The 72,089-nt window shown below is 40.0% G+C and overlaps 2 protein-coding genes across 2 annotated transcripts in view; one reads left to right on the top strand and one right to left on the bottom strand.

The window, feature by feature from the left end:
• Positions 1-59,592: 59,592 nt before the first annotated feature.
• LOC111594243 lies at positions 59,593-60,045 on the bottom strand. Its single transcript, XM_023307454.2, has 2 exons — positions 59,863-60,045; positions 59,593-59,799 (listed from the first exon to the last, which is right to left on the bottom strand). The coding sequence occupies exons 1-2, from the start codon at positions 59,990-59,992 to the stop codon at positions 59,642-59,644; spliced, it is 288 nt and encodes a 95-aa protein (XP_023163222.1). The 5' UTR covers positions 59,993-60,045; the 3' UTR covers positions 59,593-59,641.
• An 11,163-nt stretch (positions 60,046-71,208) lies between these two features.
• Positions 71,209-72,089, top strand: part of LOC111594237 (ribokinase-like) — a 1,687-nt gene continuing 806 nt past the window's right edge. Inside the window, exons 1-2 of the mRNA XM_023307445.2 lie at positions 71,209-71,471; positions 71,532-72,089. The exon at positions 71,532-72,089 is cut by the window's right edge and continues 806 nt beyond it. Of these exons, the coding sequence (XP_023163213.1) occupies positions 71,320-71,471; positions 71,532-72,089 (710 nt within the window). The 5' untranslated portion in view covers positions 71,209-71,319. The remainder of the gene's footprint in view (positions 71,472-71,531) is intronic.

Here is a 72,089-nt window from a genome sequence, read left to right as displayed (position 1 = left end):
TTTGCAAACAAGGCGATACTAGCATCATAAGCACACGCTTTATAGAGACACACGAACGCCCACACACATTCAGGCAAAAGCAAACAAACACAACGCGAAACTAGGAGCCGCAGTTCTCGTTAACACATAGTGATAGCAATCAAAGCGAAACAAAAGCCAACAAAACACAGCAAACAGCAGCGAAACAGGCACATTATCAACATGGTCAAAAGCAGGTACGGAGCACCAGGTACTGATGGGCCCATCAGACTAGGGATATTTTATTTTTTTGGGATTACTGCAGGAAGCAGCGAGCCGCCAGGCGTTATCTCGGCGCAGCTTTGCATAAATCAACGTTGCACAACAAATTTTTTGCTGTACAACCGAACTCAAGCGTTAAATTGGTGTGTGTTTGTGTAGCGCTGTATGAGTGTGCGTGTGTGTACGTGTGCGTGTTGGTACAAATTATCTAAGACGCCCCACGTAAAATGCCAAACAAATTGAACTTGAACAGCGCATGCGGCAGCGTGCGAGTAGCAAGCGGCAACCGAAATGTGCTGGGCTGCAAATATATAAAATCAGCGCAGCAACAACAACGACAACAACAGCTACAAATAACAAAAATTGTAAAGCAAACACAACACGTGGACGGTCATTTAATTGGCTTACATACAGCGCTCTGCGTGTCTGAGTGTGTGTGAATAATTTGCATACAATTTACAAATAAATTAAGCGCAGGCAAAATGTGTTCATTGTTTCCAGGTGCTGGGACCCAAGAGATTGAGTTAATTTGAAAAACATGCAGCTGTAAAGCTGCCCACAAAACTATGCTCAGAAAATGCCAACTGCAATGAGAAGAGTTTGAACTTACTCTGAATGCATTACTTTACTGTAAAAATATAGAAAATAAAGACAAGGGATAAATAAAGTTATAAATAATAAGTTGTTAGCAGCGTGTTCAAATAAAGCACTTGAGAAGGTGTTGGCTAAGAACAAAATATAAATTTTAAAATTTAAATAAAATAATAAAATTAGAAAATAAAAATAAATTTAAGAAATTTTTAAATATTAAATAAATGAAACAAAAATAAAGAGAAATAGATAAATACAAATTGTAGAGCTGCAAAAATCTTAAGAAACCAAAAAACATGTGCCCCAAAAAGTATGCTATAGAAAATTCAGTAAAGCCAAGTTTTAAATAATTATAATAAATATTGTAAAACAGTAAAAAATAAATAAAACATAGTTAAGTTAATTAATTATTATATAGGACAATAAATGCAATTTCATTGCTTAGTTAGCCTTGGTCCGCTTCACATATAAATTGACTACAATGTGCCTTCATAGAAGTAACGATCTCTCATGAAAGCACCTTGTACATTATTTATATATTCATTCATAAATTCATTATATTATAAGCATAAAATACAAAATAAATCTCTAATCATAACTGTAACACAACATGGCTTATGTGATTTTTGCAACTGACTTTTTCCCCATTTGCTGCTCTGATCAAATCAAATGAGATTGTTGCCATGTCAACACTCAGCCTGAAGAGTTCAAAAAATCGAGACGCTTATACGTTAACAATTTAAACATCACTGATTTATGTTGACACTCTAAATTTCATTAGGCTCAATGCAAGACCTGATAAGCGACTGATTTAATTAGTAATCAATTGATATCAATAGAAAAGGCACTCATTCATAAATACTTACGATAAATGCTGTGAGTGCTTCAGGGATGTGTTCCAGTTGTCCTTAACGTAGCTAATGAAATTCGAAGGTTAAATCAATAGACTCATCAATCATCGAGAGGAAATTAACAGAGCTTATACCTAGTTAAGCATTAGAACAATGCATAGACGACATCACAGCATGTGCGTGTGCGTGTGTGCGTCTCTCTGATTGAAGGATTAAATACGAGTGTGTTTGTATATTCATTTGTGTGTTCCATTTAATATTTCAGCCGCAAGACAATTGCTCTTAATAATCTTGGATAGGCGCGTGTTATGTGTGCCGCCGTCGAGGATGCGGAAAGGATATGCCACACAATTTTAATTTATATACATTCACATCTATACACCCACATGTCATACAAATACACACACACACACAGGCTGGCATAGGCGTGTGTGTTGCGAGTTTTTCATCGACATTTAATTGAAAATAACTCAAGCGTGTCAGCAACGCGCGCGGTTAATGAGCGAGAAACTCGAATGTCTGTCGCGACTGCCACTGCCAACCACGCTCATACTCTGTCTCTCTCTCACTCTCTCACTCTCTCCCTCTCTCTCTCTCACTCTTTATGCGTATGGCACATGCTTGGCAACTGAACGCTTCTTGCCAGCACGTGAATGACATCAATGACAGTGAAAAGGCGTTTTTCTGCACTTAATGAGCACGACGAGAGGCGGGCCAAGGTGGCGCCAGAGGGTGGGCCGAGTAACAGACAGAGACACGGTTATCCTGCATATATATATGTATACATAGATATACGGAGCGTGCTCCCGCTCTATCTCAAGCTAAGCAAGTTTCTCTTTTTTGGCTTTTTATCTGTGCCAGCTGCTGGCTGCGTGTGACAAGTTTATTTATGTGTCTGAAAGGCAACCAAATGAAAAAAGTAGTCGAAGCTATAGCAAAATGAAGCAGCAGCAAAAACTTAAAGGCATCACCCGCAACAAATTTTTCTGTCTGTCATTCGATGAGTGCGCCACCAAAGCCAAATGACTGTAGCCGTAGAAAGTTGTGGGAGGCGGACAGTGCGAAGTGCATATAGCTGATGGTGGCCCACATTTGACTTCCTTTACAGGTCAATGCTGCAGAGCTAAGAGCTCTACTTTACTGCTTTTGTTACTGAGGTAAAAGTTTTCATTAAATATTTACTATTTGTAAACAATGTTAGATTTTCAATCATATATTTTTATTTTGAAAATAAGGTTTATATAGAATGTTTTTTCTAAGGCTGTAAAATTTTAAATCATAATGAATCAGAAAAACTATAGAAAGTGCAAACATTGGGTTATTGTCATTATGCAGGTAAATATATAATTATTAAATGAAGTATAATTTTCAACTTTATTTCTCAATTACAAGAGTTTCTTATCAAATAATATTTAATTAAAATAACTGAAGCTCCCGCTCAATAAAAGTCTAACTTAAATACATAAGTTTCATAGATAAAGTTATCACAGCAAGTGAAACTATTCAGAAATACTCAAGTGTTTAAGCCACATGAAACTGTTTTATTTTTTTTAACAATTTATTTTGTTGGCATAAAATTGCCCCTAAATCAAGCCATCGCTTCAAAATAAGGAGGAAATAAATGAAACTAAAAGTATATAAACAATTGAAGATTTATTTTATTTAGCTGTGCCTGCAATACAATAGGAAATTTACAGTTTCATTCGTTCGGCTTAGACTGCAGCAAATCAACGCATTTAATTACTCAAAAATTCTGCTGGCCAACAATTTACACAGGCCATAAAGCAAAACACACACACACACACACATGCACATGCACACGCTAATATATAGGGGTTCGAAGTTGAACAATATTTAACTTTTGTTATTTATATTAAAATTTTGCTTTATTGATGTGGTTGTTTATGTTTGGATGAGCTGGTTTTTTCCTGTTTCTTTTTATGAACGCAGTGGTTTAGTTCTTGCCAAGCTGTTGCCCAGGCACACATACGGCAAATGAAACCAACAAGCCAGAACTAACACATATGGGTCGTATGGGCGAGGGCATTAGCCATGTGCAGAGTGGAATTTCTTTGGCTCACACGATCGACCTTTTTTCATGTTGGATTGTTCTGTGCATGTGTTTGGCAATTTCCTGGCTAGGAACGAGTTGACCACAAAAAAGGCAGAAGCCAAAATAAAAAGCAAATAGAAAGCACAACGAGCTGCAAATAAAAACCAAACCCAGGCAATCAACAAATACATTTCCACAGCACCTTATAAAAGTATTTGGACCTTATGCTGACCAAATTTTATCGCGTTTGATACACACACACACACACACATACACACACTTACCCACTCGCACACACTCATACTCACATACACTTATTGGCATTGATTTTGGCTTTTATTAGCTCGAGCAGCCGCAGCGCTGAAGTTGCCAAGTCGCACTTGACTTGACTTCATCGTCAACCTCCGACCCCCAATCAGCCAGACTCCCAAGCCCCCACTCCCCAAGCCCCCACTCCCCAAGCCCCCTTGGCACACCCGCCACTTCAGCTTCAATTGCCCTAATCCATTGCAAAGGCGGCGTGGGATCACGTACAGCATGCACAGCAAGTATATCTTTTTAAAAACATTGTTAAAGTTTTGCTTTAGTTGTGCTGATGCCCCCTTCGTCCGCCCCTTTTTTATATAGTATATGTGTGTATGTGTACATATATTTTATTATTGAATTCGAGTTCAATTTGTTTTTATTGATTTGCCATTTTGCACTAGCCCCAGAGATGTGACGGAAATTGTCAATGTTTTACAATAGTTGCAGCGACCGCTCGTTACCAGCACCCCTTGTTGCCCTCTACCCTTTCGCCAGTGCCAGCACCGCCCCGTCCTGCCCGTCCACAATTGCTCCCCACTCCAGTCGCCATCATCATGGCTTTTTGAGTTTTATGTGCACTTGATAAAATTTCAATAGTTGAACCCCATCGCTGGGTCTGAGGTTTGCTCGACGTTGTTTTTCGCGCCCGTTGCCTTTCTGGGCTGCCTTTAGTTTTATGTGATATTAAAATTGATAGCAAATCGCTGCTGCTGCTGCTGCAGCTCAGTTCAAGTGCGCGTTGCTCGTTGATATACTGTTTGGGGACGGGCTGGAGTGCGGATGCTGGTGTGAGTGGCTCCTTTGACTTTTATGACGCTCGGCAAGTCCTGGCGCTTTGGTAAATTGATTTTCATACGATTTTCAATAAAGCCAATTCCATATAGCGCATACGCACTGTGTGTCATGGCATGCTTTATGCTTGGCTAACATTGTTTGAATATTTTAATAAATACAAATTCAAAAGAAAAGCACAAATACATATTCATGCGACACTATAGGTTTTATGACTAAGTTAGCAGCAGAGAAAAAACCGAAGCACTGACTTCAGCTGCAATAGTTTCTCCATACTGCTGCCATGAATGATATAAGCAAGTGACATTTTCAGATTTACACGCCGGCAAATTTGACAATAAAATTTCTGGATTGCGTAAACAACATTTTATTTTGCTTATTTCAAAGACTTTTTGTTAACTAGGCTGCTTTTTGCACAGCGAACCGGATGTGCATTGTAACGTGTTCGAAGCATTGAAATGATTTTCATATAAAATTCATTTCATGGCAAATAAAAATTGGGGAATTCAATTAAAAATTTGTAGTTGCTCAATATTTAAAATGTTGCTCAAACATTCATGGCTGGCTATTAGCCAAAAACATACAAATAAAAAAGATTTCTCTAAAATTTGGTCTGCGAGTGACAGAAATATTTAGCGGCTATTGAAATGCTTGTTTGTGAAATATCAGAATTTTCCTGCTGTTGTTTATTGTCAACTTTAAACTTGGACGTCGCGCGGTGTCATAGCATTGCCCGCGCAACAACAACAGCGACAGCAACAGCGACAGAGACTGCGACAGCGACAGCCATAGAAGTCACACATTCGACTAATGCAATAAAACGCAGACAATGTGTGAAGTTGAGCGTTCGAATTTCCGAGTGCATTTTCCATTTTGTACAGCGCATTGATGCACACAGCAGCCAGGCAGATGGGACGGGACGGGTTAGCGCTAGTGGAACAAAGAAAGCTTCCACACATTCGCATGCACAAAAGCCAAACCTCGACAAGCGTGCGTATGGGTAGCTGGCTGTGGGTGGCAGCGCTTCGTAGGCGTGGCTGCGTGTATAATTTGCGATTTATGAGCGCAACGTTGACAGCAGCAAAAGGAGGCGGACCCTGCAGTGAGCAACTGTAACACGTGCTGTGCATCGTCTAATCCGACCAGCAAACACCTACGCACACTCTAGCACACAGACACACTCACATAAACATCCCACTCGTACGCAGAGTACGGAATTTGCACAATGTGTCAAATGTCATATATGTGTCGCGTTAATAAATTCACTCAAATGTTTCAATGTGCCCGCTGGCATAATAAAATGTGCCTGCCGTACAGACACCGACACCGGCAATGGCAACGGCAACGGCACAAACAAACAACAAATCTATAGTGCAGCTCCCAGCACATCTATCCCTTCTGTCAATTGTCAATGACAAATACAATACCATTGACATAGAATGAGTCTAGAATTACCAACAAATATGGCTTGAATTTTATTGAAGCTATTGTTTTCTATCGCGCAGCAGCTTGCAGCTTAGTCGAACTATATTGGCTTGGAAATGTTGCATCAATGAAATGAAACAATGTAAGAATTATAAATTTAATTGCATTAATAAAAATAAATAGAAGACAGATATAAGAATAGCTTAACATTAAAATGGAAATTTTTATGAAAATCTAACTAAAATAAGAAAGTCTTTTATAAAATCAGATTCCTCTTTGGTTCTGACACATTCTTAGTAATATATGAAATTTTTACTCGATTAGCTCTGCATTGGTAATTACTTTCCAATATTCCTATAATCACGTAAAAACGGCACAACACCAACATAGGTATACCCTTCTTCTTTTCATCCACGCTTATAGTATAGTGTAATAAATTATGAAAAGCGATCAATGGGCAAGCCTATTAAGTGCACTTTGTGAGCTCAAATGATGCCATAAATTGCGGATTGTCAAGACATTTATATATAAATAGTCAAGAAATGAGGCCATTAAAAAACACATAGACCAAATAGACTTTTGCTAAGGTTAACGTCAGCAGCACAGGAATTCATTTTATATGGACGTCTTTTGCTTTGAGGCCGGCCAAATGTACTGCAAATAATGCAGAAGGCGGCGTATAAATAGTCATTCCGAATGTGTCTTTATATAGCTGTAGATACATGAATTTGTCATTGAACTCTGCTGTAAGAGCGAATAGTCTCTGCCCCTCATTTCGCCCTGGTCCTTTTTAAATCTATTTAATTGCGAAATCACAGCCAAAAGTGGGCAAAACTCTGTGTGTTGTTTGCTGTGGTGCGGGTTTGTTTTCCTTTGCCTGATTTCTTGGCTGTGCAGCGCATTGGGGCGCCTTGCCAAGTGGCAAACGAGCTAAAACCTGAGCCGGATGAACCGCTGGCATTGGCCAAAAGGCTTGCCAGCATCGTCATAGTCAGTGCCACCCAAAAAGCTTGGCACCGGCCAACAATACGCGCCAGTCGCGATATTTTAGCTATGGTTTGTCGTACAACAAAACTGCATAAATTTAATGCGGATTTTGGCAAACGATGCGACAACTTCGCTTCACGTGCCAAGGGCCCCACCGAATGCCAGCGCCAAGTTCTGGCCACGTCGACTCCTGGCAGAGGGCAACGACGCGACGCGACGCAACGCCATTTCGGACTCGCACATGGGACACAGGCAGCTGGAGGAGGGCGCAATGTGGACATCCCCCAGGGCCTGCTCCATGGAATTCTATGCATTTCCGTGTTGGCATTTGTCGCTGCTTCATTGTGAGTACTGCACAGTGGGATAAGCACAAGAATAATTTGAATACAATGCTTTAAAACTGTGAAAATAAATAGTTATTCTCACTTAAGTCAATGCCCACTTATAAATATTTTCTCAATCATAGACAGCAGGTTGTCACTTGTCAAAACCATTTGTATGACTTGATTAAAATTTGCTTCATACTTTGATTTCTTTAAGAAAGTTTTCGAATTGAAAAACCGAAGGTATGTGCCACATAATTGTGTTGATGCAAACCACTGAATACTGGGGATCCCGCACTTATCTCGAGTTTGAAAGTATTAACGAATGCATGGATTCCTTGTGTCGCATTTATGATGGCCATGTGAGGTGTCAGAATCTTGACGTGGACAGCCAGAACTACTTGTTGGACTTGTTCAATTTCCTCGACGACCTGGCCGACATCTCTTGCGTTGTGCTGCAGGACGGCAGCAATATGTACACGGCACGCAATAAGCTCTGGATCAAGGAGCAGCTATTTATACGGCATACTCAATGTGAATCTGATTGCAGTGATTACTGAACTAAACTGATCTGAGCTATGAATAAACAATACTTATTCATATTTATATTTAAATGATTCTTGAATCAACAATTTCTTAGCTGCCCCACTGTCTGCCGCGTTTACAACTCTCGCACGCCCCTCGCTCGTGCCCGTGCTCGTGCTCGTGCTCGTGCTGTGTATGCATTATAATTTGAGTGGCATGTTGAGAGTGGCTTTTGTTTTGCTTTTAATTAGATTTACATTGGCCACTTTTCAGTTGCGGCAGTTGCCCCGCCCAGCGTGCTGCTTGCCGCTTGCCACTGTCTCTGAATCTGAATCTGGCCCACTCGCACTCAGCACGCTGCAGCATAACAAACACTGCGCCTTGTTTATTTTGGCGCCTTGTGCACTCATTGCCCCCATTGCCCCAATTGCACATAGACAACCGTTCCTAACGTCCCGCTTCTTCTGCAGTGATTGCCGGTTTTTCTTTTCCCTCTTCTATTTTTTTTAATTTTTTATTTTGTTTTGTCGAGTTATTTTCAACAGCTTCACTTTTTGCACTTCCGCTTTGTGTGTCACTAATTGCTTTTGTGTTTCAGTATTTACAATTGTTTTGATTCATTTCTTGTTGACCCCACCCCCGTCAGCTCAGCACCCTTTGCAGCTCTGCGTGCTTAATTAAATGCACTTTCAGTGTCGTCAAGTCTGCCTCTCTGCCATTCTCCACCTCTCTCACTCTCTATCTGCGGCATTCTCTGTCCAGACATCAATTGCCCATAGGCCTTTTGTCTCTCGCCTCTGCGTCTCTTTCCATCTTTTTCTAATCACATTCTCTAATGAAATTTAATGAAATCTCACTGCATTTCCACGCCGCATTCCTAATTGGCACAAACTCTCAAAAGCTTCGTTTGAGCACAAGTTTTCATTATATCGATTTGTGTTCGCAATGGCAAAACACAAAACCTAATTAGTAGGCGCCAGGGGGCCTACTCAAGTCCATGGCAACCTGTGCAGGTGAGTGAGCCGCACCACTTCCAGGATATTTCACAAATCATAGCCGCCGTAAGCCTGATTGCGTTGCTTATCATATTCTGCTTTGCCGTACTTAAAACTGAGACAACTACAGGTTTCTTTTGAATAGCATGGGCTAAGATTATATCTGTATTGACTATCCAGTTCCTTCTTAATTGGAATACTTTTCATTATAACAATAATACATAAAATATATATCATCTTCAATCCATTCAGTGATATAAATATGGCCTACGCACTAAGACCTTGGTTGAATGGCAAAACTAAATTGCGCAAAATAACTCAGTAGAAGTTGTGAAGAATAATATCTCGTAATGCTGCTGATGATGCTGCTAATTCAAAACCGGAAAAGCTTTTAACCAATTTACATAATTTGCTAAAGAGCGACTTGGGCCAGAGCCGCGTCCCAGGCTCGGCCGCTATCAAGTCGTCTAGCTGCAGTCATTTTTCTCAAGCGTCGCTGGCAATGAAAACGACGACGACGATGAGAATGAGGACGACAACGACAAAAGACATTTTTAAAGAAATTAATTAATGAAATGTTGATTAACTTTTGCCAGCCCGTAGAGCTGGTGCCGTTGCCGGTGCCTGGCTGACCGGCGGGCTAAATGACGGTGGGCGGTGGATTTAGTGGTGCGCCGTCTGAGATTTATGTCGAGGCATTTGTCATGGCAAAGAGTAAACAAGTGCGAGGCGTAGCGCTTCTGTGTGGGCGTCTTCCCAATGGCAGGGCGTGCGCATAATCCACAAAATAATGCGCACTAAAGCTATTTACAATTCGAGAATTTATTTTTAAAAAACTTCAGCTCGGGCTGATGTTGGCGCTGCAAGCGAACGGACAAAACAAGTTGTCCTTCGTCTGCGTCAGATCTGGATTTGGATCTGGGTCCGGGCTAATTAGCGTGAATGCTCCCGAAAGTAAAATGAGGAGAACGAATCGAGGAGCCGGCAGGCAGGCAATAAGGGGTCGCTGCTTACTTACCCTTGCTGATCCAATTAAGAGAACATGACAAACGGTATCATTTAGATATTTAATTTACGAAATATTTGTGTCAGCCCGCTTGGGACTATAGCAAAGATTAAGCTAAAGCAAAAGCTGAAGCAGATTCAAATTAGCAGACAAAATACTCTGATCGACAGACGGCAAGATCTAGCAAGCTGTAATTCGTAGCTTCAGTAATATGATCTAATTGAAATGTGAAATTTTTGGCGCACCAACGTAAGCCTAATCTCCGTAATTGACAAAGCTCTTGGCTTATTTGTCCCTTCGTTAGATTCTTGTCGGCTATGGCGCTTGGCAGGAAAGGGTATCTGAACGCATTTGCAATTCGTGCACTGCGATTAATCATTGTAGAGGGTCCTTTGTTATTCGGGTTGGGTGGGCGACATGAAACTCGTCAAGTTGTTTTGTGTTTGATTGATTTATGTGTTTGAGCCCATTGTTTGGCCCTTAATTAGTTTGACCAGGTGGCTGATTTCGGCTGCCGACCAAGGGTCTCCGATGCGTTGCGCTCTCAAGTTTTGGCCAGGCACTATTAGTCAAAGTCGGCGCGATGGGCGATAAGTTGGCAGCAGGTTGACTCTGGCAAACACCTTGGGCGTCGATTTATTGCGCATCTGATTATCAAATTGCATAAAAAATGGTTAGCCAATAAAACATTTTGACATGCAATTCATACCTTACTGCGACTGCGACTGCAACCCCTTTTTAGCGGCCCGCCTCTATAAATAACATGACGCAATCGATGGGTAGGAAGAAAAAACACATTATTTGGCAATAAAATGGAAATCGATTCGGGAATGGCAAACGGCGAGCAAAGTTGACAAATTGCAGCCAAGGAACAAATGGAGCGCCGTAAGAAAAATAATATCGACTATCAAGGATTTCCCTGTTTCATTGCCGTTGCCTGCCTCATCCTGGTGGCTGCTTCTACTGCTGCTGCTGCTGCTGGTACTGCGGCTGCTGTTGTTGCGATTGCTGCTGCGACAATTTACATGCCCCAATTGCAGACCCGCCTCGTCCATTGCCTGAAACGTCGTTCAAATTGAAAATTTTTCGTAGACAAACACACACACACACATACATTATACACACTCACATTGTCAGCAGGGCATCCTTTGTGGAGCTTTGGTGCTTCTCCATCTGCGATTGCTCTGCTGTCTGCCCATCGAGTTGCTGCCCCTCATGCTGTCTGCCCCTCGAACTGCTGCTGCTCGTGCACCCTTTGTACTTGTCATTTATGAAAATTTGTTTATTTTCGTAATGCTCCATTTGCAAATGTAGCCAAAGTAAATATTGGCGCTTCATATGGCAAACTGGGCATAGCCCTAACCCTCTTTACTGGAGCCTCTTATATTTTTATGGTTTCGATTGCGGCGCATAATTCATCGGCCTTGTTACACTCACCATTCATTCACGACCTTTCCACCCAGCAATTGTATATAAATTGGTAAAATTGCAGTTATTTGTAATTCATGGCCTTGCATTCATTCATCATTCATCACTCAAATATTCCGAAATAATTAAACAAAAATCCAATTGTTATTCCCTATAAAGATTTTCAAATGATTTTCAATTATTTTGCGGCTGTTCCTGACAACAAATCCCACGGCTTTCCCATAAATTACATACAATTGATAATGAACAAAAATCAGAAAAACAAATTAATAAAAATCATAAATTGTCAATGCCAAATAAATTAATTAAACATTAATTATAATTTGCTTAAATTGTCAGATTTTTTTTTGGGAACGCAATATTTTAAGGCCTTGGGCTGCTTTTGATATTTTTTAAAATAAATTTTCTCTTTTACTTTACTTTATTATCAATGAAGTATATTAGGTTTTTGGCTTTGCTTGTAAACAAAAATTAAATTGAGAAATTAATTTTATAATATGTTATAATTCTGGGAATATATTGATAAAATTAAATTTTAAAAACCATTTAAAAAAAATTCAATCATAAAAATATATTTATTAAAATATATTTATTTGTTAAGAAATATTAAATTAATTAAATATTAATATATATTCTCTTACATCTTAATATAATTGAAACTGTAAATGCCATTTATAGAGAATGAAAAAGTAAAAGGGGTATTTTTATCAGCAATCCTTCTCACTTTTTAATCAAAAATAAATTGAAATTCAGACAGTGAAGCCTTCATTCAAAGTCAATTTGAAGGCTCAATCAAACTCTACAACTGTCCATAACAACGTATTATATAATATCAATATATAAAGCTTCCGGCATAGATTTTTAATAAATTTTCATAACCGCCAACAAGCACCAAGTCAGCAGCAGAGTAAACCAATTTCAGGGCATACTTATTGGGCATATTACGTCACAGTTGCTGATGGAATCTCCCTCGTCATATTCGCATAGTTGGGGGACGCCGTCAAACGGCACAAAAATATAACAAAAAGGCCAAATAAACAAAAGTCAACCACAACAACACTAAGAAGAAGAACAACAATTGGAAAGCATGCAAACGATTGTTGTTCGTGCCATTGTTGTAGATATAAAAGCGCGAACGGGCCATAAAAATGCGGGGCCAAAACAGTCAAACTTATGTTGTTGTGACAAGAAGAGTCGAAGCTCTGCCGCCCCACCAGAAGCAAAAACCGTCAACCGAGAACCCGAACATACCCGACCCAACCCCAGAGCCTGCAATCATTTCGTTTTGAATCCTGCGCGACTGGCGCTTATATTTTATTGCTATTATCCTGTTTACTTCATGTTTATGAACAAACACACCCACACATGCACACACATATGTGTGTGTGTATGTCTATGTGTGTGTTGTTATGGTGTGCGAATTAGTTGTGGCAGCAAAATGAAAGCGAATGCTTCAGCATTTGGCATTTCTTTTTTCCTTCTTTGGTTCAATTGAAATTTTACTGCGTCAGTCAAGAATTGAGAACGAAACGACATAGCGAAAGAGAGAGTTATGAAAGCGAGTCGAAAGGGCGGAGGAGGAACGAGCAATAACGGTGGCTGGGGAAGGAAAAATAGCAAAGGGTCGCACTGTGTCGATTCGAATCATATGCTGCCAGCACTAAGATGTCATACGCGCGCACTTTATATATACCCTACAGAAGAAGCTCTCCGAGAGGTAGTTTGAGTTAAGGACTGAAATTTTATATAATGATCAAGTTTATTAAAGATAAAATAAATAATAAAATAAATGCAATAATATATAAAATTTCAAGGCAAGCTGTAATTGTCGCGAGATTAGTTTAAACAGATTTAGCATAAACACAATTTCGAAGAGAGTGAAATTCAGACCTCTCTCTGCCCCGTAGAGAGCTCTGCCTCTATCTATGCTTATGCTGAAAATCATATATCATCTAAATAACAAACAAACAACTTTTCTGCCGGGAGCACATTAACAACTACTTCAAACGAACTAGTTTCCCTTCGACTCTGTGCGTGACTACAGGATATCTTTATGGCACTTAATATTTATTGGTGGCGGAATTTGGCGCTCTGGCACTCGTTTGAAGCCACTTTCCTCCAATATCTCATCAACGTGGCCCTTTGTTGTGAATAGTTGCAGCATCCAAAGCCCAGGCACTTGATAAGAAAAACTGCTGGCGTTGTACCTTTTTGGTTTTCAGTAGCAGCTGCCCAAGAGTAAATTCATATCCACACATAGGAGGTGTGGGAGGAGGGTGGAGGAGCTAAAAGCATTGAATATGTAAAGAGACAGCATTGTCATATTTTCAAATGGAGTGTATAAGTGGGTGTTTCTGCTCTGCTGAGTGTGTGTTGCCTAGTTGTAAAGGGGGAAACGCACACATTTCTGTTTAGTCTAATAAACATTTATATGACTTTTTGGCAAAGTGCTTCACTGTGTCAGCCAAATGGCAGGGGTCAGGGCAGCGCATACACTTTAAGCAGCGTCGATTGTCGCGCAGCTTTAATGTCGAGTAGCGGGGCAAATAAATTACATCAGCGGCAACTAACAAATCAAATAATCAAATGCATAAATTTAACAATTTTCAGTAGCCTAAAAGTAGCTGAAACTTCACCAATGGCCGTTGCTACGTTCTGGTGTTGGCTGCGTCGGCGGCTTCTTTTCCAATGACTCGCTTTGTAATTTATGACTTGGCACTGGAGCAGGACGCAGCCAGAATCACCAGCAGCAGCAGCCGAAGCAGCAGCAGCAACGCCTCAACGCCGCCTTTCGAATGACAATTTTCGGCACAATTTTCGCCGCGGCCTGCATAGAGAAGACGTGAGAGGCACTTCTGGTGTGGTAGACTTGACACCGACTTGAGTATGGTAGCATTGGGAAATTGTAAAATTGTTGAAATATAAAACTTTCCGCTGCATAACGAGCTAACGATGCGGAAACCTGAAGAAAGTTATGTTATCAATTTCAGTAGCTACAAATAAATTTGAATTTAACACGGCAGCACACAAAAAGGTCATCAACAAAGTTTGTAAATAATGTGCTCTCGCACTTATGGTACCATATAACAAAATTGCCTAAGAACTCTAGTTTAAAAGTTTCAGCTTCAGCTTCAGCTTTACAAGACTTCAGCTGCGCGACAACTATTCAAGTTGCCAAAGTGCTTTCTGTGAACTTAGTCTGCGATGGAGCAGGCGAATAGATTGCAAGAAATAGTGAAATGAATTTAGGTCCATTAGGCAATCATCTTTGGTTTGAAAGAAAATGACTCAAAATTCCATTCGACATTTGGCTACATAAATCTTTTTATAATTATTTATGAAGAATGCATTGCGTAGGGTTGGCCTACTCTCAAGCATGATAAATGCACTTTACGGTCGCAAAGCTAATCAACCAAAAGTCACTTTCCTAGCTGATGTATGCACTCTGAAAACATGGCGAATTTGTGCAGAAATCGGTTTTAAGCTCTCGCTGACACTTCAAGTGATAAATTGAGCAAAATAAATTTTCAGTTTGGTTATCAAATCAATTTCCGTTGTAGAATTCAATTTCCGAATGCAATAATTATGCCAAGTGTCAATGCAAAAGAAAGAAAGAAATGCAAAAACCGCAAAGAGTTTTCTTAAACTCTCTCTCTCTCCCACTCTTTGCTGTGCAGCTGGCACACCTGGTTCGTGCATCGTCAATTAATAACTTTTCTTTTCGTTGTTTTGTTTTCATTTTTGTTTTTATTTGTGTTTTGTGTAAGGCTTTCGGCACAAATCTTAACTAGAGCTGGGCGCCATAGGAAAATCACATAAATCCTTGAGCATTTAATTCGAACAATAAGAAAAATAATTACGAGTGCTGAGCACGTGAGTCAAGAGCTCTCTTGACGGCGAGCCGGGCCTTGGGGTGAGGGATAAGCCGTGAAAAAATTACAAGTCGAGACGCGCCCCATTCTACGTTGAATTGCTACATTCAACTGACAGTCGCCCGGAAACAGCAGCACAGTGAGCTAGTGTGTTAGTGTGTGTGTGTGTAGGAGGGGTTTACTTGTCAGGCAGTTAATCTAAACCATCAAGCTGAGGCGCCGAGTCGCTATCCAGATATTCCAGGCAAGGCAGCGTCAGCGGAAAACGGCGTACACAGGTGCAATTAAGAATTTTGCACGGAAGCCAAGTCAAATGTGTGTGTGTGTGTGTGAGAAAGAAAAAGTGTGTGTGGGCGAGAGTCGGAGGCAACTCATCCTTAGCCTCGACTCGTGGACTGTCTAGTCACCCAACGTGACTACGCCTAGGCAGTCAGCCAACAATCGTCAGTTGGCTGCTATCATTCGTGCCACCTGCCACCTGCCTTACCCTTCTGGCACCTTAGCTCTCTGCCGCACTCCGACTCCTCTCATCACTCCTCTTAAGCGCCCTGAGCTCGTTTACTATTCATTCTAGCGTGCCATTAAGATTTGTTGTTTGAATACATTTACCATTTGTTAGTGCAGCCATTGCTGAGTAAATGCGAATGTATAGGGTGTGCAATAGTATATGTGTGTGTGTGTGTGTGTGTGTGTGTGTGTGTGTGTGTGTGTGTACGTGCTTCATTTTGCACTCACAGCAATTATTTACTCGCGCTTAAAGCTAAAAGGCTTTAATTGCGCGATTATTTGTCTTCTTCATTAAGCGAAACACGCAAATCTCAAAGGCAACGGCTATGAATGGTGTTCCGAGGGATGAGGGCGAGCGACAAATGTGAAAAGTTGGCTGAACAAACACTGAGCCCTACAAGTAGATGCCTTACCCAGCTCTAGTTGTTGTAAGGCAATAGAATTTTATATAAAGCTAGAAAAGGCAAATACTAGGAAAAGGTAGATAAATGGAATGAAAAACTCTTGAAATAAATTAATTATAATCGCAACTAGAAGGCAGATAAGTTAAGATTTCCTGCTGACTTGCATAGTCTACTTGTCTTTCAGCATATGTCTGCGTTTAAAGTCCGTGGAAACATCAAAAATTGATGAGCATAAGCGAGGTGTTTGGCTCACAAAGCTGGTTAGACAACAGGTTAGCCAGCATTTTCGTGGCCATTATGTTATTGGGCATAAACTTTTGTCGCCAACTGTAAAATGCACACGCGACGTGCAATCCTTTAGCCAACTACTTGCCACAGCACGCCACAAAAGCAAAAGCACACATTCAGCGAAAGTTTCTAAATGATTGCAAAACAAGCAGTCAAACAAGCAGCAGCAGCAGCAGCAGCAGCAGCAACGCGAACAACAACGTGAAAAATAACAACTATTTGTGCCAGAAGCCGCGCCTTGTTGCGGGCTCTCTGGATCTCAGGCATTTTGTGCTAAATATCGAGACGATGCCAGGGCCAACGAGCGACGACTACAATTAAAAGCACACCTTTTGCAGCCACGATGACGACGCGATATGGCAGCGCAGCTGTGAAGGGGCGACAGGCGGGTATGGCATTTTCCACCTGGTGCTTCAATAATTGACAAGCCCCCAATGGGGCCTGAGCAACGAGACTGAGCTACAAAGTGAAAACATAGCGCGAAAATGTTGCAACGTTTTAGTTTTAATTTCTAAAAAGAGGGCGCAACTGGGGCAGCCGCAGCTAAAAGAGGTGTTGGACACGCCCCCTTTACCCAACTACCGGCAGCAGCGTCAAGGAATTTAACCTTAGCGCCCAAGTGTTTTATTTTGTGTAGCTGGCTGTCGCTGGAATGTGTTAAGGATGAACTCCCTCCACCCCAACAGCGCGAAATGAAACTAAAGTTTGAGTTTTCTTATATGTATATATATGTGTGTGTGTGTGTGTGTGCCTGGGGGGAACGGAAGCAAACTGCAGAAGGCAAAAAGAAAAGTTACTTCCTCTCTTTAGCGTGCGGCAGTTGGCAATCAAATTGCTGACTCAGTTCAGCCAGACATATTGAGCGGGAGGCCCCCAGCCAATTGGCCAACTAAGACAATGTGTGCGGCGGCAACCCTCTTAAAGACAACCCAACAAACAAAAATAGCTGCACGGCGGCAGCAACACTGTTGTATGCGTGACAAAATGGTATTTAAAGCCGCCGGAAGCGGCAGCAATTTAAGTTGCAACCAGCGCCTCGTGGCTTGCATTCATTAATGCCGGCTCAGGTATTCTACCTTTTGCCATTTTGTAGCTCTACATCTGCTAGCTGATACTGTGTGGGTAATGTTAGAAGAAATTCCTTCAGCAACTTTAGCTGTCGATCGCAGAGGCTGCTCATGTTGTATAGTTTGTATTGTGTTAGATTATGAGGAAAGTTGGTGCTAAAAAGTTCTGTGAGAGTTGAAAAATATAATCAAGTTACGGAATCAAGTTCAGAATAAATGTGATCATAATTTATAATTATAATAATTTCTGCATAAAGAATTAATACAATGAATAATAAACGGCAGAGTCCTTAGAGCACTGCCTGACTCCACCATAGACTACATAACTATGGTGTACAACGCCATGCTCCACATCCGGCACTTTCCAGCCTGCTGGAAGCGCGCCGTGATTGTGATGATTCCTAAGCCTGGCAAACCCGTGGGAGAAATTGAGTCGTACAGACCAATTAGCCTGTTGCCAGTACTCTCCAAAATATTCGAAAGAATATTTCTGGAACGAGTACTGACACATCTGGGACGCCAGGAGGCCATTCCAAACCATCAGTTTGGCTTCAGGAGACAGCATGGAACACCGGAACAGGTTCACAGAGTTGTGCACCATATCCTTGGAGCCTTTGAAGAAAAGATGTACTGCTCTGCCGTCTTTTTAGACATCAAACAGGCGTTTGATCGAGTTTGGCACCTGGGACTGCTGCAGAAAGTGAGGACCACCCTTCCAGCCCCATTTTTCGCGTTGCTATCCTCATACCTTATTGGAAGAACCTTCCAAGTGTCAAGGGGGCAAGCAGTATCCTTGACTAGACCAATTATGGCTGGAGTACCACAGGGTAGTGTTCTAGGCCCAACACTTTATACTTTATTCACAGGAGATATGCCAACTCCCGAGCCAAATATAGGAAGTACAGATGCAGTACTCATAGCGACCTATGCAGATGACACCGCCATCTTATCACGTCACGTATCTGCGCAAGAAGCTTCAGACTCACTACAAAAATATCTGGACTCTTTCGGACGCTGGGCAAAACGGTGGTGTATCACCATTAATGCACAAAAGTCTGTACATACTACCTTCGCCACTAGAAGAGGAGATTGCCCAAGCGTTGCATTGGGGCCCACTATTCCCAAAGCCTCAAAAGTAAAGTACCTTGGTATCACTCTTGACAGAAGGCTGACTTTTAAAGCGCACATAAGTCAAGTAACCTCAAAATGCAAAAGCAAGCTAAAAACCCTCGACTGGATGCTGAGAGCTTCAAGCAAGTTGTCTTACAGCAGCAAGGCCGCCATCTACAAGGCAATAGTTGTCCCAACCTTCGTATATGGTATCTCTCTATGGGGCTCCTCGGCGAAGACTACAAGGAACAAAATTCAGACCCTGCAGAATAAAGCACTACGCAGATGGACTGGAGCCAGCTGGTTTGTAAGAAACTCAGTCTTACATAGGGATTTAGCAATTCCCACAGTTGCTGAACTCATTGGGCGACACAGTTCAAGATACGCGGACAGACTTGCAGCGCATCCTAACCATCTCGCAAGCAACCTGGCTATAAACAACAATAGGCGAAGACTGAAGAGATTGCATCCTCTAGACAATATTAGAACTAATTAAGATAGTAGCTACAAGTGCAGAATAATTGGCATATCTGCCCTCCCATTAGTTAAGGTTTAGAGCTAAATGCGCTATAGAGTCTAAGACAATAAGCTGCAACAAAATAAAGAAATAAAAAAAAAAAAAAAAAAAAAAATTCTCAAACTGAATAGTTCACTGACTATAGACTCAAGTGAAGATCATAATTTTGAATACAAAATTATATTTTTATGAAGTTTTATTATTTGAAGTATCCATATAGTTTATATAAACATAAACTCTTAATATATACATTTTATATTTTAAAAACTTATTCTTTCTTTACATAACATTTAATTCTCTTGGCGCATTCAAATGAACTTCATAAGCCCCGCAGTGCTTAAGCTAATAGAAAATATATTGTATTTACCTAGAATTCTTCCTCAGCCATTTTCCTTTTGCCACTTTCTGCAATTGGCAAAAGTCGGCGCGGAGTTCACGTGCAGGGCAGACCACATCATTAAGTCGAAAAAGACGCCACAGAAGTCATTTTGTTTGTTTAAAAGATGAGCACGAGAATTAATGCTGCTGGTAAAGAGTTCGGTTTGAGATCAGCTCAGCGCAAGTTGCAGGAAAAGAACTTTATGCTTCCACTGGCATGGCAGATAACGGGGGGTATTGCAGCCTACTATCATTAACGGGAAACTTTGATTGGCAACCTGAGGGTGCATATTATTTGCCGTACTATATTCGGCTTTACCTTTCAGCTGCTGCCTGCCCCTTCAAGCGGCGCGCTCTTATGTATTTACACAGGCTGTCGCGTTGGAAAAGTTTTCGGAGCCAGCACAAATCGACGTTTTGGCAACTTTTAACGCACCCGCATGCATTTCTGCTTGCCTCAAATTGTTGCAAATAAAATTCCCGCCCGCTTTTTCTGGAATCAGCTCGTAATTTCTTAAATAGTTGCTCATCAGCCGTATTCAGGCTGGGGCAAGAGCTTTTGGGGCACAGCTGTGGTTGTCTGTGTGTGCGCTAAGTGGTTGTTAGCATGTATTTTGCATAGCTGGTTGGCTGGTTGCATGACTGTGTGCGTGCGTTTGTGGCATAGGTAAAATACTTGTGTTAATTTATATGACACAGTCTGACGCACTGTTAGTTGTTGCCACAGCACCGTGTGGGCGTGCATATGTATGTGTACGTGTGCATATGCCTGCGTATTGATGTTTGCACTGAGTGCTGCATTTTGCCTAGTGCGCGTTTGCTCGCTAAGAGCAGATTTGTCAATTAGGCCCCCACATAAAACGATGACTGGAGAACAGTTCCGAAACTAGATAAATATCTTCTCCACAATGCTCGACTAGCAGATGCCCTAAGCCAAACTTGCTATGAGAGCAAACTTTCTAAGCAACAATCTCTTTTTAATGGCCATCGGTGTGTGAGTCCCTGAGGCAATTGAGCCTTTCACAAACTACTTTGATATCATTTTATTTTTGTGATTGTTGCTAATAAATAGCCAGGCTATCATTAGAGGCAGATGTTGTGCTGTACACATTTAGCTTTCAGCTTTAGGCGCTCGATGGAAAAAAGCGAAGCGCGCTTGCAAAAGTACACTCAAAGGCAAACATGCCGCAGTTACAACTCGTGCCCCCTGCCGGTCGGGTCCCTAGCCTAACCGCTTTGCACAACTGCGGTGGTGTCAAGAGCGAGTGGAGCGCATTTGCCGGGCATCTAATCAACAGAATTTAGCGTCATTTGAGTGCGTGCGACATGTAAGCTGGGCAGGGGAAAATGAGGTGAGTGGGGCTAGGGCGGGACGACAACACATTTGTGAGTATCAGTGACAGGCATTACCGCTGCTGCCGCTGCGGGTGTCATCAATTTGAGTTTACTCAGACCACACTCCACCGTCGCTCGCCCGTTGGTGGCACTGATTTGGCGCTGATTTTGCACGAAAAAAAGAACGAATCGAGACGCGCATCAAATCCATCAACGGGTTGAAATTGCAACATTCAATGTGGAGTATGACAAGAAAAAAAGGACGCCGGAAATGTAAGTGGGGCACGGGCTTGAGGCGAGCAATGAGTAGAGCAAGCCCTATGAACGGCGCAGGACAACATGCTGATGACGCTGCCACCCGTCGATGGCATAGCTGATGCGTGACACGAATTTCAGTGGCTGGATTCCTGTGCCCAAAGTAGATGCCGCTTAAAAATTTAAATTGTATTTGCGACAGTGGTTGACGCAGCTGCCACTGACAGTGGCTGGGCAGGTGGTACACACTAAATCAAAGCAAGGATAACGCCCTGCCTTAACGAGCGACAGGCGACAGTAGACAAGCGACTAGCAGCAGTCGACGGCTCGTGTTCCAAGAACACAAAAAAAAATTGCACATAAAAATTGCAAAAGCCGTTGGCGCTGCTGGTGGGTGGTGGTGGGGCTGGCGCGGGTGGTGCTGGTCCCTTTCACAGACTAAAAATTCAATCGTACATCTTGCACACAGTTTGGGGCCAGGCGGGACACCTGCTGATGAGCAAATCTTAAGTGCAATAAAGACGGAGAGACGCAACAAAATCCAAAGTACGTGCAACTCAGCCCCGACCAGAATCCAGTACGGATTTCACATCCACCTGGTTCACTTACTTAACGGGATTTTCGGTCTCGTGTTTTCAAAGTTCCAAGTTTTGCCATTCTTTTAAGTAGTACATGGCCCACCTAGGCAGCTTGTCTCTCTATAGGGCTTTTTGTTTTGTTCTACTTTCACGTTAAATCGTAAATTTCGCAAAAATAAAAATAGCAGAAAAAAATGGAAAACTTTGAAACGCCTACGTGACGCACTGAAGCAGATTTCTGTAACACCCACCGAGCTGTACGATTCTACATAAGTAAAACAACAAAAAACGAAAAACGGAAAATGAGAATAAAAAAACATAAAATAGTTTTTCTGCCTTTGCCGTGCGCTAAAGTTGCGCTAAACTCAGACGCAAGTGTTAAGTGCGTTGGGTTAGCCAAGCAGCCAACTAGAAGAACCAGAAGAAGCAGACGAAGCAACGGGGTAGCTAACGGTTTGAGGTTAGGGGTTGCCATTTGCCAAGCTAGTTAGAAAAGGAGTTCGTATTCCGCAGCTGAACTTTGAGCTGCCAAGAAAATTGCAAAGCTTTTGTACCTAAGAGCTTGCCTTAACAATGGCTCCCAAGCACTTTTTACTCAGTTGTTTAAAATACAAAACTCAACTAGAAATTGCCAGCCAAACATTCCAAGTTCAATTCAAACATTTCGAACATCCCTCGCACTTTAATGGAGTTGTAAATATATCAAGAGAGGCAAGCGCCTGCAAGTATGCTACAATTAATGCATTCTTTAGTTACTGAAGACGGAACATATTTAGATTAATATTGAATTTTGACAGTGCTTCATATATGCAATGACTTCATAAAATACTTTCGTAAAGAATGGTCAAACAACTTGGGATTACTGCTTGTAATAAACCAACAGTCAACGCGATGGGGAGCCTAGAACAGTTAGTTGACTAAAGCATCGAATAATTGTTATGCCATCCAGCTTTGATTTATATAATTGACAAATTCTTTTATTTTGTGTAAATTTATAATTAATTATTTTAGAAATTTTACTTTCCAACTTCAAGTTCCAGCTTTTAAGATGCCTTTCATTGATGCAAATAACTAACAAAATATTTTTGTTGTTAGAATACAAAAGCCAAGCCGAATTGAACCTCAAGGCACGTACTCAGTGTCATCTAGCCATGATTTATATGCTTCACAAGCACTTCCATTTTATTTACATTTATAAATAATTATTTTAAAAATATTTAGCTACTATATATTAGCTCCACTGCGCATCTCAGTCTACATAAATTTTCGATTTCAGATAATAAATATTTCATAAATTCCAGTTTCTATCTGTGAGTTACAGTGTTCATCTCAGATTACACCCACAAGTTGTGACTCCATTTCCAGCACAGGCCAGCAAACTGCTCTAAAGCGTATAATCAGCATGCGCTCTAGATTTTAAGCTTTAAGCTTAATAAGCAAAACTGATTACGCATACGCCACGTGATGCCGAGCAGGAGCCACAACGCAACGCATAAAGTACAAAACAAAAAAAAAAGAATATATAAATATATTTATAATAAAAGCTGCTTTGTGCTTATAAATATTTACCGACAAAAGTGACTCCCACTCTCCGGCTCATTTTTTATGTGAATTCTTAAATTTGTACATTAAATTGTAATTCACGTAAAGTGCGGGGGCGAGACTGATATTATACGTTGTTAGAGCAACAGGGCCAATGCCACTGCTGGTAACAAAGCATTTTTGCATATTTACTTAAATATCAACCATTTTAACGATTTACTGCGAAAATTTCATGCATTTTATGTGTTCCACTCGCTGGGTGTGTGTGTGTTTGTGTGTAAGAGAGAGTGTGCGTGTTGTACTTAAGTAAACATGTCAGTGTATGTGTCCGTGCGTGCGTGTGTGCGTTAGGATGAAAGGCCCTTGACCAAGTAACCATAAAGCATGAAGCATGCTGCAAATAAGTAAGGCTAGACACCCTTAAGGATGCACGGGGCAGCAGCGAGAGGATGTCTCTCTGTGTGAGTGTGTTGTTGGTCAAAATGAGTACCCAGAAACTGAGCCATGTGAGTCAGAACCGAAGAGAACTCTGTCGCCCTGTCCATCCATCCACCCACCCAAGCCTTGTTTCGTCGTGTTTCATGTTTCGTTACGTTTGCGTTGTGAGCGGGCGCTGAAACACATACGGGTTGATGCGGAGGTAGGGGGGAGTGGCTGGGCAGAGTCGGGTGTTGCCCAGTGGGCGGCGGGCTGCGGCTTGTAGCAGGAAACATGAAATTTTAATAATGTTTATAATGCCAAACGGATTTGTTAGCCGACGCTGCACACTGAACTGCATATGGGTTTGAGAGGGCAATTCAAGAAATTACAATGATAAATATAAATTTCTACAATCGCATTCACTTATTGAAGAAGCAACATATAATGATATAATGAGTCAGCATATTCAATTTTGATATCGAGATGTCATAAGCTCAATAAGTGATTGACTTTGCTGAATGGCAAAATGGATGATGGACATCATACATCATGTATATATATGATACAGACGTAAGGATCTTTACAGATCTAATATATACGCAACATGAGATAATGCCTGAAAATATTTTATGTGTTTTAAGAAGTCTAAAGCAAGATGAAAAATCGAGGTACTTGAGTGATATATTTTAAGAATTTATTTTTGAAATGGAATATCTTTTTTGGTATTCAAAATATCCATTAAAAGGGGCCTCCACCAGGTCCATATTATATATTATAAATCACAAAGAATTGGAAATGCAGACTTGCCCCGCATATACAATTTTAAAAGAAAGCCAATTAAATGTTTATTATTGTGATAGTAGATCTTTCGATAAGCCCTCGTTGGTACACAAATATGCTGTATGAGTTTGTGTGTGTGTGTGTGTGTTTACTTGAACGTACATTGCCATTAAGCGTGTTCGTTGCTGCTGCCGTCGCAAGCTACCCGCTGCCCCTCTTTGCAGTGGTTCAGGCAATGACATATTGCGCTGCACAAATCCGCAAACAAACTTTATATGAGTGCCAAAGGATAAGAACAAACAGCGCTTGGCTCCGGCTCAGGCTCAGGCTCAGGCTGGCAGCATCATTGACATATATATTTCCGACTGGCGGCGGGGGTAGCTGAGGTGCTGTTGCTGCTACTGCTGCTGGTGCATGTGCACAAGGACGAAGCCTCGACGAAGGAGCGAGCCGTGAGCAGCATCGACCTGGCCAAACATTCCAGCCACTTGTCAAACTGTCCGGCCCATCAGCAGCGACCAGTGTTGAATCAACAAGGACGACGGCTGCCTCTTGATGGTGGCATGTGGTAGCCAAGCGTTTCTTCCTCTTCTACGACTTCCACTTTTGATATTGAAAGCGAAGCGCCGCGCTCAGTTCGGCTGTTGCCGAGATTGTGGTCAAGCGGTCGTTCAATGAACCGCATGATTTTAATGCTCTCCTTCTTTCCGCCATGCCACAACATTTTGGCCATGTTATTAACTTCGCCAGCCCATGGCCCGTTAAGGCCTCGCTACGAGATGCAAATCTTGCGGCCATATCAAGTGGAAAATGCTGCTCGACCGTTTCCATTGTTGTTGTTTTCCTGGCTGTAGCGGTGGCTGTGGCTCTGTCTCGGCCAGCTTGGCTGAGAGCGTCATTTATTTTATGCCTCGACTCGCATGTTTATTGAAATTTCGTTTTACGATATTTGTTATAAAATTTAATTAGGCAATTGCCTGGAAAGCTCACATGTGTCCAAGGACAAAAAGGATGCCTTCTGCCCGTCTACCCAACATATTTTAACAGTTTTTAGGTTAAGTGCTTGGGTCGCGCAGATATCTTTATTTATATGCCATACAGCATTAAGTGCAAGACAAGGCATATGCGCAATGCCAGGCAGCATGCAACGCACTTTTTATAGGGTATATTGAATTAAGCTGTAATCATGAAGCTGTAAACGAAAGGAGAACAGAGAGAATGTAATCGTCTGTAGGTATAGAGTACCTGCCAGTCGGGCAACTATAACAATTGTGATTTTACTGTGCGATTAATTCAATTGCCAATAAGTGAACGAAAACTTGAAATGTTGTAAAAGTCGAATGCCTTTGGCAAGTCCATAAAATAAAAGCGAGCTGTCTCCTAATGAATCCATCATAATGAAAACATCCCAAATGTTGTCCCAGAGTAAAAGTAGTCTTATCTGCAAGAAGTACTTCTAAGGTCTAACTTAATGTTCATCATAATATAACTAATATCATATTCCCAGAGTGAATAAAGCATTTACTATGAACATTTATGTCTAGAAGTATCTAAAGAGCTCTAATATGTACTTAGCTGTACTTGGCTTAGCTTTTATGTATTTAAATTTTATTAAGCTTTTATAATAAACAGCTTAGTGAAAAAAACTAATCATATACTTAAAATGTTTTGCCAAAATAAAGAATATCAAAAATCATTTTCTAAAAGTTTGAAATTCATATGTGAAATGAGAGTATTTCCAATTCGAAGCCAGCTGAGATTCATGTTATTTCTACCCATTCGCATAAATTGAGAACTTTATCTCTTGCTGTCGACTCACTCGATATCTTTAAAGTGCTGCTGACTGCCTCATGCCCCATGCCCCACTCTCCTCCCCTCATTCAGCTAGCCAGTTGATTGCGAACTCCCCTCGGCCATGCTCAAGCGCTTTATTCATATTTTTTGCCAATTCGGGTGCGTGGAAAACAAAGCAATTTCCTATCTATCAGATTAAACTATAAATTTCATAAAGTTCACTGCATATTCACGGCAATCGAAACGTAACGAATTTAAATGGCCAAACAACGCGCCAACAGTCCAAACAGTCAAAAAGCCAAAAAAAAAGGGCCAACACAATACGCTGATAGCCGCTGCCACAGGGCCCCCGGACTGGAAGTGGAGCTAGATGGGGCAAGGGGACAGGCTGCCACGCTGGGTCGCGCAATCGAAATGATGCTTGAAGCGATTTCAAAAAGTCAATGGCTTGCATTTTATGAGCTTTGCAGGGCGCTCGATGAGCGTAGAAGTTGAGCCCAATGTTTTTTTTTTTTTTTTTTTTTTTTGATTATTAGTTTGCCGGCGGGTGCCAAAGGGAGGCTGCTGGCCATGTTCTTGCTCCACATCTATTGAACAGAGCTCAATGAAAGAGCATAAGCAGAGTTTATCGGTTGTGTTGCTAACTATAAATTAGAAATATTTATATTCTTGATTTAAGTGAAACATTAAATTGTCTAGGCATATTCAGGTGGGCCCTTCAGGCAAACCTTTAGCTTTTTGAGCTCTATGAGATTAACGGTTAAGTGTAGAGACGCAGCAGCTATAGATCACAGTTTTTAATAATAACTTTCTTTTGTTCCATAAAAAATACTATTGATAAGTTTTTGAATCATATAATAGATTAACAAAAGATAGATCGAGTAGCTTTAATTTCAAGGATATTCCATAAATTACTTGGGAAGCTTAGCCTCCGACTACAGGGTATCTGCTAGTCTCATATTACTGACTAGCCTTTCCTCTTACTTGTTTCTGTTACTGTTGTACTTGTGGCAACATTATCGAATTTTGTGCCTTTTTTTTGCCACAGGCAGCGCTGCGAGAGTCTCGCCGATATGCGCGCGCGCTCGTGTGTGTGTATTCGGGTGTTTGGGTGGGTGCGAGGTCTGTAACGGTTTTAAAGAACGCGCCTAATTATCAGTCGACTTGCGCGCGGAGGCCAGAAAACTCATTTCCCTTTGAGCCGACTCATTTTGTGTGCTTCCCCATTAACGAAACAAAAGTTCAACATTTATTGTTGTTGTTATTATAGCTTTTTCAACAAATTATTGCCAGCCAAAGATTCCTTTTCAAATATTCGCCCTCTGTTGTTGTTTTTCATGTTTTCCGTTTAATAAAATCGAAGTTATTTTTGTTTTGATGCCTCCACCCACCACCTTGCCCCGCCAACACTTTGATTAGCCAAATTAGCGACAGCGCTCCAGCAGTCGAAGCAAATCGCTGGGGCGCTGGAGCAGTGGGTACGACTGGGTGCTGTGTTCGCTCTTAGCGAGTTCTTGGCCAACTTGTGCGTTGAGTTAATTAGCAAAATTGTAACCGGGGCTGATAGCAGCAGTGGCAGCAGCAGCGGCAGCAACTGGAGGGAACTTTTTAAAGCAATTTACAAGCGTAAATTGTAACTTTTGTGTGACTTTTGTTTTTATGTCTGGTGCTGCTTGGTGTGTGTGTGGAGTGGGTGTGCGTCTCATTTACTGAAATCAACACACTCGTAATTTCTCGACGATAAGTCATCGAGCTAAGCCATAGATGCAATCCGGTCTACAAACTACTTAGCAACTGGAACCCTAACAGACAGCCCCCCGTAGTCAATGTGGAATGTGAGCAAACAGCAGGCGAATGACAGTTGCTTGAAATTCCACTTAAGAGTGGTATTAATCTGAGTAGTATAAGTAGTAGCAAATGAGAGCGGTCTGAATTAAGAAAAATATATTTTTCTGTTTGTTACTTTTTATTCATATTTGAAATTCTTAAAGAAGATCTAAGGTTAAGATAACTTTATTATAACCATATGATAACTACTAATAAAGAGCACTCAAAGCTTTTGTCTGTATTAAAGCTCATTTGCTTGCAAGCAATTAAGCTTTATCAAAGCCCATTTATGTGTTAAGTATTTACACTTGGTTTCTCCTTGGCACTTTCAGTTGGTGTCATTGGCAGCTTGGAGGGCTACGGCAACTGGGTGTATGCAGGTGCCACGCCCACTCAATTATGCGCCCATAAGCTAGTGTTGTTCGTTGGCTGCATTGTTGTTAAATATTTCGTTTCCGTTTGCACTGTTTGCCAGCTGCTTGGTATGCAAAATGAGGCGCTGGCAGTGTCAGGACTTCTCGTCCTGCGTTCGTAATAGTTGCAGCCAGCAGCCAGCCAACAACAGCAATACACAACAACAACAATAACAACAACAACGGCATACAGCATATAACAACAACCGACACTTGTGTATGTGATGCTCCTATTCCTTCAGTTCCTGCAGCTGTTCTTCCTCTTCCTGCCACGCACTTGGCAAAGTCGAAAATTCAATTTCCTGTTTTTCGTGTATGTATGTGAGCGGCATTTTTGTTGCTGCTGCTGCTTGTGTTGTTGTTGTTGTTATTATTATTGTTGTTGTTGTTCTTTTTTGGCACTTTTGCGCTTGGCATTGTATTAGATTCGCATTTGCATGCCCAGCATGAAGTGAGCCACAGGCAAGCAGTAACGAAGCCAGCCAAGAAGCTGCAGAAGAATCGAGGCTTCGGGCATTAGGTTTAAGGCGCGGCAGTGAAATGGGCACACGAACCACTTCCGACCGTCTATAGGGTGCAGCTCCAACTCTGGACGGCGTGCGTGTCCCGTTTTGGCGATGCATCTGTATGGAAAGTTGGCAGCGTTCCTTACCCAAAGGAAGAAAAAAAAAAACAATTGTAAACCCGTAACGGGGCGGCGTCATGTGCACTTTCCAATGCAATTTTTGGTGCTCGTATTAGAAATTCATTTCGAGCAAGCAGCAAAGCACACATCCAGCAGTGGCAGCAACAGCAGAGGCATCTGTTTGTGGTGCCACAAACGGAAGTTTTGCTATCAGCACGTTGGCTTTTTGGGCACGCACCTACCCTACACACAACTCACTTCTCACACCACGCCACCCAGTCCACGCTTCACACACCATCTTGGCCCAGCTCTTTGTCGTTGTCGCGGTGGCTTTCACATTTTTGTGCTGTCTACAAAGGCCAAAGGCTGCCACGCCTACCATTGCTTAACTCGATTTACAATAAATTCTCGTATTGTACTTCGTTATGTTCGCAGTGTGCATGTGTGTGTGTGTGTGTTGATTTGGCTCAAATGTTTGCAAGTGTTATATGCAAATATGTCAACACATTTTTTCCGCTTGATCAAAGATAAATTGGTTTTCTCTCTAGACTTTGGCTTGTCGCATTAAATCAAATAAAAATGAAATATAAATTTGATTTCTTTTTATAATTAAAGGAATATTTCAATTTTATTTATTCATTTAAATAAATAAGTGCCGTTTCCATGTTCAATTTATATTACCTATTATATAAATTATCCTTATCATTGCGTATATTTAGTTAAAGATTTTTCAACTGAGAATTTTTATATATCAATTCTAGAGTGCGTTTAAAGACTTTTCACATAAATAGCTAGAGATGTCAGCTAAATAAATTTTTACCAAACTAAGCTTGCCCATAAATTGCCAATGGGCTGGGGCTATAAGAAGCGACTTCGTTTGTCTTTTAATTAAGTGCAACAGCAAAAGAAATCAATTTATTTGGCTGGGTTTTTGTTCAATCACGCTACGTGTTAGTTGGCCAAAAATTCGAATTGTCATGACTTTAGCGCAGCTGTCAAGGCTCAGCAGCTTTTCGCATGCTGCTCACATGAACTCGGTGCAGTCGTGCATACCCGTGAGCGTTTTTAATATCGACATAATACAAATACAAATACATGAAGCTAATCCAACTGCAGGTAGCACAGTAAATGACAGTAAATGATTCAGCTGACCCCACAGCCAATATAGAGTGTGTGTGTGTGAGAGCCTCTGTGTGTGTGTGCCAGTGACAAAGTAAAACTGGTACGTGATCTCTGCTGGCTGTGCTGGCGGGACGAATCATTTTAAATTCCATGCAGGTAAAAATTCTTGTGCTCTTGTGCGCAAGATTGCAGGCAAAGCCATGAAAAAGTGGGAAACCAATTCAGATAACTGCAGAAGCGGAGCTAAAAATGGCCAGGCGAATGCAATGAATCGCAGCGCCAAGGGGCCGGCCAAAATATGAAATATAACTGCTGCAAGTTCGGTAACGTAACAGACCACCAGCATACAAAGCTCCACCAACTTGGAAACGCCATTCTTCTTTAATTCTACGTACCCAGCCATCCAGCCAGCCAGTCAGCTAGTCGAGCACGTGCCCGAGCATAGCTCAGTTCGACTTTTGGTTTGCCCATGCCCCAGGGCCACCTCCTAAGTATTATTCATCATCATCGATAGTGGCCGTGGCAAGTCAGGCATTAGCGCGCTCTGACTCTGGCTCTGGCTCTGCCCACTCTCGCATCCAGCCAAATTGAAGCTATGGAAAATTTACGCTTCGAATGCAGCTCCATTGTTCGCGAGCATAAAAACTATAATACAGTCGTAATACGTGCCACAGATTTAGCTGCCATCCGCTGCTAAGTGGAGCGCGTAATCAATGAAATTGTCATATAATTACGATTCTGAAAGCTGCAACATTGTTGTCCACTCTTCATCGAGCATCGCAACAGATTTTTCGTATCATTTTAAACAATGCAAAGGATGTCCATTAGATGCTTTTCGATAACTGCAGCAAGACAATCAGCACTGAAAATTTTCGACCAAATTATGAAAGGAAATGAAATGAATAAAATTGAAGTCGAATTCACGCTGAATCTAAAAAATTACTGAATAAATAATTCACTGAGAAGTTCATTAGAGTGACTTAAGGATTTGATCAAGTTTTGCTTTATGTTTTAACAAAAGTCAAAACAAAATATTTATAGTAGGAGGAGAGAAGGCTTGAAAGTATTGAAAGCTGAACTAATTGGGCTTTCTTATATTATTTCCACAAAATAAAAACTAAAATTTCATTGTTTAAATTCATTTATTACCAATAGCTGTATCAACCTCAGCAATATATCAAATTGAACTAATTTACCTTATCAAGTTAATTTAGGCCATTTGCAGCACATAATTCTAAAGACTTGAAAACTTGTTGATCTCTCGAGTTTTGACAACGATCAACGCTCTGAATTAATTTCGCTCAGCTTCTATAATCGAGCCAAATTATTACAATGCTAAAATATGAATCAAAACACAAATTGAGGCAATGGCAAAGGCCGTGAAAATAACTTGGCAGTGCAATATAAATTTCGATAATTGGACAGCCGAAAACGAGGCACGCTTAGGCTTTATGGGTCATCGAAAATGTTAGATCTCGAGGCCCATATTAAACACTCATATGGCTAAGCAGAAGGAAAATACAACAATTTTGCATGCGCTGCACAAACAAAACGTATAAATTCATGAGTACCAAAAACGATTTAGTTAAGCTGCTAAATTGCCTAAATTCGATGGCAGAGAGAGAGAGGGAGAGAGTGGGAACATATAACAAAATGGAAAATCAAGCAGACTGCAAATGCTCGGGGCGACTGAAGAGTGAGTGTGAGTGTGTGAATGTGTGTTCCACACCGCACATGGAACGAGTGAAATACATTTGTGTTTTTCTTTTTTTCCCTGGCAGCACATGCAGAAATACGCAGAAACATAAATAAAATAAAAGGGCGCTGAGGTGGGGGAGGCATGAAAATTTCATCGATTTCCGGTTAAAGGCAAATATTGTTACCATAAATATGAGCCGACTATAAATATCAGCAACGACCCCTTGCCGCTAGAGCTGTGGGTGGCACTTTCACGCCAATGTGGCGATAATGCGATTGCTTTCGGCTTTGGATTTGCGCGCGCGATTACATTTCGATTTGGTTTCGATTTGCTTAGGCATCGCCATCGCCATCAACATCAACATCGACATCGAACTCTGTCGTCATATTATTTGCATTTACTTGACAGAGACAAAATTTAAATTGTTTTTGCCATCGGCAACAGAATCGATATAAATGCGACATCAACATTTTACCGCATAGGAAGCGGGTAGCAATGAATTTTGTATGTTCTTGCGGAAACCGTTTGATTACTAAACGAAATTGCTCAAATATAAATGCCGTGACTTAATTAGTATGTTGATTAAAGGCAATTACTAATTTGATACCATAATTGCAAAAATATACAATTATATTGGCAGTGGCTTCAAAGTTTCAGCCAGATACAATCGAGTTCTGCATTTCGATTCGACGTTTTTCGCTCTCTTTACACTCTCTAAGAATTCTCGGATTTAGCTTAATATTAAATTCAATTCAATTTATATGAGCTCATACCCTGAGTCTTCTTTAAGTATATTTTTTTTGTGTCATTCATTCAACTATTGGAATAAAAATTCAGTTCGTTTACGCTATTGTCGCACAACTAAATTATAAATTATAAACTAAATTGAAATTTTATGCTCGAGGCGGCTTTTGAATTAAATGTATAAAGCCTGCCTACAATAGACGTTGCCATTTATATTTGATATTCTACTAGCAGAAATTCCATTGGCAATTTAATAACACAAACAAAATATATTGTCCGCATGACAAACAAATATGCCCAGTCGAAGCATTGGCTTTTCAATTGGCACGAATTGTTATTTACCAGCAGCCGAATGTTGGCACCTTTTGATGGCACTATTTTTTAATCTCTTAGGCAAATTGCAGACGCAGTCTGCTCGCCGGCTAATACGACTAAGTGCTCGCAGTGCAGTGGCGTGGGATGACTGTGTTCGTATTGCTGCCAATACACATATTAATATTTTGCTCGGCTGGTAAACAACTTTTTTCCATTGGCTACACAAAATGTTAGTGTTAGTGTTAGTGTTTTTCAAATGAAATCTAATTCGATTTGTACTATGAATAGCTTATATATTTGTTAGTTATAAGTGTGCAAAAGAGTGTCCGTGACAAGGCCTTTGAGAAAATCATATAGCTAAAGATCATATAGATCCAATCATAACACCATTAAGCATTACAGAGTAGAGTATGCAGCGTACAGCACACCTGAAGCTTCGAAAACCTGCACCTCTGCAATTGAATTATCGCTGGCATTAAGCAAAAATTGATATGCAGAGAAGCAACTACTCTTTCAGCTTTCATAGAACACAAATAAACTAACTTTGCTAAAAACTCTTTGCAGCAAGGCACTTTCAATTACGTATACGCTGCTTTAAGTAGCGGCAATCGTTTAATTTGTTGTAATTACATATGAATCATATCTTTTTAATGACTAATATTTAATATGCTATAAACACACACACACACCCATGTCCACATAAACTTACACAGTAACCACAAAAACCAGCGAAGGATTAAAACTGATTAAAATGAATGACATTAAGCGACGGGCATATTTTAATTATTTAATGCTAATTAATATGTTTTGTAAAACCGCAGCAGCAGTAGCAGCAGCCTGTGAGTGGGGCCAGTGGCAGGGGTAGGCGTTTGAGGCTGGGCTTAGAGGCAGTCGCTGTTAACTCTGTCATAATGAGTTTCGCATTTAATTTTTGGCGAAGCGTCACTAAGCTCTGTTGACAAGCGTAAATTGTAACTCTTAGATATATATGAGTATGTGTGGCAACTATTGAGACAGACTTTAATTAATTTGTTTGTTGACTTGGCAACTGTTTGGAGCTGTGTGTGTGTGCGTGTGTGTGTAGCTTTAAGTAGTAAATATGGGCGTCATTTGCGGGGCATCTTATCAACTGCTTTGCATATGTATCGCCGGGTGACAGACGACTACAGAAATAGACGCACAGCAAATAAGTCGACGTAGACACACTGAAATGTGAAATACTACTGGCAAACAAGCAAACAAGCAGACAAATACTATTTACTAAGGCATTTCTAGCCGTTTTTCCTCTCAGCTTGTTTCCAAAATCGTTTTCTCAAAGCATTTCACAGAGTATTTATCCGAATAGTAACACTTTAGAAGCTTACGCAAAACTTGAGTGTTAGGGGTAGTCACGCTGCGGAAAATTAGATTAGTGAAAAATGAAACCGAACACAAATACAAACTGAATCTGTTTTCGTAAGTCCTTTGGAGATTTTGACAGAAAAGTTCTTTTGAAGAACACACAATTCGCTTAGCCCGGCTGCATACCGTGGACCCACACTACTCTAGCTGATTTATGCTGCGCATTAATATTTTAATGTCTTCATTGCGAGGCCTACGCAAACGAAAAACAAGCAACCCCCAGATGTATGCTGTATCCCGTCTGGAGTTCCCATGCAATCCATTAAACGTTATCAGCCAGTGACATAGTCAGCAGTCCAGGCATTCGGCAGGCAGGACCCAGTGCTGACGGTTTACACTGCCTCCCTCACTGTTTACGCACACATTTGTCTTGTGTGTGTGTGTGGATGAAGCAAAAGTTTTCAGCTGCTATCCAAACTACAAGGACTGGAACTAGAAGGACCTTCTTTCTTGCCGCTTGCTGCAAATTCAATTATAGCAAATCGCATGCAAATGAGTGAAGCGGCAAAGTTAAACGACAAACAGCTCGGAAAACGGAAAAACGGGCCAAACGAACGCGTTTTCAATTTTCGAAATTGCATTTCCCATCACCATTTTTTGTTTTTTTATCAAAGCAAAACTATCGCATCTTTAGCACATTTTGTAATGTGGCTAAAACAAAAGCTGACTAAGTCGATTAAGTCGGCACGCCCACACACACGCAGAGGGGAAAAGAGAGAGGGGCGCACATAGACACAGTCATTACTCATTTTTCGTCATGTTATTTTGCCTCGTTTGCAAATTCAATTTACGTTTCTAATTTAATTTTTTGCCAGCAATTAGAAAATACGAAAATATTTTTGCCAACTCTCGCAGCTGGTAGTTTTTTAATTAGTTGCCCTTGTGCTGCGCGCAGGGTGCTATCTGCACGCTGTGCATGCGAATAGTATAAAGCTATTTATACTCATGCAAATACGTGGTGCATGTTCAACAATATCAGACTCTGTGCATATGTATGTGATATCGCACTGCATTTGCAAACATTAAAGCTTAATATACTTATCTAACGAACGAATGCAGCCGGAGGCTTTGTATTTTGGTATTTTCCAAAGGGTCGAAGGGCGGGGTTATTTCTATTTTACACAATTGCACAGATGTTTATATATGTATATGTATGTATTTGATACGTTCGAAAGTATAGTTTTTAACAACAAATGTAGCTTTGAATATGTGTATCGATATTTGTTATATATAAATATGTATATGAATTAAAATTGATTCATTCGGTAAATCATATACAAACATATATTTTCGAGGAGTCATAAATTATTTTTATTATTTCTCAACTATTTTTAGAGTAAATTCATTTATTTACAACTTTGTTTAAAGAGCAAGAAACTATTTGGTTTTGAATTTTTATTCAATTAGAACAACAAAGACACGTAATCTAAAATAAATAATTAAATAAGATTTAGTTTTTATTTGGCCTGAAGGGGCTTTACTGAGCTTCAATTTAAAATTATTGTATGTAATTGTAAGCCTTTAAGAGACTTCACTAAACGCTAGATTTACCCATTGAACTATTTTATAATAGCTCTAATAACTAGCTTACTCTCACACGCACACACACACACACACACACACATAAGTAGATATGAACACATTGTCAGCGCATTTTTAATCCGCTTTTCAATACCAAACGCCCTTTTTGCCCAATTAAACTCGGCTTAAATTTTTTTCTTGCTGTTGCTGCTGCATACATCCACCAACACACACATAAACACACATACAAATTGCCAGCCAACTGCACAATTTTTCAATCAACTAAAAATGTTTAGAATGGCCGATACGAGTATATCCATTCGCCCAGCCGAATCGAACGGCGCAGCGCAATATGTGCCACAGATTGAATGTGTCTGTGTGTGCGTGTGTGCGGATACATTCATGTGTGCAACAAAAATACCATAAAATAAAAGTGTCCTTTACCCCCGTTATAAAGAAGGAAAAAGAAAATGTTGAAGCGACAACGAAATTTGTTGCAAGTGCCGCGCACGGGGAGAAGTGTTGCCACGTTGCGCTAGTCGAGCGCATGAAATTGCCATTTCCAATTAACGCCATTGCAAAAATAGTTAAACGCCAACAACAACAACAACAACAACGGCAAGAGCAACCTGCTGCCGAAAACAACAGTAACAGCAAGTAAAGCAAATAGCATCAAGGACAGGCCAGCAGCAGTAGCAGCAGCAACAGCTCCTGCTGTCATGCCCTGTTTGTAGTTGCAGTCCGCAGTCGCTTGCTACTCGCGACTTTTTTGCTTTTTTTGGGTCTACCAACAGCAGCTGCAGCTGCAGTATGTGTAACTAACTCTATTAACGAACCGGAAACGGAAATACAAACGCACATCAGACACACACTCACACACACACACCCAGACTGCAACGCAGATTGGGCAGCGGTTGAGACACATATTGTGGGGTCGCGCTCTGTTGGTTATTTCGGACATTATCAACTGCACTGTGCGTGCTTTTTCGGTGACAGTGATACCCTGTAATAATAGGTAAAGATTCCATATATAAGTGTACTATATATTCAATATACTTTATATTTTCTACAATTATTTTTCTTATTTTTCTTGTGTAAGAATGATGATTTTAAGCACTTATAGCATAGTTTCACAGAAAAGAATTGTTCAGCTGAAGTCTAGTTATTGAATAATATAACATTAACATTATTTTCAACGTTCTTTTTATTTCAGCTAAATTTATTTATAAACAATTTTTTTATAATATTTTCTAACTCGAGAATTCAGCTAATAAATCATTTAAGTTCACAACACTCGCATCGTCCATAGATATTATTTTTAAGCAACGCACAAAGTTTTCACTAATAATTATTAAATATTGAATGAGCAATAAATATATTATATAGATTAGTATATTATTCAAAACCAAACGTTTAACTAATATTTGAGGTAAAATAGTGTTGTGCAGAGTTTTGGTATATTCATTTTCAAACACATTTTTTATCATGCACTTTCATTAAAACAGTTTTTATACTCACCATTTTTATCTAAGCATAACTATGAATATTTTATATTGCAGCAGAACTATTGTTAAACTAAAGTTGAGGCCTAGAACTGAACATTCAATACGACGATTGCTGTTGTGCTCATGCAGAGCATTAAGTTGTTTTGGTACTCATTTTTTGTTGTTTGCCGGGGGCACTCGAAAACAGGTTCCCTACAAAAAAAACTTAAGGCTGGCCCCAAAAGCCCCAAATGCCCAACTCTCCGTGCTGCAAATATCCAGTCGAGCCGCTGGTCGCAATGTTGACCGACTTTTTCGAGCTGGGAGTTGATAACGTTTCGAGTATTTTTAAATGTTCGAGTCGCAGGCAGTACGCAGCATCCTCGCCCAACTGCCCACTCGCATACGCTCACCTGGTGGGGTTGGGGATTTCTCTGGCAAATTTGCACGTTTCTATTGTGTGCGTTATAACGGCGCTTAAAATGCGACTCGATTTTTATCGATTTAATCAAGCGGCGGCTGCTGTGGCAAGTACATTGTATACACATATACATATATATACATTTTTTTTGTTTTTTATTTCATTTTTTTTTCATGCCAGAACCTGCGACGATTTCCATACGTAATTGCACTGTAATTGACAATTTATTGTGTCAATCGCAATCGAGGCGCAATTCCGCACCGCACGGTGTGCGCCACGTTTAATTAACAAGGCGACAACCATTCCATTCACACACACATACGAGCTTTACAGCTAAAAAGAAAGAGATAGTTAGACAGGTAAAGAGAAAGGGACAGCGAACGATAGAAACAGGAATAAAAATTGTGGCATTGGCAGCAACAGAGGAAACTTAATCCGATTTTTAAACGAGAGCCCGCAAAGTTGTCGAGCTAATCCACAGCTGCAAAACGCCAATTGATGTTAACTATTAATGGCCGCTGGCTAATTAGAGATCAAGGCAATCGAAAAGAAGAGTAAAATCGACCAAAGCAAAGTATCGATTCCCACGATTGATGTGTAACCAGCAATTGGCAATTGACGATTTTGTTGGATGAAAAACCTGAAGCCAGATTGTGGCTAAACTATTAGAGAGTTATAGGAGTATGCAGATGTTAAATATAAATGTCTCTTTAAGCAAAGCCTCAAGTCTCAACATATATGGATGATTGTTTACTCTAGCAATTTTGCATTATAATATTATCGTATCAAACCTCTTTAAACTCTAGGTAAAATAAATAATTGTGCATTACACAAAATATGTAAGACTCTTTGAGCATACCTCGTATATAATATATATTTATATATGAGAGAATCAGCCCAATTGGTACTTAGCATAAATAAACATATTTTTGTGATTTTAATAATATCTCAGATATAATTTATAATACTCATATTTTATATTATCGAGGAGCTTTAAGAAAGAAACTTTATGTGTAGAATTTAAATTTTCCTTCAGAATCTAGAAAGAGCAACAATAATTAGCCCATTGCTGTGCAACGGAAATTGCAGGTAAACTTAATTTCAAAGCAGTTTGGCAAGTTAATGTTAGCTTTTCATCTCGGGAGCTAATCAAAGCTCATCAACCAAAAGGCTCACTAAACGCCGCACTAATAGTAGCAACAGCCTCACGATTTATGTAGCATATCCATTTGGAGCCTGCTCTAACAAAACACATCAGTGGAACGTGGAGCCACGAGCTGCGACGAGCCGAGTCTAAGGCCAAGGCGATGGCTCATCAGCATCCATCTTCCGAACTTAAAGGCACGCTGCAGTCATTGGTTCTCTAATTGGGCCGGGCTACAGCCTCCAGTGTTGATTAACGTGCCCACCAATTACGCGGCCCATATATAAAATGGGCTCAGACAGTGAAGGGGCCAGGGTTGATGCATATCGACGTGGCCAGTGATAAAGTGTGCGTAACAAAAGCTAATAATTGCCCAGCCAATGTGCTGGCCACGTTGAAAACTGGTCTTGGTTGTTGTTGCTGGCTGTTTGCTTTTTGAGTGGCCAAAAAGTTTTGGCATCATAATTTATAGCTGCGTTAAACAAGCGAGGATAACAAATTAATTTTGTCTGTTCGAAGGAGCCAGAAACAAAAAAAAAACCAAAGAAGCCACAAGGACCGTAGCGAAATGGACGTGTAGCCAGGACGATGCAAGGACGACGCCAGGACTTATGAGCACAACGTTTACTCTCGAATTTCTTAGTTGGGCCAATTAATTTCTAAAGTCAGCGACGTGCCACAGCGCTGCCGTTTCCTCTGTGTGCGTGTGTGTGTGTGTGCCTCGTAAATCTTAACGAGCCAAAGGCGAAATTCCTACGCACTCCCAACGACAACAACAACAACAACAACAGTCGCGAATGCCACTCATAAATATAAGTTGCAATGTGGCAAGTCGCAAGGAGCTGGGCTGCTTGTTATTCCAACGTTTGCGGCCATAATGACCATTGTGTGTGCGTGTGTGTGTGTACGTATTACATCCTGCAAGTTGCTGCCGCCCATTGAAATACGTCAAAATATTTGGCATTCGATGTTTGCCACGTTTGCCAACGTGGCTGATATTTATGCGACGAATGCTGTATGGTCCCCACTCAGATCTCGCTCTCTGTCTTACACTCTGTGGTAATAACTGCCATCTAATCGCAAGTTTTGTTTTGTTTTATTGTCACTCACACACACACCCACATACACACACACACACACACACACACACACACACACACACACACACACACACACACACACACAGCCACACACAATGGCAGGCCAAATCGCAGCCAAGCAAAACACATAAATCTCACTCATGACTTGGTCTGACTCGGACTCCGCCCACAGCTCAGCCCGCATTGTTGTTTTTTTGGCAAAGGTGTTGATAACGTTGTTTTATTGTTGTTGTTACAAACTTGGTTGCTGTACATCTTAATCGTAATGCAAAACTTGCCAAGCTGATATGTAAACGAAATACGTGCCGCAAATATTTGCTGATGTTGAATTCTTTCTCATGTCATGTCAACGCAGAATTTTCTAATTTATGTCCAGGGCTGTGGGGGAATAAATGTTGCCATAATCGATACTTAAACTGAATCCAGTTCGAAGAGTTACAAATATAAAAAGATTTTAAATTATGAGTTTCACTTTGAAAACATTGAAAAAGTATGAAATGCCACAAGAATATTTGGTTTCATTTGATTTTTGTATTGCTTATTCGAGCAAATGAATTTTATTTATTTAAAGTTCAGCTAGATAAGCGTTTAAAGCTGTGATTTACAGCATGTCAGAATGCAACAAAGCTCTTAATTTTTACACTCGGCTTTACGGCCACAACATCATGCCAGCAGTGCAGTCAATAAGCCGAAGCCAAATCTACACTCAATGCCAGCACTCATACATGCACACCTGTTTACGCACGCACACATGCACACTCGGCCAACTATTAATCCACATCCGAGTTATAATTCATGCTGATTGTATGAACATTTCAGCTTTTATGTGAACCGTAAAACTTTACTTCCTGACTTTTCATCAGCCAACAAGCCCAGAACTCAAACCCGAACTCAAGCGAATCCTTTTCACTTCTGCAGAGCAGAGCAGGTAGGGGAATCGGTTTACCTGTGCTGTGCTGCTGGCGTTGCCAACCAGACAAAGTTTCCGTGCTCCGCTCCGATTTTAGCTGCGAAAAACTAGGAAAAGTAGAAAATTTTTCAATTTTTGTATGTGCTGTATGCAGCACGAACAATATTTTTGTGTGTGTGAATATTTTTCAGTAATTCCAGTTACAGTTTGCAGTTGCTGCCACAGTCCCTCTCTCACTAATATATATATATATATATGTATAAATTTATATATGTAAAGCTTATTCTCTATCTGACTTTGGTTACAAAAGGCTTTTTCAACAGAGAGACACTGCGTTAGGAGCGCCATGAAACGATGACCAGGTACGATGTGTAGCTCTGTGTAGTTGCTTCCGTTTCCGTTTGCAACTTTGTCCTGTCATTTGATGGGGCTAAAGGAATGAAAAGCGGTCGGTCGGGCGGTCGGGCGGAGGCTGTGTCATGGGCATAGCGGTACGTTTGGGGCTGGTCCAGTGCGCTCCACTTAAATATGATTATTATTAACCCTGGCAACAGTGTGGCACTTAACAGGACGCCGTCGCCAGTCTCGCATTGAGTGGCTCAGACGTTGGCAGCCTACCTGAGAGCGAAAGTTATGCTTCGTTAAGGATCCCACTGCACCCACACACTCACACACATACTCAGCCACATCCTGTGCCACTGCTGACGTGAGTGACTCTGTTCACGTAGTTGTTAAATGCCACGTTTCACTTGAATAATTGAGAGCGATTAGGCCAAAAACTTTTGCATTGATTAAGGTTTAAGTTGGCCAAACATTTACCCAAGCAATACGCCCTCAACGCCTCTGCTCCCCTCCCCTGCTCGCATCAACTCAATTGCCTGGCGGGCAACATTGTTTTCTATGGCCCGTACACAGCTGCCAGCCAGCCTAACTGCCGACTGGTTACCACCTTTGTCATTTGCTATCAGCAAATGTTTAAATATGCATTACGTGTGTTATTCTCGTGTTCAGCAGCACTTAGGGATTACCAAGAGCATGAAGCTGTTGCAGTTGGAGCCCAACTTGGAGTCCGAGTTGGAGCTGAACTTTCAATTCGAATTTTTGTTTTTGTTGAAGCTGACGCAGTTCTGTTTGGTTCATTTTTATTTTAGCTGGTTTTCTTTCACCTGTCCGTGTTTGCTTTTAAAAATGGAATGCTCTAGGCATTTGCCAGACAATCAGTCAACATTTTCATCAAGTCTCTCGAGTAATTTGTCATTTTGTTAAAACTAGCTCGATGAATTGTTAATTAACTGTGCGCCAAGGTAGGCCTGTTGGCTAATTGTTGTTAACGTTTAGTAGTTCGACACTTCATATTTTCCCTTAAAGCATCATATCTCTGTCTAGAGCTAGTTAGCTGGGCAACCAGAAGTGCATGGCATTTGCAAATCTGTTCGAGCAAAGGACAAACAGTTTCCATATGCGAAAAGTCAAACAAATATGTAAATGCCTACGCCACTAATTATACCACAAATGACACCAAAAAATGTGCTTGCCACAAAACGATGTTGCCCAAAAACCCAAATTGCTGACACAAACATCGCCAGTGTGACCAGGCGATATTCAAAGTGCAAGCAAGGCTAACTGCCATTCAGGCAGCAGAATGCAGAATTCAGAAAACAAGGTCTGGCCATCATTATGCAAGGCAACGCAAAATATGCAAAGAGCAAAACTGTATGAAAAAAATCAAGTAAGAGCTCTGAACCCTACTCGAATCAACTGTGTGATACTCTGTTCATAGAAGCGAAGAGTCGATCAACCTTAGCTCACACTTTCCTAGTTAATTTAACTCCAAACAGGCTCGGCTCAAGTCATTTGAGCATTGCATATTTTTATGCATATTAAAATTCTCAATTCTTCAGCAACTCGAGTGTCTCTAAGAAACGCTCATTTTGGCGCATTATAAGCAGAGTATTTGAAAAACAGAAACTCGATGAAATGGCAGCGGAGCTGCCCCTAGAAATCTCGTAGACAACTGGGCAGGCACACAAAGGCACATTATCTCAAGCAGAGAGATGGGCGAATGTCAAACGTTTTGCCCGAGCGCAGAAAATTTGCATGCAAAGCCGTTGCACAGTGAATAGTCTTCTCATGGCCACGCCCCCAAATGGTGTAACGCCCATCCGCACTGGCTGCGTTTGCTTTGTGTGCGATTTGAACAAATGCAAACACTTTGATTTTCGTTTCGTTTTTTTGCCTGCCGACCAGAGGATCAACTGGCAGCCAACATACCCACACCCACAGCCGAATGTGTGTGTGTGAGTATTATTTATGTTCTATGCTAGAAATCTACTTGCACCGCACCACAAATCTCAGCTCCAGCGAGTGCAGCGCGTGCAAAGCAAAATAAGGCAAAAACGAACAAAAAAAGAATAAATAAAATTCTGGCCTCATGGATAACCAGCAAGGATATTCGAGAAGGCCAGCCAAAGGGCAACGCATTGCATTCGCATTAAATCGAAGTCGTTCCCGTGACTGCTGTGGCTGCTGCACCACTTCACATCACGCCACAAACACCCACAAACCCAAACTCATGTCAACTTTTGCCATTTGGCAGCTGAATTGTTTGCGGCCAGTCGCTTAGACTGGAGATGCTCGCGTGAGTGTGAAAGGACTCCAGACTGTTCACATAAGCTATATATAAAGAGCTGCATCTATTCTTAGGTACTCAAGCATTGATAAGCATGCAGCACATTCAGAACGTTTACTGCGCTGAGAACTACGAATGCGATCAATCTATTTCCCAAGATAATAAGCTGAATCCATGAAATGAAGTACATAGTATACTCTGGGCAGAAGCACTATTACTTACTCTTGGTAAGCTAGAAGGCACCATTCAGATTATTCTACAGCTTTCCTTTTTTACATAATCAATTAAAAATTAATATAATAAATAATTTTAAAAAATCCTTTATTTTTGATACGAATGCTCTCTGGTCATGGTTACTTTCGAAAGTACACAAATAAGCTGTGGAAACCTGCCAGCTGCATTTACTACAGAAATGCAATGAACGATGCATAGCACACTCTATTTAACTGCGGAAGCTGGCCAGAAGAAAGTACCGACCTGGCAGAAACTGTGAAGGAACTCAAAGTAGACACTCCAGAAGAGCAACAGCAAAGATGCTTGTAACAGAGTCTGTGAGCTGGACTCAGGCACGCGGATGGCAGTGCTCAGCTAGAGCACATAGAAGAGCTGCATCCACTGAGATGGATAGCTCCTGGTTTTAGAATGCAGTCCAAGAGGACTGTCGTCAGAGCGACGACTTCAAACATACAAAAATCACTAATATCATTATCATTATAATTATAATTGAAATTACAAAATTTATTTCAGGCATTATTATTATGATTCCTTTAAATTTCAATGGATACTCCACTCTCTGCACACGTTTTGAATTTCTTAAAAAGCAGGCAACACGTGATCATCTCTAAGCCCAAATCGCACTGGCTGCGATTCCATGAGATTTGCTATTTGGCTGCTGCACTTTTTCTTTTGCAACTGGTTCTGTTTGTGTCTCGTTGTTGTAGGTTAGTTGGTTAGGATGGGTTAAGACTAGCAACACACGCACACGTACACAGCCCACTCAACCACACACAGACATACACCCACAGAGCCGGGCACTTGCATATCTGTGTAAATTTATGATTGTCCCATTTCCGTTTTTTATAGCCAGCCGCTGCTATTGACTGTCTTGCTGTCTGCTTGTACCTCAGCTCGCATTTCCGCATTGCCCCGTCGCCCTTTGCCATCGACTTCATCTGGCGGCCATCAGCCAGGCTTTCTGTCTGACTGGAACGGCTTGCTTATCCAGAGACCGGCATTATTGTGTGACCCCCCTCGGGCGGCTGCTGCACTTTTCTTGCTGGGCTCGGCTCCCGTCTGAGTTCCTCGTGCCCACGCTTTGGCGTTTCTTTTTCACTTCACTTATTTTTATTTTATTTTGCAAATCCATGCCGCCTGCAGCTGACTTGCGACTGGGTTATGTCCTGGACACTGCTACGGCTGCCACGGGTATTGACTCGTCGTGGCTCAGTGCGCCTGCTCCCGGGCTTCTGTTGCCCAGGCATGGTTCTGGCCACGGCTCTGGGTCTCCGTATGGGGTTTTAATTTTGACAGCTGCAGATAAATTGTTAAATGCAGGCTCGTGCAGCTCTTTCTCTGAGTGCTTTATGTGGGCTTATGGTTGTAGGTGTATCTCTGTGTATGTGTGTGTGTGTACGGGTTTGTGTGTGTGTGCGGTTGCATATAAATTTATCTGACTCGTTTTTTGCTCAGCCATCAGAGCCTGTACACATTTTTCAACGTTTTTCTTTTGTTTGGTGGCATTGACAGGCGCCGATCAAATGCAAGTCCCAAGTCCGTATGCCCCCGCCCGATAGGCAGGCGTCGAATAAACAAAAAGGGCATAAAAAACAGAGAGTGTGCGAGAGAGAGAAAGGGAGAATGAAATCGAGGCCACTCGCAAATGCATTGTATCTATCAGTTTGTAGTTGTCATGAAATATGTTGAATCGTATTTGCGTCATAAATAAAAACGGCGTTAACTATTTTCCAGTTGCCGCTGAAGTTTTGTTCGAATTGTGCAAACAGTTTTTATGGAGCGTCAACATTTTACGCAATTTAAAAGTTTTCCTTTTGATATTTATGCATTTATCTGCGCCCCAGGCCCATTCATATTGCACAACAATGTGCGATCCGTTAATGCATCTATTAATTGTTTATTAAATGAAATAATAGCTGTACACAGTTCAACTGGTTATTGGATAAGGCAAAAAATAAATTTAAAATAATATTATTGTCCAGTTTGCATTGAAATAAAATTACATATTATTGCAGACTTATCATGAAATGTATAGTCTACTGATGGGCACTTTCCCCAATGCGTTTAAATGTGTAAATCAGCTATATTGTTGTCATATATACATATATATATAATGTGGGATTCAAATTATGAGGGAGTACATGATTGGCATACCAAATCAGATTAAGTTTGCTTTAAACAAGACCCTTCTCTGCGCTTCTCACACATTCAACTGGGCTTTGCATATGTATGTAATTGTTTTATATCCTTTTTTTAAGACTCTAAGTCTCGCCTCATTAAAGCCATTTAAAGCGAACCGCAGTACATTAGCAGCTTTCTTCAACTACAGCTGTTGTTGCCGCCGCACAACACGGCCAACTTTTCTCACTTCCGGCACTCACACGCACACATGCACAGCTGTACAGCAAGAAGCACACACACACAGTTAAAGTAACTGCAACGAGCTGCCGAAAGCAGCGTTGACATTTTCATTTAAATTATGCACATCACTTGAACTTCCTGGCCGCAGACAATGGCAGGACGCAGCAGATGAAGCCGAAGACAGGGCCGGCAGAAGATGCAAATGCAGATGTGAGAGAGAACGAGAGCACGGCAGAGAGAAAGAGAACGCAGTGTGCATGATAAGACGTTACTAACCGTCCGCAGTCTCCCGGTCCGAAAGCAGCTCGTCTCCTTGCGCCACATACATATTACTGGCTGGAGGAAACTTTGTGTCAAGGCGCATTTTACAGTTATGGCTGGCAATGGGCAACTTTTGCCATTCGGCACGGACTCTTCGGGCCCATTGTCTGGGGCCCATGCAGAGATCCAGTTGCTGAATACAGAATCCGGTGCTCGCGCGCGCTCTGCCGCAGTCGACTAATTAAAACGGAAATCCACAATGACTCGTCCCCTTCCCTTGTCCCCGCGCCATGTTCGGCAACTTCCGCTTAAGTAGCAAATCCAAAGTAAAAGAAAATTTCATGTTTTATGTCTCCATTTTTACTTTTTTTCTGTTGTTTTTTTTTATTTTTTTTCGGCTTCAAAGTTTTTTATTATAATTTTGGACAACGCCAAGCGCTTGTAAGCAGCCGCTAAGCCAAAGCAAAGTTAAAACAACAAAAAAAGAAAAAACTTTGGCGTAAAATTAATAAAAATTACGAGTGTCGAGCGCAAAAAGTTTAACGCGTGCCGCTTTGAATAATTGTCAGGCATTGCCTTCATTTAGATTGCTGATGCCGCCGCCCGGACCGCGTCGCCGTTGTTGGCCCAGAACCTGCCACATTGAGGCTTATCGGTAATTTTTGCGCCCATTGGCAGTTGTTGGTTAGCTGCATTGTATTCGACGTAATTAGAGTCGCGCGTTTTACGGTTATTGTCGTTACGCGTGCGTATCTCTTTTATGCTAAACCGGATGCGCCCGGTCGCCCAGTACCCCGAGGACACATTCGCTCGTTTCTGATATGACTAATGTATGCGCATTACGTTTAGCTAAGCACGGCCCGATTCGCTTCTTTCATCCTTTGCCACCTATCCATGCGACGTCCCCATCTCTCGCTCTCTCTCTATCTCTCTCTCTAACAGTCCGTGCGGACGTGCAGATAATGACAGCTGCACAGCCCTGCGGCATCTGAGCGAAACCTGCCAACAAACCGCTTGGCGGAGGAGGCGGACATGGCGCAACTGCGTCTGCGGCTGCCGTGCAGCGGAAAAGCGCTTTGACCATGTGCTCGGGTTAAATGGCGCCACACACCCACACACAGTTCCATATATATTGTCTGTGAAAATATTATAAAAATGTGTACACTGAATGGCAATTTGCGGTTTTCATGAGATCCCATTAAATAAAGGTCTGCATCCAAAGTTTATAATGTTCGTCTATAAAAAATATAGAACTTTTCAAGATATCTTTTTTGTGATAACAAAATAATATTTATGAAGTTAATAAACAAGAGCATTGAAGTCGTTTATCAATGAGAACTGAAATTTGGGAACAGTTTTCATTTGAATTATAAGTAGACTGGAAGCTCTTCAATAACAAAGATCATGTGGATTTATTAACTAAGAATCAGAATATACTTTTTTTATACCTTTTACAAAGAGATTGAAGAGATTCGTTCTGCTTACTCTCTATTCTTTACATGAATCTTCGTTCTCACGGCGCATCGGCTTAATCATGCTTAGCTCGTAGTTTATGCATAAATGAGAAACTAATTATCGTTAGATTAAGCAGATGTTCGTGGGTCGATATCTCTGCAAGTTGTCTAAATTGACCATGTACTTGTAAATATGTGTGTATAGTAAGGGCAGTACGAGTAACTTGTTCGCAATCAGAACAAATTGTGCAAACTCAATAAGAAACAGTCAATTTAATTTTTAAAATTGATAAAATCTATTTTTAATTAAGTTGAAGCTACTCGAAAATGACAATAGTTAAACACATTTTACTGTCGTATGACCTTTAAGGCAACTCAATTCAAATAGAAATTGATGAAAAACATTCTTTCAGGCCTACAAAGAATGCATAGCTTAGGGGTAGAAAGAGAATAGGATGTAACTATCACAGGTAAGGCTCAGTGGGATATATTATAGACTTTCAGTCAAGACCTGATCCAGCAGAACTTGTGGGTGGTGGTGCTTGAGTTTTCTCCTAGTTCTGGTGCGGCAGCTAGCAAATCTCTCTGCTGTTTGTTTGAATATCTGTACATTCAATACAAAAAATATCATTTGTTTTAAGAAATGAATAGAGCTTATAAAACTAATAGTCTTTCCCTCCAAAAACAACTTTTACCTTTTTTTATAAATATTGTTATTACTTTTAAAGCAGAGAAAGGTGTTCTATCCTAAGTTAATGAAACTTCTCAGCATTCAAGCTCAGATTCAGTAAAAACTTTTGAAGAAATATGATCTGATTCATAGTAAAGAATTTGCACAATTTTTCCATATATTTGTAATAATTTTAAAATATATTCACTCAATGTTTTAGAATAGTTTTTGTTAAGCTGTAATTTAATATTCAAATTTACTCATGTTGACAGTCTTTGATTTGTGGCTCATTCATTAATAAAAAACCACAGTTTAAAGCTAAGCTATCCGAAACATTAATTCAAATAATTGAGCGAAAAAGTAGATAAATTGCCATACGAAATGTGATATATAATAATAAAATATATATTTTACATAATTTGTGTTGATGGCTCAATTTCAGCAGAGGCTGAAGTGAGATGAAATGCATTTAGCAAACAAATTGATTGAGGCAGCAATTGAGTTGCAATTGAATAAAACTAAATTGAAATAAAACGCAAGCAATGCCACAGACACAGAGAGCACAGAATATTGAGAAAGCAATTTGGGAAACTGTAAAATGGAAATTCGATATTCTTAATTAGTTGCCATTGACATGGAACTTGAACTTGCAACAGCAAAGGGAGCTGAGCAGAGCACGGCAGATCCGAGACGAGCCAAGCCGAGCAGTGCTGAGTGTTGGCCATAAAATATGTGCTGTTGGTTACACAGCTGCCACATCATGTGTAACATTGTTCGCTTCTGTGTGGTAGTCAATAAAAGAAATTGTGCCACAAAATGCTGCCAAGGACTCACAAATAAATTGCCAATTTGCTATACAGCTGGCAACAAATTTCTCTGTGCTTCGACAAAGAAATTTTGCCTTCGATTTGCGTCAAGGTGTGCAGCAAAAATGCATTTAATATAGTGTGTCTCTGTGTGTGTGTATATATGTGTATGCGTGCACTGCAAAGTTTATTTGCAGCTGTTGCTGCTGCAGTATCTACAAATTACGCATACGCCCCGTGAACGATGGGTAAAGCGAAGAGGAAGCCAAGCGCCAAGTGAGAAACAAGCAGCTGTCAGCTCTATATAAATAAGCAAAGCTCAAAAGCTGCAACATGCAATATGCAACATGCAGCATGCAACATGCCACTGCCAAAAGCAGCTAAAACACATTCTGTCTAAAGTTAACTTATGGCATAATTCTTTAAAAGTGCCAGCGCCTGGCATTGGCATAATGAATGAGCAGTCGAATGAACAACCAGTCAGCCAGCTGCCACACCCATGCACTCCATAGCGCCTCTCTCTCTCTCTCACTCTGTCTCCTTCTCTCTATCTGTCCTGCGCTTTCTCTGTCTCGCTGCCACGAAAAATCCTTTCAACTCTGAATACGCATTTGCTTTCACATTGATTCATAGCGGCTGCTGACAGAGCCATTTGGCGCTGCTCGTGAATGAATGAGTGCATCATCAGGCGGCACGAAGCAAGCGGCATGCAACGTTCACCAACAAAAAAAACTGAATATGCAGATAATTTTTCTCTTGACATCATTGATAAGATAATTTGCCGTGCACACATGATGAATATAATCAATTTAACAGAAAGAAAATTCTGCAAGTGACGTTTCAATTGTTTCTACCTCAATTTCAGCTTGATATTTTAAATGACTGCACAGGAAATTCGACTTATTTCATTAAATACGAAGTAAGTTTATTTTTACTAAGAATTTAATTTCACATACAACTTTTTTGAATAGCTCAGAAAAAGTTTCTAAATCAAATGAGTTCAGTTGAGCTAAAACTTTTACTTAATATAATATTCAGGATTACGTATGCAAATGATGACACCAAAACCATAAATCAAATATTTAAAATTCATAAGTTCTCATATAGAAATCCCATAAATATATAAAAATACTGCGAGCTTTATTATCTGCATTGGCGGCAGCCTGTGCGATGGGACTTGGAGTTGGTTGGCAGCTGAATAATTCTATTAAATCTCTTAACCACATTGGACAGGGGCACGTTTGGCAGCTGACACGTCGACGTCGCTCTGACAGCCGCGCTGATGCAGCACAAAAATTGCAAATAAAATTGAAAATTCAGCGTGCTGGCTGCCAAAATCAACATTCGTCTTCCTTCATCTAAGAGCCAAAGCCGAAGGCCTCGCAGCGGCTCCAAAGTTCAGCTTATGCAGCACACGCAGCGCCGCAAATGTCATGTGCTACATAAAATTGCGGTTGTCTATTTAATGTCACAGCCTACAACGGGAATAAAGTCCACAGCCAATCCGACTGCCTGCATGCCTGCCTGCCTGCCAGTCAGCTGAAAAACAAAAAAGAAAAGTTGTCAAGGTGTCAGTAGTCAAGTTAATTTCAGCAGACTGCCAGCTGCTCCCCGACGGCTGGCAGAACTGCGGTTGTGGGCTGCGTCTAACCGCTCAGCTGTAAAGGAGCCAAAAGCCAAACGGTCAGGATATCGGACTGGACACTGGACACTGGACTCAGCCTCATGTGTGTTGCCACAAAATGAGTCTCATTGGAATTGAATGTGCAGCACACACAGCTTCTCCGATCGCTAGAAGGCATAAAAGCATTTTGGTTTCGGTTTGATGACTATGCGACTGTGTGCATACGTGCATTGGTGTGTCTCTGTGTGTGTGTGTGTCTATGTCCATTTTGGCTTTTAGCAATTCAGGTTTTTTGACACTTTTCACACGCTCTCTGTTTGATGGCTGTGACAGAGCGTAAAACAAAACTAGAAAAAGAACCGAAACTCTGCAGTTCGTTAAGCACGAGACCAGAATGCAACTTCATGAATGTGCGCACTCAATATTTATGCAAATTTCCGCTTTGCCGCAAAAATTTCCATAATTAAATCTGAAATAAAACAAAATAAAATATGAAATGAGCGAAAAGTCTGGACCAGCCAAGACAGCAAAAGAAATGCGCCAAGAAAATATGTGAGAGCCCAGAAAAATCACAAAGGCAACCAGGAAGAAAGTCTGTCACTGACACGACGAAGCTTTAATACCCTGCCATAGATACATAGATACAAGTTACTTAAAAGTTAAGCTTAAGATAAGCGTTTGTGGAAAAAAAGTTTTTAATACAAATCCTAACTTTTTTTGAACTTTGCCACAGGCTAAAGACTTTAATAATAAAAAACTGATTTTCTGGCATTTCTTTTAATACTCTAACAACTCTTAAATGTCAGTCTTAGCAGACGTTAGAATATTTGATCATTCCTCAACTTATCTCAGCACAAGTTTTACAACTTCTGTAAATGAAGACTCTCAGCGTGAAAGAGTATATGTAGTCGCATATGTTGAAAAGTTCCAAAGGCATATCAACAACAGCTGACGCTTTACAGCGCTGATGGAGCTGCAGCAACAGCAGCAGCAGCAGCCTCAAGCATGCAGATGCCTTAAGCGGAACTTAGTCTGTTTCCTTACCAACTTCATGTACCCGCTTCTTGCTTTGTGCCGCTTGCACCCAGCTCGACTGCTTCTTGCTTTTTTGCTATTTTCGCTCTGCAGTGCATCAGTGCAATCAGTTGAAGCAGCAGCGCAAGTTCCCCTCAAACAATTAAGTGGGCGTGGCTGTGGTGTTGGCATAACTTTCAAAAACTAATTAAGGCAACTTAAGTGCAGCGTCGTCGTCGCCGTCGTGGCCGTTGCTGCCATCGTTTTGGCCTACCAGGCATTTCAATCAAGAAGCGCTGCCACAAGAGACGCCCGCCGCCGCAGCCCCTACCCAAAAAATATAGAAAGAAGCTAAAAAAAAGAACTGTAAAGCAGCTGCCAAAAAATGCGAATTCTGAGCAACTTGCTGCAAGAAAGTGTGTGTGGACAAGGCGTCTGTGTTGGTGTTGATTTAGGTTCACTTTAGCGTAAAATGAATGTTCCCACTTCAAATAAAAGTCGCAGGCTGTAAATCACGCAGCGCCAACTGCTAGACCGGCTCTATTTGTGTTTGTGACACTTTGCAGGGCAGCGGAACAACACTTGACTGTGCGCAGCCCAAAAACTCGCTTGCACTTGAGTGTCAGCTGAAGAGCACCGAGCACTGTAGCTGTAGCCAGTTGCTCAAGCTCTGGCCGTCGCCGTAGCCGTAGCCGTAGCTGTAGCTGTAGCTGGAGCAATCCCAAAAATGTCCAACGGCGACGACATTGTTGACGTTGTTGATGACGATGCTGCACCGGAAGTGGCCGCAGCCGCAAGTGTCAGCGGTCTGTGCCGTCCAGCACTTCATAATTTCTTGACAGCGCTCCTGCTGGTGGCTGCTCTAGCAACGCCTTTGGGGTTCCCTGTGCTAAATGACACTTTATAATTGTGCGCCTCAGTGCAAAAGTTTAACAATAAATTGAAAAGTTTTCACAGTTCTGCTCCTGCTGCTGCTGGTGTTGCTGCTGCTGCTGCTGCTGTTGAAGTCAAGGCGTTTCTTATTATCCTTTTGGGCTACCAATGCTACAAAGCCACTGTTAGTGCCCGCCTTCTGTGTATATGTGTCCTCGACTTTTGTTGAGTTTTAAATGTGCATTTTACAAATGTTACTTGTGGTCTTAACGCTGCCCCGAGGCTAGCAACAACTTTGCCCAAACTTTTTGTCTTAGCTTTCAGCTTTTCAGCTTTGTGTAATTGTTGTTGTTGCAGTTGGCACTGTCGCTGCGGCTGCTACCACTGCCGCTGATAGTGCAGATTATTAAAGCAACCACTTTAAATGCCTCAAAGGCAAGAGTTGAATGTGCCTAACGAGTTGGAAATGCGTAAGACAGCTCCTAAAGTTGCCTAGTTTTGGGAGCCACTTGAAAATATTTTTTAAAAATATTGTTGCATACTTTTGTGCGCAGCAAAATGTTGGCTTATTATAAATTGTAAGTTGAGTTTATTATATATTTGAAGAGTTTCATACACGTAATATATCATAGTTATCAATAGTTTCTGAAATCTGTCTTATGAATATGTAAAATGATGTAAGCAGACAAAGGTTTACCTTACTCTAGTTAGCAGTTCAAGTGGACACTGTGAAATATGAATAAACTAAAAACTGAGATATATTAAGCAATCATAAACCAAATCACAAAATGCGATTTATTCAAATCCTTTAAGAAACAAATAAAATTAAAGAAATAAGAGACCAAAGTTTAAAAATGAAAAATAAATTCTAGGAATTTATAATAAGCCACATTGAACAATGTTTGGTTCTGACACCCGTTTGGCATTTGGCAAAGTTCATTAGGTTCATAAGACAGAAATTGCAATGCCAATTACACGCATAATACGCACCATTACATAATGCAGAGGCGCCCAGTTCGGCATTTGATGTCAGCAAGTTGGCAACAAAAGTTGCCGCCCTCACACACACACACTCAAAGATACACACGTGTATGCAGCTGAAGGCAATGCCAAAAAAGTTGCAGTCGCAAGTTAAAGTTACTCACGCTAAGCCAAGCCAGCAGCTGGCACACACACACACAAACACACACAATGAAGGCAAGTGCCAAGCATCAAGCGGGGATAATGCAACGGGCCCAAACTATTGGGCGTGGGCCATTTGCAGGAAAACAATGTCCCACAAAAGTTTTCGGGCAACGCACGGACTGCGCGAAAATGCATGCAATGTGCGTTCGGTGCCCAAGTTTCACCCCTCCGGACACCTATACCGACTCCACCCGACTCGCTTCAGGACAAAGTTCTGTAATAAAAAATATAAAAAACAAACTTTTCGTCGTGACACTCGCCACGTTGCATTTGGGGGCTGCTTTTGTGGCCATGTTGTGCCTTTCTTTCACATCTTTTTTGTTTTTGTTTTTCTGTTTTATTTTAGCATATATTTATACCCTAATATCGGGTAATAGGGTATATTGTTCTTGTGGAAATGAGTTTTACACTAGGAAGGAATATTAATATATAAATTTAGATAATATTGATCAAAAGGTAGAGCTTGGAATAACAAATCGATATTCTCGTCTATCATGCAAACTTTATCTGTTATCGATATCTACTGTTATCGGTATCAACTTAACTATTTCTATAGAAATCCTCTTAATAGCCAATTGCTATGCTGTAACTACTTCAAGGCTCTACAGCCTTGATTTTAGAATTTTCATTGCTTATAAGGTCCACTCAGAGCTATGCTCAGGGTATTTCTTAGTCAGGCACTCTCGACGATGAATACTCTTACTTATTTTTTTGTTTTGTTGCAACTTAATTTTTTGCCTTGCATTTTGCGGTCTTGCAACTTCAGCGAGGTGGCAGCGTAATGCCACTTATTTTTATTGCATGCCATAAACACAGCAACAACAGCAACAATAGCAGCAACAGCAACAACAATGCATATATTAGATTGCTGTTTAAATTCTTAAATATTTGGTTTTATTTGCAGTTTTAATTTTGGGCAACTTATCTTCACCGCCTGACCACATAATTACGCCATACACTTGGCCTGAAGACCAACAGTCGGCACTTCAGTTAGCTGCATTGCTTTGTGGTTTGCCCAATGCCAATTAAAAGCCATGGAATTTTACAAATTAAGCCTCATTACGCACACACACACACACACATGTATGTATACACACTCGGACACACACACAAACACAACCGCAATCCTGTGCAGCTGGCCAGCTGTTGACACATTACCTCCAGCCGAAAATCCATTTGCTGGCTTGCGGCTGGCCTAATTGCCCATAATTTTGGCCGGCGGCTAAGCTTAGCAGCTTGAGGCCATTCACTGCTTGTGTGAGTTTTAATGTTCATAAAAAAATAAAATGCATTCATATGCGTAATCTAATAAGCAGCTAATAAGCCTCATAATAACTGGTAGAAATTTCAGTTTTTGGTTTGCATATTGTAATTGCAATAATTAATATCATGTGGCATTGCAATCAACTACAAATTTGAGATGAGTAAAGAAGCTGAAGATAACATTTTATACTATAAATGAGTCCCTATTGATCTAAAATTGTATAACCCATCGATTTCTTATTTCTATCTTCACCTAACCATGCAGCTTAAAAATTTACCTGTAAGACTCAGTTATACTTTAAGCCATATTTTCAGTATTTAATGTTGACAATTCTTACTTAGGCGAAGGTGAGAAAGATGTGTGTTTTGAGAACTTTACACTGCTAGTCTCTATAATTATTATGGTCTATAAGCATTACCAAGTCTCTTTTATGAGTTGGGAATTTTATAATATAATTCTAAAACACTTTGCCAATATCAAAAGTCTTGTCATAAGATGAATCAAACTTATTCCATTACGCAGCAGACAGAAATATATATTTATTTTAAATGTATATATATTTATTTTAAATGTATATATATTTAAAAAATATTATATATGTAACTTCTGAAACACGCCGCGCACAAAGCCAGCTGCCAATTGGTGTGAACTGTTTATGGCTGCTCAATGTTGTGTTTGCCCCTCAAGCCAGGCACTGGGGCGAGGTCGAGCAGTAGCTTTTTGCAGTCTCTTCGACTGTGCCGTACTTTGGCTCTAATCGCTTCTAATAACGCACAAAATTGAAAAACTTATGCGATATCATTGGGGACTTAGGCAACACGACAAGTGCAGCTGCTGGGGGACTGAACCACACTAAACTGAACTCGACAACTTGAACAACTGTGACAACTTAAAGCAATGGAACCAGCAAAACAAAAAAAAATAAATAAGTACAAAAAAAAGAAGAAAAGCTAGAAAAATGTGGATGGGGGCTAACTGTCATGATATGCCGTAAACATGGCCAGCTGTAGCTGGACCCCAAGAGCTGAGACTGTGTCTGAGACTGGACCAGGATTCAAGTCACATGGACACATATTGAACTTGGGCGGTACGACAGACCGCCGGTCCGTCCGTCCGCTGCTCTGTCGCTGTATTTGTGTTTGTTTTTGCTTTTGCACTGTGTCACTTTGGAAATTGTACAGATTGTACAACAGTTAGAGAGACAGAGAGAGGGACTGAGACAGAGTGGTAGCGAGCGAGCGTACATCGTCTGTTTGTTTTAATTTCTCTTATCGGCAGGCAGCTGCCTCTACAGCAGATGCCCATCTGCTAACAGTCACCCAGCAATTCCACACTTCGGCATCGGCTTCGGCTGCTGCCTCCCTATTCCCTACTCCCTACTCCCTACTCCCGACTCCCCAGAGCCATACAATTTTAATTGCACAATGGCAGTTCTTTTGTTTTGCAGCTACAATTTTAAAATGAATTCATGGCTTGTGCTCCGGAGCTGGCCTTTGTTTGACGGTTCGAAGTCCGTAAGGAGTTGACTGCAAATAGAACTTGGATGAGCCCAAGGACCAACGAGCTGGCTTCTAGCGGCGAGCTATTTAATTGAAACTTGCTTTGTGACTCCATTGGGCCAGCCAATAAAATGTTTAACTTTGATTTAGTTAAGGGATTTCGAATGAAATTAGCTTAACACATAATTGCGAAGCAGCAAAGCATTTAAACGATCTTAACAAAACTTCATATTTAACCATAATAAGCATTATTTAAAGAAAATAATGCCGTGAATTCGTAGCCAACTATTTTATGTATTTATTACCTTATTAATATTCTGTTTAGGTAAGGCAAAGTTTTTCAAAAAACAAAGTAAATTATATATATTGCTCTGAAGTTAATCCGCTTTAAAGAGGCTTAGGGGCGTACATTATGCTTAGATGTGGGAGACATGAGAGCCGGGCTAACAGTTCTCTGTCAAGAACTTCATCAGTTTGTTAATGGAACACTCGCATTTGGGCTCTTCTTCTTCGTCTTCACGTGGCACTATCTAGTTGAGAGCTGTTGTTGCCTTTGTGATGGTCGTAAATTCGCACACATTCTGTTAGCCTCTTAATGAGCAGCTCTTAACATTTTGTTCTAATCCCAGGACAAATCTGCCCGAACTGCGTTTGCGTGTCGTAAACATGTTTTCTATCTCAGATGTTGCCGTTGCTGGTGGCCACAAAAATCCCACAAAAAGAAAAACGGACCACAAAAATTAAACATCCCGGCCGACGACTTGGCCGCAAAATGTCCAATAAACACATTTATCTGACCCCAAAACATAAAAACCTGCGCCGTCGATAACATTTTATAACTGAGCCAAGTGCCATAACTCGCCGAAATGGCCAAGAGCCGGCCCACACAAAAGCCGAAGTCTTAGCCAAATTTTGCCCACTTCTACTAATGAATTAAAGCCGCAGTTAATAAAACTTAAGCAGGCAGCCGCACCGACAGCCACACATTGTATTAAAGATAAGAAATATTTGCATATAACAAAAAACTAAGCCACAAAACAACCAGCCATAAAAATAGACATGAAATAACTTTATATTTGCTCATAAATTCACATATTTATATATATTTTTGGGCGCATAAATCAAATTTACAAAAAACAGAACGAAATAAGATGAAAATCAAAGGGCGCATAATTTAGCATGGGACAGCAGGACTTCTACATCAAGGCAGTAAAAGTTAGAGCAATTATTATGGGTTGAAGTTTTAATGCCCTTGCAGACAATCAAATTTTATGATAAGCTGTTAAATGTATACTAAAGTGTGATCTTAGCTAATAGTCAAAGGTTTTTCAGCTAAAAAATAGTTGAATTTATGCAAACTATAAAGAATAGTCTATTAAATAGCCAAAATCAAAATCTTTAGAGAGTTGCTTGCCTAGCGAAGAACCAGCCCAACCAAGTGTGAAAGAGTTTAATCAAAACAAAAAACTCATTTCGGAACAGCTTCTCATTCCAATCGAGTACCCAGACATTTATAATATATAAAAAGGCTCACTAATGATGCGAAATTATATTAGACACAGTTTCGTAAAAAGTTATAATGCCCACTGCGAAGTGTATAAAAACCAAACGGAAAATAACAAAAGCCAGAAACAAAAACAGAAACAGAAACCGAAACAGAAACAAAAAAGCAAAAAGTGTTAATGAACAAAATAATGAGTTCCAGTGCCCAGTTTTGTGCCACAAAACATTTTATGACACTAACAGCTAAACGCCACGGGGATAACTTCAGCGGCAGCACTAGAGAGCCCAACAGAGTGAGACAGAGAAAGCGAGAGAGAGAGAGACCGAGAATCGGGCAATAGCAATAAATAATCAGCAAAAGTTTTCGTTGAATCGAATTATCACCCCCTGAGGTGCAGTTCCGTAATGAATTTGTTTTGGGGTTTTCTTCGGTACGGCATTTGGTTTCATTACGTTTTGCTTTGGCTCCATTGCGGCTGCGTGACCCAACGCAGACAGACAGCCAGCCAGCCACATGTCTCACCCCTTTCGCCCAGCAACTAACCCCAGCTCTCTGCCCATGTCCCTGTAGTGTGGCCAAGTCGGTTTTTTGATTCAGTTTGCTCAGTTGGTTTGTTTATTTGTTGATTTGTTCAGTTCTGTGTTCTGTGAGTTTGTTTGTTGTTTGGTTTTATGTTTTTTATGGTCACGTTTTTTGGCCCTTCACATATACATATACATATGCATATGTATTTGTTTACTGTATGTAAATCTGCGGGCGCATATTCATTTGATTTGATGTGTTCTCTGCTGCTCCACAATTATTTGCTGTCTGTGTGTGGCTGTAGGATTTGCGGCTTGTTTTGCCATTGTCAGTGCAATGGCCTAGATTGGCAGCTGTGGCAACAGTCGCTGCCAAGTTGACTAAATATTAAATTCAATTTATAACCTACTCGGTTAACGAGGTAGTCTAAGCAAAAGAAAACAATTTAAAAAGTAAGAATTTTGATCATAATGATCACGATTGATAATAGTATTGATGACGATAATGATAATAATGATATTGATCAGGGTAATGTTAATAATCATAGTAAGTGTAGCATTAAAAATACAATTTAGCACGATTTATTTGTATCAAAATATAAAGCTTAACTAAATTGCACGGCGTAAATATTTCATGAACACAAAATTTAAGTTTTGTTTTCAGGTTGCTGCAAGAGGTAAAAGTGGAACGTGCCGTGATTGTTGGCAAAGCAAGCAATGTATGGCGTTGAGAGCAAGAAGCACAGCTCAATGCGTGGATCGCCCATATTGGGAAATTTCTCATCTGTTAGTTCCCTGTAGCCAGCTGAAGAGAGTGTTACCTTAAGACATTTTTCTTTCCAATTAGACAATGGGCGGCGCAACTTACCACGTATTTGAGCGAGTGTCATGGTGTGCTCGGGCGAGGTGCAATTGCCACTCATTAGCACACGCCTCACATTTACCAGAATATTGGGATAGTAGCATCTGACTTTATAGAAATGATTGTCGAGTGCCATTTCACAAATATTTGTATATATATGTTTGATCAAATTTGTTAGACATAAAATGAAAATCCGTCTACACAGCCAGCTCCCTCGCAATGCACTGATAAAAACATCACAGCACTCTCTGTAAACCGGTTTTCCATAGAATGCAGCTGTTATTTGTGTCCAACACCACCTTAACTCCCCCTCCGCATGCCACATTTACTCTCTCTTTATCTTTCCATCTCTTTCTCTCTCTCTCTCTCTTATTTACTATCACTTTGGTGGTGGTTTTCTGTCAAATTGAGATCGTTGACCGTTCTTTCATAAATGGTGGTGGATTCAACGCGTGTCTAGGCTAACTTAAGCAAAGACACAAACCTCACAGTGTTATACAGTAAAAAACAAATACTGAAAATCGTTGAACACTAAACGCAAAAAACACCACGACAAATTCTTTGTCTTCATATATTTTTGATAGCAAGCTGGTCCAAGCACACACCTGACCAAGCTACGATATAAAAAACTTTTACCAACATTATTATTCAGCGTTAAAACAACAAAAAACAGACATGAAAAACAGAGGCAAACCAGATGGACAGAGAGAAAGAGATAGGGAGAGAGAAACCGACAGTTTGGGGGAAAACATGGAAAATGACTTGAGACGAAAAAAGTTGTGCTTATTTTCACACTTGCGGCAAACGAAGAAGGAAAATAATTACAAACTTTGGGGGGACGTAGAAAAAATAAAACAAGAATTAAACATGAACTAAAATATAATAGTATCAAAATACCCTTTAAGCAACAGATGAGAATTGTATATTAAAAAATAAAAATATTTTCTAAAATAAAGTTAAAATTACCTTAAATAATTTTCTTAACTTCGCCTTTAAAAGTTATACATGAAAATTGTTGCCCATTTGCGTAAGAGCATTCGAGTGCGAGTAGCCAAAGGATGTGGCAAACGAGTCGACAAAGTCATTTTAATTTAAATTGTGCAACATTTCAACACTTTGGTAAATACATTTTCACAGCCTGCCTTCAGGCGCTTTCACTGCGTTAGTTGCGTTGTCCTCCACAATGGAAATGTTGCACCGCAATTCAACACAGCACAAGGTGTATGTGTGTGTGTGTGTTTGTAGAACATGCAACGACAACTCGTGCTTCGTGCAACGTTCTTAATTTGCATGTTGCCTCCTTTTGTGGGAAAACATTTTGGCAATTCGCATATTCTGTGGCTTTTATTTGCCGCACTTAATATTATTTCTCAATTTAACAGAATTATGTGCTTAGTTTATGGTCTAATCACAGCAAACGCACATCAAATTTCAATTGCCAAAATGCATAAATGCCGCAACGCTAAGATAAACGAGAGTTTATAGCTAATTGTGCGCAATAAGTGTGGTGCTTGAGGAGCTAAAAAGAAATCAAGCGGCCTTTAATAATAGTAATGAATTGCAGCAAATCAATTGCAGGCGACTGTGGAATGCTCTTTGATGGATCAGTTAACAACTATAAAAAGGCCAACAGGTGAAAGTGAGAATACCAAAAAATACATTCTTTACCATAGGTAATAATACTGAATTTTTGAAACAGCTGAAAACTTATTCTGTTTGAAAAATTTTTACTTAATTCGAAAATTTTAGTAATTCTTTGTTTTCTTTACATTCAATGAAATGGCTTCATTGTTTCGAAAATTCCACCTACCATTCAGCTGATACTTAATATCGTAGCTTTCTAAATCTAATTCTGAAGCAGCTACCATTCAGCTGGTTCATCCGCATCATAATTTGAAGCTCATTAAAACGCATTCCCAGCTAACTGAATGGCAGAAAAATATACATATAAAAGAAAACTGAAACAAGCGAACGCAGTCAGCAAAAACTAAGCCACACACATGTGTGCATGTGTGAGTTGTAGATGATGCCTGATGCCCACTCACATACACAACACACCCACTCCTACCCACCCACCCACACACACACACTTAGTTATCTGCGCATTGTGCATTTTGTGAATAAAAATTTGCAGCGAACATAAAATTCGCAACGGAAGTTATTTCACGCTTGGAGCGAACTGTTGCCGCTGCTGCTGTTGCTGCTGCTGCTGCTTGGGTTGGCGCCACGTCAAAACTAGCTAACGAAGTAACAAACGCCCAAGTGTGGGTGAGTATGAGGCAGAAGAATTGGAGAGTCAGAGGAATTAAGCAGCGTAACTAGCTGTCAGTATATGAGGCGCTGCACGTGTGTATCTCTGTGTGTGTGCGTGCCTCTGTATATATGTATATGATTACAACGTAATTGGTTTCAAGTTGCGGCCACGGATACATGCACAAAAAAGTTGTTGCAACAAGTTTAATTAACATAAAATATGCAAAAAAAAAAACAAATGCAACAAAAACTTGCATTTAAAATCAAATTACAGAGTGCAGGCGTTCCATCTGTGTGTATCTTCTTCTATCTATCTGTGTGTGTGCACGAGTGCATATATTGCAATACAATGCCCCTTTTTGTGGCATACTTTTTGGGGGGCGCATGGCATTGGCAGCGCATAAGCTCATGGACTATTTGTAATCCATATTTTTTCGGCTTTGCCAATGCTACTTCTTTTATTTATTTCCATAATTACAGCAACAAGCAACTATTCACAATTATTGTTGTTGCTGTTGCTGCTGCTGCTGCGGCTGCTGCTGCTCCGTCCAGACGCATTTATTAATTCCAATCCATTTGCACACTTGATTTACGCCGCACATAAATACAGTAATAAATGAAGCTCTCGTAGGCACTTCGAGGCCATAACTGCCTCTTGGTCATACACATTCAAACACACACACACACACACACACACACACACACACACACACACTTATATCACACATGTTAATTTAAGCAATTTGGCATTTTGCATTAATAATTGCAATGCTCTGCAAATGGAACACAGCAATTGGCACGATTTCTTGGATTATTACCAAGCACATATCGAAATTCAATTTCAGCCCTGGTCAAGACTACAATGACTTGGCTCAAGGTAGAGTTTGGATTAGGAAAGCATTATGAGTTCCTTAAATTTTGTAATGCTCAAAATAATATTAATATCGATAAGTATTAATATTATAAGTCTAAGTAATTCTTAATATAGTTTTGAACTAAATCTATCCTTCTTAGAGTCATCTGCATTAGTTAAATTTAACATCCAGTCAAATATGTGCTCGCATCGATAGTTCTCACCTCATGTCTTCATGCTTATAATATAACACTTTAGAACACTTTACACCTTCACTAATTTGTATCATCAGGATGTCAGCTTGACTGCCGTAAGCAAAGCATCGACAGAGCAGTAAAGATATGTGAATTACAATGATTATATCATATAATATTTAGCATGCTTCAAGTTCAGCTTATCAAACGGAGTTTATCAATTGACCAAATTGTTGCCAAGTGCAGAACTGAATTTCGGCTAACCTTGCACAATTTGTTCAACTGTCAACCTGTCTAATTGAGTGTACACCCAGCACGTAAACAGACACACACCCTCGGAGCTCAACACCTGAATGCATCGAACTTTTGCTTGACAAGTCTCACTACCGCTCCCGTTCTCACTATATATATATATGTGTGTATAGCTACGTTCCATATCTAAACCAATCGAGTGTGTGTGTCGTGCGCAATCAATTTCAACTAAATACCGTCTTCATGCATAATTGCTTTCCCATGTGTGTATAGTGTGTGTATGTATACAAATATATATACACATATGTGTGTGTCTATATTCGCTGTGTGTACTTATAGAGCGTGCTTAATATGGCAATTAAAAGATGATTCCAATTAAGAGTTTACTGCGTGCATCGCACAATACACGTATCTGCCACGCCCTATTGTGTACAAATTGCATTAGCATTAGAACGCAGAGCTCTATTAATTGCCATAATAAACAGGACATGCCGAGAAATTAGTTAAATCAAGTACACATTGTAATACAATTTAAACCTCAAACTCAGTGCAACTCGCCCGCAATCAGAAAATTACTTTTGACTATCGGTCACAATAAGTTTTATTTAAAAATCGAACTTGTTTTACCTGTCAGATATCTGTGTACTGTGAGGTATAGAAACTACGTAAAAATAAATCAAAGATGCTGATTGGGTCGAGATTTACCATTTTTATCTTCTGTCCTTCATTATGATAGATATATGAACATATATATCGAATATAGCGTTGTAGCTATACCCTCTGATATTTACATTCAAGTTTTAATTGAAACCCTTTATCGACGGTGCGGGATAGACCCCTAAGACATCGGCCTGCATGTCTCATCGCCTCCTCCTTGCACACGCATAAGTGCACATCATACCCTTCCAGTTTGCTACGCTCGCAGGGTATGTGAATAATATAATTCTGCAAACCTAATCTATAATTAAATCGTGTAAACTGTCGTTTGTGTTTATACGAGCGCATTAATATTAATTGCGCTATTAAATAGCTTAATTAATTTTCCACTTAAATTACTGCGCACTTTGTAGTAATAAAACAAAAAAAAAAATAAAACAAAAAAAACCAAAATTAAAATAAATGTGAAAAAATAAAAATAAATTGTAATCTGGGACGAGTGCAAAAGAGTGGGGTATAGTACTTTAACAAATAAACAATTTACATAAATTACACAAACTTAAAATGCTGTACACATAATTAGAAATATGATACTCGACTGCATTGTGCACAATTTTCCATTGATTTATGCAAATTGCCAAACCGCAAAACAAAATGCAAATTTGTCAAACAATCGGCTAAACATTTAAAGAGTATGAGTGATGTAGTGGTCATTGCACGACTAGAGATATACCCTGTTAACAGCTTATTTAAAAATATATTTTATACAAGTGTTGATATGTATGTATGATATATGATATATATATATATCATATATATATGATATATGATATGTGATATATGATATATGGTATATGATATATGATATATGATATATGATATATGATATATGATATATGATATATGATATATGATATATGATATATGATATATGATATATGATATATGATATATGATATATGATATATGATATATGATATATGATATATGATATATGATATATGATATATGATATATGATATATGATATATGATATATGATATATGATATATGATATATGATATATGATATATGATATATGATATATGATATATGATATGATATATGATATATGATATATGATATATGATATATGATATATGATATATGATATATGATATATGATATATGATATATGATATATGATATATGATATATGATATATGATATATGATATATGATATATGATATATGATATATGATATATTATATATGATATGTGATATATGGTATATTATAAATGATATATGATAGATGATACAAATATTCCTTTTTACATATATTCACTGCTGAGAGGGTATATGAAGTATTGAACTAATAGATTAAAACTCTATCCCACTCTATAAATGGCAATTTTGTGCTCTTACATTGTTTTTGCATGTTATGTTTATGTCAAGTTCTTACAGTTGTTGAATGTTGCACAAAGCCACAGCAATGACCTGGCCCTAATCCCATTCTGATTCCTTGTCCAGTTTAATTTTCGTTTTGGGCGTGCCCAAATGCAACCAAGTGCAAAACCAAATCAACCAAAAATGCATAAAAAATATGAAATTAATTTTATTTCATGTTCTACACATTTGATTTTGTTGTTATGCACATATGAACATACATAGATATTTATATTTATTCTTATTTTTGATCTAATTCATTTTAAATTACGTTGTTGTCTGTTATAAATAATTATGAAATCTATATGTTAACAATTTTTTTATGTTTTGTGGTAAATACCCAAAATTAATACTTTATTAATTAAACATAAAAAGATACCTTATAATAAATATATATAATATAATAAATATATATGATAAATAATTAAATATATCGACGGTTTTAAGAGTTGCTAAAGTTTATATTATAATAAAATTTTTAAATTTAATTTGAACATCAATAAAATTTCTTTAGTCTGTTAGACAAATGTATGACATTAATGTTTAAATATAATTTTGAACACGTAACCACCACAGCTGGAACGTACAAGATATGAATATTTATTTACTATAGTATTTGATAGAACACAGGACAGATGTCCAAGTACCTATCAGCAACAAGTAGATGCCTTTGTTTCGCTTTTCCCTCAAAATTCGCGCTTAAAAGTCACTGCAGAAAACCCACTTAAAAATTATGTGCTTCAATTTTAAGTAAATTTAGTGGAGCAAAAATTTGTAATTTATTCATTGCACATATTTTAAGTGAAAAATATTTTGCCTCTCCGTCAATTAGAGTCAAGAGGATTGAAGGCAAGGCCAGACACATATAGATTTTAATGAGAAATGAGAACACTTTAAATTAATAACACAAAGCGCACATTTAATGCAAATTGCAGTCCAGAGACTGGATACAAAATGGGGCTGGGGCCTGGGTTTCAGGGTCTGGGTCTGGGTCTGCGACTCGGGTTGTTATGGAACGAGATTCTAATGTGCTGTCAACTCATTGGCCGGCGACATCCCTGCCCGCCACTTTGAGGCGTGTGTGCAGTAATTATGAGGGCATTATGTTGAATCCACAATCGTTATTGCCTGGACATGCTGGGATGCCAGGACGAGCACGATGACAAGGCTGTTGTTGCTTCTTGCGGCGCTGTACATGCCCAACATTTGCGTTATGCATGAACTCAGCATGGATGTGCGCACTATGTGTCCTCGAGGGGTGGCAGCTGAAGTGCAAGAGACTCGTCTGTAGGGCTGTGTCTAAACTGCGACAACATTATTTAATTGAAACTAATTTGCCATTTTGCGGGCGTCATCAAAATATTTAATGCCGCTCCTAGCACTAAAGCAGCGCAATGGGGGCGTGGAAATTACCAACAGCAGCGTCTGTCGAGCGGTCAGCGCTTATGTCCGAAATGTGGGTCAATTTGTGCCCAAGCTCAGCCTGCCACCAAATATTTGTCAACGGCTTTAGCAGTCGCAGTGCGTGTGTGTTTTGTGTGTATTGATGGCATTTGTGTGTGTGTGTGTGTGACCATTGAGCTAGTGCGAGTGAGCCATATAAATAGACTGCACAAAATCAAGAGCTACTCCCCTCTACCTAACTGCCACCTGTATAGCTTGCCATATTTCTCACCTTGTAGAAATTGCGCACACGTAAAAAAAATTAAGCGCTTTATAGCATGCAACTCATACAACGAGTAATACGAGAACTATGGGTGCTACGGTTGCTCTCTGCGTACTGTGGCTACAGCACATGCTCTGTTTACTTTTACGACTTGTCCTGCAACAACAGCATCAGCAGCCCAACAACAACAACAACGGCAAGCAGCAAGCAACAAGGGCAACAAAAACTTATAACTGAATAGTCTAGAGAAGAACTAGGGCGACAGCTGTAGAATTTAGCTGCAAAGAAGCTAAGTATTTGCAGCTAAATAAGCAAACTTCTGTTGAACAAATGCGAAAGGTTTTGATGTTGTTTGCTCAGTCAAATATAAAAGTAGATTGTTAAATGTTTAAAAACAAATCTAGATTGACTAGGAGATACTCTGTATGAAGTTGCGAGTCTGCGTTGTGTACATAAAGAACTAATTAAAATTCCTATATCAAATTTTGTACTCTTGTACATAAAACATATAGTGTACAAGTTTCTGGTGGCATCTTGTTTCTTTTGGATGCAGAATATTTCAGGATATTTCTCTGACCACTTTCACTTATTTCCCTTAGTCCTACAATATGAAAAATCAAAAGGTTTTGCAGTTTGAAATATTAAATTAATTTAAATAATGAAGTACATACATATTTTAATAAAATCTCTAAGATATAGATCTTTTATGTATATTATTTGGAATATAATTGAACTAATTTGACGTAGTTTGGCTTTGAGCTTCTGACTAGTAGGCGTTAATCTATAATGCTCTAAACGTCAATGGTCAACAATTGATTTCTTTCTCTTCTTTCAATTCTATAAATTTATTTTTATTATCAACAGCTTTTTCAAAGTTTTCTATTTCATAAATTGGAATTTTTAAAAACTATAGCTGTAAAAGCAGCCGAAAAACAATTGAAGAAAGCCGCTAAGTTGATAGCACTGACAGACACACACATGCCCACCCACGCACACACATGGCGAATGACACCGCCAGCTGCAGGCGTGGCACAAAGTGAGCAAAACGCACGTGACGCTCATCAATTTGGCGCACTTTGCCTTCGCTGCGCTGTTTTTAATGCGCTCCACCGACTACAGCAATGACGACGACGACGACGACGACGACGACGATGATGATGATGATGGCTCCCACACCAATGGCCACGCCCACGACCCACACTCCTAGCGGCTGGATTCGTTACTGTTGCTGCACACGATCCTGAACCTGAACCTGCTTGACTGCATCGTTCCGCACATGCTGTGCACGTGTTCCTTACACTCTTTGGATGCGCGCGTGTGTGCGTGTATGTGTGTGTGTCACGATTTTGCATATTAATTGCATTAAGTTATAGCCACCGACGCCGTTGGATGGCGTCACATGCGCCACATAGCCCTCAGCTTGCGGCACCCAGCGATAATTTCAGCTGGCTAAATCCACTTTGCTGCACATGTTTGGGGCTTAGCTGTCCTGTGCTTAACTGCAATTCGAACTGGCTCGCGCCCACAAAACCCTGAAAGCCCTGGATAAAAGTTACACAAGCACACAATACACACACTCACATAAGCAGACTATTTATATAATATGTGCAGCAAACTTAACTAAACAACATTTGTTGCCATGCTCCACAAATGGTTCGTCCACTTGAATTTATTTTTAACAACATTTTCAATAGATACAACGAAATGCGATACGCGGCAACTACAGCTATGGCTACATCCATATATACGCATTCATATATATATGTGTAAAAATATACAAATATTTTTTCACATATTTCAAAATGTTTGCTGCTCGTTTGCTATTTTTAACATGAGTCACTCCATAGGCAAATATAAGTGCTACCATTTGGTAGATATTTTCATATTTTTTCACTGTTTTCTCACAGTTGGCCTTGACGAAAGGATAATAAAAATGTTTCTGTATAAAAATATTTTTAAATTTATTAAATATATATAAATGCTTATTTATATAATATAAAAAATTATTTATTATTTTTATAAAATAAGTATAGTTACATAAGTAAGATTAAATATAAAAAAAAATAATTTAATGTATTATACATCAAATAATATATTTAAAATACTGTGTGAATATATTTGATATATATATTGTATACTTATATATAACAAAATTTTAAAAAGCCAACTTTTTTATTTTTTTTTTAATAAAATTAAAATTGTAAATGATTTGTACTTAATAATTTATATATGTCTCAATAATATAAAATACGAATCTTTTATACGATGCTTCGCCAGATTTCGCTCCATACTTCTTTACATTCCATATGCTTATGTAAATACTATTGAATGCAAGGAAGCATGGAACTCTCAAAGGCCAAATGAACAATTTAAGACCCATTTGTGGGCAATACACTTTTGTCTTTATTGTTACTTACTTTGTGATGCGGCTACCGTTTTACGCATTTTCCATTTTCCATTTTCCATTTGCCATTTACCCCGCCTGCTTTTCACTTAAATAATGATAATGCTGAATGTAATTGCAGCGAAACATTTTACACAATACTCTAACTGCAATTTGCGGGGCAATTCATATCCAACTATTCAGTTGGTATTTTGTTTCTATTTTTTGTTAAGTTTTATTTCTTTTACTGTTTTAGAAGTAAATCCTTGGTATCCTTGTGCTTCTTGCGCTCCGGTTGTGGCTTGCAAATTTTCCTGTTTCTCGTTGGCTTTGGTGGTTTTTACTTTTATTTAGTTTTTATTTTGTACTTTTTGGGAAGGGCGAATGTGCTTAATACTTTTGCCGTGCGTTTTTATAGTCCAACTGCAATAAAGCAATTTTTAAGCGCACTGAAGTGTGTTTATATGTGACTGAGCGGTGTGGCGGAAGGGGACGTGGTGGTGGGCGGCGGGCGTGGTTGCCGGAATACAACTTGAATACAACTCGCATTCGCGTAGTATCTGCTTTTGTTTTTACTTTACTTGGTTTTTTATTTTTGTTTTGTTACATTTTTCACGCGCCTGCACAAAAAATTCATAAACTTTTTTCCAGCTGTTTGTTGTTGGTTTTTTTCCTGTGTGTGAGGAGCATCGCGGCGCCCGCAATAAAATTGCGCCCTTTTTGTTTGGACTTTGTTTTTTATGCGCATATTTTGCGCCACATGGCCAGAGCCGAACACTCCCCAGCACCCGCTGTGTCTCTGTATATGGCTTTGGCTTTGCGCTTAAACGATTTTTTCTTTACATTTTTTGTTTAATTTGTATCTTTTTTGTTGGTTTTTGTTCACATTCCGGGCAAGAAATGTGCCACACAAACCGAAATCCGCGTAGCTCACAAACGAATGCAGTTTCGATTTAGGAACTAGATGCCAAACGAAAAACCAAACTTAGCTCGAGCGAGATGGTAACGTGAACGTTGCGCCCTGGCGAATGCGACTGTCCTCTAAGCGCATTGTAAACAGACGTTTATATAGGTGCCTCTAAAATTAAAAATCTCGCCAGCCTTCGCCTCGTCTCAATTGGAGACCCACATGAAGCGTCGCAGTCGACCCGCTAGCAGGTCAAGTCCAACTCGCGACGCGCACATGTGCCCCGTTTATAGTTTTTACCTACTTGAAGAGCATCAACAAATGCATTGCTCTTTCGATGGCAATACCCACGCGGCGTCAATGTCTGCGTCAGTGTCATTGTTGTTGCTGCAGGATGTGGCACATGGATGCAATCTGCAGACCCTGCAGGCGTTTCCCAGGGCCCGCCTTAAGTGTAGCGGGCCAGGCCAGACCAGAGCATGTGGTGCACAGTTCTACTACAAATCAGCAGCCCTAATGTCAAATGTTAATCACATGTTAAAGATTTCAATCGAGAGTAACTCGCATTCTAAACAGTTCATTAACCAGCAAACTTCAATTAGCAATAATTAAATTTTGCAACTTTTAATGCTTAGGTTCATTTTCTGTAGAATCTTTCCAACAATAAACCTCTATCTTAATCATTAGCTATATCTGAAATACTATAATCAACATTTTATTCTGCCTATAGTTGGCTGTATACGCTAGTCAAATGTTTGAAGTTTAATTTAATCATTACATGTTGTGTGTTATTGTAAGCCAGATATTTTCAACGTTGCTCCACAGAAATCCAAATTGCTGTTTTTATTTGGTTTGGTGATATATAAGTACTATGTATAAATCCTTAAAATCGAGTTTTAAGTCATTCCTTTTGAAATTGAAGTTAATAAATTTTTTAACAACCCCGCCCCCTTGCAAGCACAAAAAGGAAAAAATGGAGCTGGATGTCTTGGTCTTTGGTTCCTCAAATATCGACTATATCACGTAAGCTCGCGATAGCGAAAATTGTCATTGACACCAGAAAATTATTTCAGATTCATGCAGGTATGTCAATGAGCTGCCCAAAACTGGGGAGACTGTGTTTGCCATGCACCGTGAACGTTGTTATGGGGGCAAGGGCGCTAATCAGTGTGTTGCAGCTGCCAAATTAGGTGCCAAATGTGCTCTAGTCTCCAAGCTGGGCGACGATGAACTGGGCGTAGAATACTTGGAATATTTGAAGAATTTAGAAATAAATGTCGATCACGTTGGAATAGTCGAAGGCCAGTGCACGGGTCTGACTGAAATCAATGTCGCGGACAATGCTCAAAACATGAACATTGTGCTATCTGGCGCGAATCTATTACTAAAGGGCGCCGATGCAACGAACGCCAAAAAATTATTCAAGAACTCCAAGGTGTTAATTTGCCAACTAGAAACAGACGAGAAGGCTGTCCTCTATGCGCTGCGTCATTTCAAGGGCGTGTCCATACTGAACGCCTCGCCTGCACACAAAAACATGAATGTGGAGCTAATTAAAGCACCAACAATTTTGTGCTGCAATAGGTTAGAAGCGGCGCAGCTGACCAACCGTGAGCAGATTGTCACATTACAGGAAGCCAA

This window comes from Drosophila hydei, unplaced genomic scaffold, assembly GCF_003285905.1.
Source record: "Drosophila hydei strain 15085-1641.00,03,60 unplaced genomic scaffold, DhydRS2 tig00008114-arrow-pilon, whole genome shotgun sequence".
Taxonomy (NCBI): domain Eukaryota; kingdom Metazoa; phylum Arthropoda; class Insecta; order Diptera; family Drosophilidae; genus Drosophila; species Drosophila hydei.
The sequence above is the reverse complement of the archived record's forward strand: the minus strand, read 5'-3'. Positions and strand labels throughout refer to the sequence as shown.

What these genes read in the sequence shown, in the direction of transcription:
- LOC111594243 (XM_023307454.2), bottom strand. Translation starts at nt 59,992, where the DNA reads ATGGCACTCGACAATCATTTCTATAAAGTCAGATGCTACTATCCCAAT. An exon ending in GACACTCGCTCAAATACGTG is followed by an intron (nt 59,800 to 59,862) that starts GTAAGTTGCGCC and finishes CACTCTCTTCAG; the next exon opens with CTGGCTACAGGGAACTAACA.